The sequence below is a fragment of the Saccoglossus kowalevskii genome, chromosome 15 (genome assembly GCF_978046115.1).
Source record: "Saccoglossus kowalevskii chromosome 15, keSacKowa6.1, whole genome shotgun sequence".
Taxonomy (NCBI): domain Eukaryota; kingdom Metazoa; phylum Hemichordata; class Enteropneusta; family Harrimaniidae; genus Saccoglossus; species Saccoglossus kowalevskii.
Window position 1 is genome coordinate 11601327 of NC_140655.1, and position 72089 is coordinate 11673415.

Genomic DNA, 72089 nt, shown 5'->3' on the forward strand with positions numbered 1-72089 from the left:
ATGCCGCTAACCAGTAATAAAATTATTTTACATCGTATAGGTATTCTTTATTATTCTGTCATGTTATTAAATATATTAAATAATTATTTTATTTTTGTGTCTAGGGCGCAATTAGTCAGCTCGTTCAGCCCACCCAGAGACGATGAGGATTTTTGATTACATATATTGAATCAACATTACATTATATACCTATTCTGTCTAAATTCATTGATTTCTTTTTCCAAGCCTTTTCCATGAACATCCGTGTTGTAAGATCTGAGAGTGAAAACTGTTTGTTTTTTATACAAACTTCTTGACTTCGCAATCGGCGGTTCGCACAATTGTTCACATTTAACCTTTGATGACAATGGTTAACGTGGTCCCTTGTCAAATTTCTTCTAATTTCAAAACTGCGACTCAGTATCAGTATCAAGCCGTCTAAACATCCTGGATCCCATTATTGTATAAAATTCTGAATCGATTAGTATCACTAACCCTCCTTTTATTCAATGGGCTAATTATACGCATCATAAGTTATTATAAAAACAGTATAATCGACACAACGAACTCCTCTCCTGCCGCATTTTTTGAATATTTATACATTTTAAAAAGCAGTTTAATCCAACCAGCCAATCAACGAGCATAGTGGGAATTGATATCTTTGAAAATATCACACGATTTTGGCGAATATAGCCTACTGATTTGAATTGAGAAATTTATAAATATTTATAAAAATGATGGGAACGGGTTTGTTGTGTTGATAATACCTCGTGTACCAATACTTAGTTCGTCGCACGAGTATATTATGTTGCTTCAACCGATTACATCATGGAAGGTACTAACGGAAGAAGCCACGACGCTATTGTTTTAGCGTTACCCTATGATCGTTTGTCAGTGTTGGTTCACGAACATTGTTCGTGTTAGCTTTTAGCACCTTCGTACAATGGGTTACGGTAATCTCGAGCATTCGGTAATATTCGGAGCATGTTCGGAAGCGATAGTCGAACCTCGCATGTACAATATTGAAAATGGCGTCTAGTTTGAATGCTGTTGTTCCCGGAATTCTTGGCGAATTTTAATGGAAAATTGTCAGATATAACATTGATTGAAAAACAACTGATGAAATATCGTGAATTTTGTATTTGTAATGGTAATAAGATTTAATCAATGATTGCTTGTGACGATTGCATTATTCAATGGTACCATTGTCAGTTCGTGGGTTTGGCGCCCGAAACTGTCGACATTTTTGACCACCGGGCATCGGCGAACACCAACAGCTAAGATAGTATTCAAACAAGAGCATGCCTAGACACTTTCTCTGTGATAATTTGTTTAGGAGTCCTTATGAATTTTTGTTGTAGACACTCGAAATTGTGTTCTAGTTACAGTTGCTAATAATTAAAACATGTGAAATTTGTGAAGTCAAACGTTCATCAGTTGAATTTCCGGTTGTGAAATACGTATTTTGACTTTTCACACCAAAACAAACCCAGTGCGCATGTGTTATGACCGTAGTTTCATAATGCGCATATATTTTATAGTCACATTAAAAAAATGGCGTGGTTATATCATACTCCGCTAACTCGTTACTTGTGTAAACAATCGCAAACAATCATCGACATCAAAGATGGGCTAGACAATGTTCTTATCACGATTAATTTGGGTTGAAACAAAAGAAAATAAGCCAGTTAAGAGGCTTAAGTGGTCACTTCATAGGCGTCGTGGCTCTTTCTGTTAGTACCTTCCATGATTACATCAACGTGGAACCACGGCATTGCCATCAGAACACCTAAACCCCTAAACAAATTTAGGTAAACGTGTTTCTTTTGTTACTTTTACGTAATATAACATTTTCGACATTCGCTTGTTGTCTACATACGTAACGGCCCCGACAGAACGCGAGCGTCGGTTCTGTAACACCACGAGTTGCCTGAATATGACATAATACAAACAAAGTAAAACGAACTTCAACAACATTCAAGATAGACATTAAATTGTTACTTCGTTTCTTGGTGACCTCGAACGGTTGGTGTTAGGTGACTAACCTTTCTCATGCTTAACAATTCATAATTATAATATTTGTGACAGTATCGTAATTTTTATTTTTTCATGACTTATTTATGTTTAAGGTAGCGGGACTATTATTTGCATACTTGTTTTCATCTTCTAATTGTGACTAAATGACTACAAATAGACCCAGGAAAGTATATATTTTTAGAATCGCCAGATTTCAAGCTTTTCACAAGTGTATTTTACATGCCCGTATCTGCATTCTACGACGCGTTACTCAATCAAAGGTGAAAAGACGATATTTTAAAATATGAACATTAAAGTTACTTTTAGTTTTACAACCCATCCACTCTTACGTGTAATATTTAATTTCAACAACATAATATTGTGTCCGTAGATCACTTTAAATATTCTAAATTTATAGGACAGTTCCCTTGTCATGTTGGCTATTTGATGGTGTTCACGTAACCTCGGTTTGAGATCTGCCATAAAATTGTGAGGGAGGACGGAAGATTTCATCATAGTCACTGGTTACATACATATAATACAATAAATGAGCGTGTATTATAATTCTGTGTATAATTCTGGAAGGAAAAATGAAAACTTTTTATAAAAATGTTAATTTGTCTTGACACAGAGGGAATATTTTTTGGAAGATTAAATTTGCAAAGTTGCTTTATCTAATACAAAAATGTTTGTGTCCTATTTCACTGTCCTTTACAACAAATGTATGTTTGCAATTTCCCCCCTGAAAACCTTTCGGATTTTGTAAGATCCATCCTTCACCGTAAAGTGATTACCATATAAATATGTATAACTTTAATCACATTTTTGTGAATTATAATAATAGACCGCCACAACACAGTATCATCAAGATAAAATAGACGAATAAAGTCGTATGAATTGCCATAATTGGATCACGGAATCAAAATGATCATCGTTCCTGGGTGGACTCCAACCACCTTAACATTATTTGCAGCGCACACTCGTGATTAAACAAAGTCTTGGCAATACTTTTTTTAATAACCGTTGGTACTTGAGTGATGCGTGGTCTGTTCTCTTTCTCTGGATAACGATCCTGAAATCATGTCGATAGAGGGCGTAATTCTAATCTGCAGACGTCACACGCAAGGTAAATGATGCGATATCTGACCTTAAGATTTTTTAAAATCAGTGATGAGTTTATAAATGTATCAAAGACGCATGTACTTTCAGAAATGTTGGCGTAAATCTGCTGTATGAGAATCCATACTTTTCGTTTCATTATTTTCATGATGTTCAAATAATACCGCCCACAAAAAGACCAATTCCATGATAACAACGATGCTGTACAACTACTACCACTTAATCATATATACTAGTAGTAAATTATTCGTAAAGACACCCGTCATGCGTGTTGTTGCTACACGTTCAAATTCACACATTTGTCTAAATGAGTAGCGGAATACCTGGCAACACAGAGACTCATTACTACACGCGATGCGCGTAGTGGAACAAACCCCTGTGTCTTGTAGTGGTTCAGCATTTGCGCTCATGACGCATTTTAAATTTTCAAAGTATATTGTCCCAGGTCACTACCTCTACATAAATAGAGATGGATGAATGGATCGGAAACCGTAGAGCGGATATGCCTAAGACAACGAAATGAACCCCAGAACCAATTCATGGCAATCGGTAAGTTGGATTTAATTATTCAATAATCTTGATAATATTGGAAAAGTTGTTGTTAAAGTATAATATTCTTGATTATGATTTCCGTTCATGAAGTTACGATATATATATACTAGTTTTTAACTTTCTATGGAAAATATGGTATATATCGTTCAAAAAATAAAATATTTGTTTCTGCTCCCTCATTTTTTTTTAATCTGGAACAAGGCCTCGTATACGTCAATGATTCGTAGATGTTACTTTATGATGAATACCCATATGTTCATTGCAGTAACGTGATTGACGTTGACGCAGTCTTTCCCGGTAAATGGTCGTAATTCTTAGTATTTATGCCACATGGTCAGATCAGTCGACCATACCTACTTATTGGGGGCGGTGTTACCAGGGAGTGCTCAACGTTGTATTGGCAAGGTCTTATGATATGTCAAATATTATAACCCCCGAAATGTACATTTTTAATTTAAATTTACTATAATTGCAATCCATAACATCAAAACGCTTTCTTGTATAATGACGACATCCAATTTATTGTATTTATATCACGTGATTATTGAACCGTGACACAAAACGCAGGCGGAAGTATTGTGTGATAAAACCAATAGTCAACAGTTGTCACGTCTCAACATGGCTACGGCAGAATCGAAAATACTTGAAGAAATCGATGACAGCTTTCTTGTCTGTACGGTGTGTTCCGAGAGATACCGTAATGCTAAGATTCTACCGTGTCTGCACAGTTTCTGTGAGCAGTGTATCCACAAACTGGTACAGAAATCGGGAGGTAAGAATATACCCTGCCCAGTGTGTAGACGAGTTCATGACCTCCCAGAAGGAGCCAGTAGTGTGCAGTCGAACGTCTTTCTAAACGAGTTGGTCGTCTTACTTGGAAAACAAAAAGACAAAAAGACAAACGAAGTACAAACATGTGAAGGGTGTCAGCGAGATCCGATGACCACCCACTGTATTGATTGTGCAATAGGACTTTGTGACGGTTGTATATCGACCCATAAACGACTTCCGTCTACGAAGTCCCATAACCTGATGTCACTACAAACGTACCAGGCTGCAAAGTTAGCTGATATTGCTACGGTTCAACCACCTGTCTATTGTAGTCATCACCCTGGTAACCAACTGGAATTACATTGTGATACCTGTGATATTCCAATTTGCGTCGCGTGTACCGCTCTAAATCATAAATTAACTGAACATAATTGCCGATATCTGAAGGACGCTGCCTCCCAGTATGCCACGGATTTGATCAAGGTGACAGACATTCTAGCAGAGAAAGAAAAAGAAGCGAAGGAGAGCAAAGAAAACGTACTGCAAATGACAGAACTGCTGGAAAATCGATTTAGTGAGCAAGAATATAAACTAAATGTTCACATTGAGACGGTGGTAGCAGAAATCACGGCTAAAATTCGTAAAACCGGTGAAGCGTTATTGCATGAAATGAACAATGTTTTCAGTGAGAGAAAACAGAATTTGCATGCGCAATTGAAAGAACTGGAAATTGCTGAAAGTGATATGAAACATGCACGTGACTTTGCCACACATCTAATGAATTATGGGAATGCTGCACAACTGATGTCTGCTAAGAAGGGAATGATGTCACAGATAGATGAACTGCTGAAACTAAAAACCAAACAGCATCCAGCTGAAGACGACTACATGGAGTTTCAAAGCAATGATGACTTCTGTGAGACCAAAACTCTGGGTGAGATACTTCACAACAAATACATTTTGGAGATGAAAGATGTATCCACATATCATAGGACTGGTGATGATGTATCCATAACCATGGCAACAACTGATGGCAATGTGGTGGACTTTGTGGCACTAAAACAGAAAATCCAATCTAAAATGAAGTCTCCATTCAACACGATAGAAGAAGTGGAAGTGACTGACAATAAAGACGGGACTTGTAGTCTGACATATCAGGCTAAGGTAGAAGGGGTGCATGAATTGTCAGTTTTAGTGAATAACAAATCAGTGCAGGGTTCACCTGTTAAGATTAATGTAATTCCTAAGAGGAGGTTGATGGGTAATTATAGTGGGTCAGGATCGAGTCAGTTTAACTATCCTGAGGGTGTCCTGATAACCAGTGAGGGGAATGTATTAGTTTGTGAAAGTGGAAATAATAGATTTCAATTACAGACTTTGGATGGAAAACATAAATGAATGATTCAATTCACTGGTTTTAATGAACCATTCTGTCCATACTTTGCTGCAGAGTCACAGGATGGTAATTATTTTATAACAGATGGTAGTAACAAACAAGTAGTTGTATGTAATAACAATTTTGAACTAATTAGATGTTTTGGCAGTGAGGAACTGACATATCCTGTTGGTATTAGCATTAGCCCTGTGAATGGAAGGGTATATGTTGTTGACTGGAGTTCCCATTGTATAAGAATATACAAACAAGATGGGGGATATATAAAGTCATTCGGATCAAGGGGTGACGGGGACTGTCGGTTTAAATCTCCTTATGGAATTACTATTGATAGTAAAGGTAATGTCATTGTGGCAGATAAAAACAACCACTGCATACAAGTACTGACTGGTGAAGGAGAATTTCTATTCAAGTTTGGAAGTCAAGGAAAATCTGATGGTCAACTACAGTGTCCTTTAGGTGTAGCTACTGATACAGATGGATATGTGTATGTGAGTGATACTGGTAATAATAGTGTTCAGAAGTATGACTCCCATGGTCAATTTGTATGTCGTATTGATAGTCCTGGTGATGGGTTGAGGGTTCCCCGTGGTATCTGTGTCACAAATGATAAACCATTTGGTAAGATTGTAGTGGCTGATTATAACAATCACTGTATTAAAATATTTGCACAATAGTTTAAATAAGTTTAATTATCAATAATTTTATATAATTAACCTTGTATTCCTCAATGAATCTACAATTTTATTACATTGACATCAACCATTTACAAATTGTATGTGTCATGTGACCTTATATATTATAAATACCCTAGTTCTCTATTTGTACAGATGTGTAATTTCAATTGTAACTTCCATGCATTGCAAGAAGATGTGAAATTTTTTTTTTGGGGGGGGGGGTAAAAAAATATTAAAATAGTTATCCTGGACGATCCCCACGTTTCAATTTAAAGATGCTGTAAAATCCATTTGGTAATGCCTATTACCCTTGACTCTTTGCAGTGTTCACTCCATTATTGTCCAATTTACTGACATGTACACAAGATGTATACCATCAAATTTGTTTAAAATTAGTGATATTTGCCGAGAGTTTTACTGATTTTGTTTTTTGGCATAGATTGTTGAAATGTGAAACGTATCTGGTTTGGGAAATAAGCCAATACATATATATTTCAACCATTTTTTTTTCATTAAAAAAATAAGTAGTTTAAATTTAATATTTATGAATTTTTTTATGGATTTATAGTTTCTATGTATGGTTTGTGTTCTGATATATTTTTATCTATACCAGAAAGTAAGGTGATTTTATAATAAACTAGTCGTTGTCAGTAGTAATTTTGATTGTATTGTATTGAAGCTTTAATCAATCCTACAATCATTTTTATTTGTCCTAGGTAGATCTGTATAGTGACATCTAAAATGTCATTATTCTGTCATTCAAGTTGGTCAAACGTGAAGTGTAATGCATTATGGGAGCCTATGCCAATGTCAACATCCATCCATGCATAAGCCTGCACATTGTGGCATAATTGACATTTTTGCCAACCATTATATGCAATCAGCATCCGGTTTTCTTTACCAATTTATTCAGATTTCTAATTTGTAGCTAATTTTAAAAAATGTCTTGGTTAATCATAACATCAATTTCCAGGAAATCTATTTTATGGAACTGACAATATGTAATATTGCTTCTAGTTTTTAATGAAAGATTTTTGCAACATTTCGTATAGCCTGAAGTTGGTTAAAATAGTAGTTAGTTTCTCCAATGATGTTTAGAAGTTCTTATTGCAAACTTGTACATCATTGGTGAAACTGAGAGCATTCATAAAGTTTATTTTGGGGGTCATGACACAGTGTCTGAACATGAATCTCAATGCTTTATAGGTTCATACTACAATTATACCTCGAATAGACGACAATGTAATTGAAAAGCAGGGCTGCCCGTAGACGACAATGTAATTGAAAAAAGCAGGGCTGCCCATAGACAACAGCTGTCGATTCACGTACTGGTAGCTTCACTCCTGTCACAGTAAGAAGGTATCTCCAATAATTCTCCAGACTGCAACTTTAAAATACAAATGAAATAACATACCAAGTACAATCAATTGTCAAATGAACACCAGATCCAGCTGGTTATTTATTGAAGAAACAAAATGTATTCTAAATGAACAATAATATTTTTAGTAACGTGTTGTCTATAAATTTATTTAAAATATACATAATCTGACAGACTCGTTCACGCAGGAATTAGAAATGTTTTCCTTGCATTCTACAAACCAGTAGTGTAATACCTTGAATATAAGTAATCTTGATACTAGATGAAAGCAAACTTTTCTATGAATAAATATAATAAGTAATATTTGTGTATTTATTATGTACAGATTATATTCACATCAAAATACTATTATGCAAATAGTTTTTGTCCAGAGCCAAAATGAATAGCAATCCGTGTTTTCTATTGTTTACCAGGTGAAAACATTACAATCATTTGTTTACAGTATATTATGATGCAGGAAGTTGGAGTTACTAAGAAACATTCTATATTACATGTTTACCTGCTGTACGGCAACCATGTCAACTGAACCCCCCCATAAACATAAGGGTTTTTGAGTTTTGTACAGTTCACAAGAAATATTACCCAACAGACGCAACAGTGTTTCTGTCAAGTGTTGTATATAGCTTCAGTGCTTCAATATTTCATGATTTGTTGCCATACCAACCGATTTTATCATTTCTTATTGTGATCACAATCAGTGTGAGGTGTGTTTGTCAAATAAGTGATTTTCCATCCCCTGCGAGATCTGGTGTAATGCATAGAAGGCATGGATTCAACATGTGTGAACAAGATTCTTTTAATGCTTAAAAGTGATCCTTTAAAGGCTAATATGGCGTTTTAATCCCTTTACTTGACCATCAAAAACTGACATCAAATCATATAGCACATTTAAGCGTGATAAATGCCTCAAAATACTCATCTTTGTAGAATCTCTCATGATGACCTGATTTTCTCCTGATTCCATGTATAACGCAAGATAACAGAAAATAATCTATTGGTGAAGTTACATGTATATAATTATTGCATTGTTAAGTCAATGAGAAGCAGTGATTTTGTTAGATTGAAAACTAATTCACCCTTTCAAAGACGACATACAGAGAATAATAAAGAAAATATGAAATTATTCACAAGTAGAATAAAATCTTAAATACAATATAAATTTCACAAAATATAATTTGTAAATGTACAATATCAAATAGTATTTACAATTTTTTTATACAATAAAACATAAAAACAGGAAATGTAATTTAAAACATTTTAACCTGTGTAAACCAAACACCAAAGTGATGTTCCCTTTGTGATTACAAGGACAGAATTTACAGGAAAATGAGATTGAAATGTCAATAGAAGAACCAAATAACTGACTGTCATGAATCCACTGTCTGAGGTATTTGGTTTATAGATGTCTTTGGTAAGTAAATCAGAAGGGATCGGGAAAAAGTGGTCAGTCGTTTGAACAAATCTGTGAAAACAAGAGAGCCGAGTCAGAGCAGCAGCCAAATACTAGAACCAAGTCAATTAGTACTATACGCTTATATAAATAGCAGAAATGTGTTTGTGTTTGTCTTGTGTGCACTTTTCACAAAGATGTGCTTCTATTAGGTCAAATACAGTTTGGTATAGGAATGACAAATCTCTCCATTGTATTGAAGGAAGATACCATACTGCTGTTTACATTTCTTTTTCATTATATGGTTAGAGGATCTTAAGATACTACACAGGAGGATGCATTATCACCATAAGATAGATAGATAGATAGAATTTTTTATTTGGAACGTACCAATGAAAACTTGAGTAAAGTCCAAAAATAACAATAACAAAACAAAACATTCAGAACAACAAAAACTTTCAGTATTAAAACATATCAAGAATATAGAAAATAAATTTTGCAAAAATGCTAAGAATGAAAAAATCATTACTTGAAACAATAATAGGAAATAATTCATCCATGCTAAAATCTTCCAGCTTTGGGGCATAGATGTATAAAGCTGTAAGGAATCTAGATCTTTGTTCTTTGATTTGACAATTATTACAATATAAAATGTAATGTTTCTCATCCCCTACTTCATTGCATTCATGGAGATTACATAGCCTGTTTTCCTTCAAAATGCCTTTATGTCTACCGGATTCAATGGGAAGAAAATGTGCAGAAGTTCTAAATTTAGTATAAGCTATTCTATGATTTTTATTTTTAATTTTTTCCAAATAATGTTCAAATTCAAAATTTTCTTTAGCACACCTGTAAAAGTCAAGCTTACAATTGTTCAACAAATTGTTTTTCCACTTCATACGGTACAAACATTTGAGCTTCTCTTTAAAAATATCACAAAAATTGTTCTGATGTGGGTCTGAATTAGTTAGATCTGTTATGACTAGTAATTTTTGTATAAAGTTAAGCCATGGGTCATGCACAAGAGTTTTGGATTCTTCATAGGCTGCATCAATGATAGAATTGTTTTTTTTTACATACTAGTCTTTGATAATATTTCATAACTGAAACACAGATATCCAATATAAGTGGATATTGACCTAATCACCTCTACATGGGTCATTAGATGCCTTCCTGTGCACACCCAGAACTCTTTTACAGAATTTAATATGAAGTTTTTCTGGAATTAATTTATCTGAGAAAAGTTTTGTTTCAAAATTGCAATTGTCAACTGTACATTTATTTTTACCAGACCCCTTGTAGATGTTCAGCATAACCCCTCCCCACACATCAGCCCCATATAAAGCTGTGGGTTTGATAATAGAGTTAAATAGTTTTTTAGCCAGACTAACAGAATAACATTCCTCACTGATCCAAAGCATTTTGTACATCTTGAACAGTGCTTTCTGTGCTTTGTCTTGTAGCCTAGACATAGCATTATGAAACTTACCATTTGTTTGAAAAACAATGCCAAGGTAATTATAATAATTAACACACTGTAATTTAGTGGCGTCCAAATAAAACTGAAATTTGTTTTCTAAGTTTTTACCTAGTCTATTAAAAATAATGATTTTGCTTTTGTTAATATTTACTTTTAAATGCCAATTGTCACAGTAATTTTGGACTGCATCAATGCACTTTTGTAACCCCTCTTGGGTTGTAGAAAACAATAGCAAGTCATCAGCATATAACAAACAATTGAGCTTCAAGCCATTTAAATCAACAGGGTCAAAATTTTTAACATCATCACAGATTCCATTAACAAAAATATTAAATAGTTGAGGACTAAGGTTACACCCTTGTTTTACCCCTCTGCATGAATTGAAATATGGAGTGATCCCTGCACTCAATTTAATGCTATATTTAGTGTTTTTATAGATAGTTTTAATAGCCTTATAAAAATTTCCTCCCACACCTAACCGAAGAAGTTTATATAACAGCCCTTCTCGCCAGACTGAATCAAATGCTTTGGAGAAATCAATAAAACATGAAAACAAATAATTCCCTGATTTTTTCAGTTTGCAATTGACATATTTATTAATTAAGGATTTAAGAATATAAATATTATCTGTTGTATGATGGTTTTTCTTGAAGCCAAACTGATTATCCACTATTTGATTAGTTTCTTGTAAGTACTTAGTTAATCTAGTATTTAGCATCATAGTATATAATTTAGATACACAACTAGAAATGGCAATGCCTCTATAGTTATTAGCGTCCTTTGGGTTACCTGACTTAAAAATAGGAATAATGAGACTACTGTTCCAATGTAATGGCATAATGCCTGAATTTAAAACTTGTGTGGACATTTTAGTAAGAGAATTAATAATAAAAGGAGCCCCATGCTTCAACATTTCATTTGAAATCATATCAGTGCCTGAAGCTTTGCCTGACTTTAAAAGTTTAATATGCTGCAACACTTCCTTATTAGTGAAATCTTGATTAATAATGTGTTTGTAATCATCTAAACTTTCCATACTACTAATATCATTTACAATAGTCTGTGAGAAGCTTTTATCTTCCACGTTAACTTTATTATTTAAACATTTAAAGTGATTTAACCATGACTCTACACTGATGTTGTCATGCTTTTGTGGGTTTTTATCTAAATCACCAAGTTCCTCAAGTAACTTCCAGAAACACTTAGGATTAAACTCCTTAAGAATAATGATTCTATTACATAAATTAGCTTTATATTCCTTTTTTTATTCTTAATTAGATGCTTGTATTTTTTATTAATTTTATATCGTTCTTGTCTAATACTATTGTCCTTAGGAAACTTGTCTAATAAATGTGAATATTTAATTAAGTTTCTTCTTACCTCACTGACATCATTGTCAAACCACTTTTTATGTTTTGGTTTATTAGACTTTTTTTTAATTTTGGGATTGATAACTTTAAGAGAACTCTTTGCTGCTTTAATAATAATTGAATTGAAGTTAGCCACTGCTTCATCAACATCTACAAAATTAGAACTCTGATAGTGTTGAAGTTTTTCCCCTATAGTCTTACTAGAAATTGCTTTAATATAATTTTCCCGGCTGTCGCCATCCCAGATAAATTTGCCGGGTAAAGGGGAAAGCAGGCTATGATCATCTACCATATTATGTTTAACACATGCAGACAGAGACACAGATATAGGACAATGATCAGATAAGTGATTCAAAGGCCAAACTTTGAAATATTGAACAGCACAAAAAAGTTCTGAACTAACAATACCATAATCTACCAAACTGCTACCCCCATATTGGTGACTCGTAAATTTTCCCAAGGAGTCACCTGGAACTCTACCATTCAAAATCCTACAGTTACTAGCACAACAAAGTTTAACCAAAGCTTTACCATATTTGTTGACAAATGAATCCATATTGTTTCTGTAATAATGTTCATCAATATTAAAATAATCTGGTAATGGTAAGTGGTCATTGTCATCATTAATAATGAAGTCTGACAGTTGAGCACTTCTAGCATTCATGTCACCCATGATTAAGACATCTCCCAATTCATTAAATTTGGCAATATCATTTTCTAAATGATCAAAAGTGTCTAAACCTGAGTGCAATGATAAATTATAAAAGCTTGACCCCTCTGGAGACAAGTAGCAAAAACATGTGTATAAATCTTTTTTAAAACCAAAAAATTCCTTGCTCATTTTAATCCACAAAAGATCTTTATGATTGCTATTGATTTTACTGAGACCCTTTTGGATTGCAGTTTTAAAAATAACCATAATCCCCCCTGAATTTCTACCTCTAATTCTACGTCTAACTCTATCACTACGAAAAAAATTAAAACCAGGAAAATCTAATCTACACTCACTATCTAACCAAGATTCTACAAATCCTACACAATCATGGTTTTTGATGAAATTTAAAAGTAAACTATCTTGTTGTTTACCCCCAATACCATAAATGTTCCAGGATGCGACTTTCAGTCTTCTCTGCATTTAAAGTGTCAAAATTGTCGCCATGTGTTCTTGTAACGGTGATTTCCTTGCCAAGGTGGTGACTGGTCATTATAATACTGCTGATTATACTGCATTTGTTGTGGTTGTGTCTGCTGCCAGTAGTTTGCATCATTCCAGGATCTTTTGTTGTAATTGTTACCTTGCCACATTCCTTGGTTTGGTGTATATTGATAGTCAGGAAGGGTGGCGTTATTTCTGAAGTTGACATTGTATTCTTCATAAGACCCATTGTCATTAGCTTGCCTTTGTTTCTTGTGTTTTTGAAAGGTTTTCTTGAAATTGGAATGATGTTTATTACGTTGGTAGTCATCATTGGAGTTATGGTTGCTGTGATATTTGTAGTTGGTTTTTCTTTGCCCATTATTAATAACAGTTGGGCCTTTTTTCATCTTACCGATGTAGTTTGCTGCTAAGACACTTGCTCCACCTTCATTTAAGTGAATACCATCTCTACAGTACAAATTGCGGGCATTTGATAACTTATGGTGGTAAAGAAATTCAACCTTGTCTTCATTATCACAATGTGACTCAATTTGTGAGTTTATCGTATGAATTCTCTCGTTGATGGAGTGATCATTACCTCGTGGTAGAATAGATGAAATGATAAGACTTGCTTTTGGATGTGCCTGTTTAGCTTTTGTGATTAAGGACTTCATGTCTTTAACCACATCATCTACATCATTATTAACATCATCATTGCTACCTTCATGTATGATTACATAAGAAGTATTGTTCGATTTTGTCTTGTCAATAACTCTGGATGCATCACTGACATAGGTTGCACGATGTTTGGTGACTTTCCTATTTGGGTGCAACCTTTCTGGTATGATGTCTCTAATTAGTGAATTACCAATTAGTACAACATCTGCTGATTCGTTGTTTTGTGTAGACTGTTTATTTTTTGTTTCGTCCACGTTTCTACCATCCACAATCTTCGCATCATCACATTTCTTATCCTCGTCAATCATCACATCATTCAGCAGATCATACTTATTTTCTAGGAGTACTGACGGAATGGTATTAATAGACTTGGGTTTCCTGAAAGTGTGTGTTGCAACTTTAAAATCATCAGGACTGCCGACTTTAAGGTCCTCTTTACCTACTAACATTTCAGCAGTTAACATATCATACTTTGCTTGCAGATCTTTATTTCTATCATGAAGTTGTTGTATTTCTTCTTTCACCACAATGAGTTCAGCTTCTGTTGTGTCATAATTTATTTGAAGATTTTTATTTTCATGTTGTAATTTATTTATGACACATGACATCTCAGAAAGTTGGTCTTTGAAAGTCCTCTCCTTTTCGTCTTGTTGTTGAAGCATCAGATTAATTGTTGAATTTAATAAACCAATTTTCTCATCATTAGTGGAAATTAACCGATCAATTGCACGGTCAAATTTGTTGATAGAACTGTCCAGCTTACTGTTCAGCTTACTCACATCGTCATTGGTACCTTTAAGTGTGTCAACATCTTCCACAAGCTGAGAGTATTTATCATCTAAATCATGAATTGAATTTTCCAATGCTGTAACTTTTGTCTTCACACATAACAAAGTTTCCTCTGAGAATTTGTAATGTTCTGCCATAATTGTAGTAATAGAAGGGGCTTTCTTTAATGAGGGCGAGTTTTCCACTGCAGACATCAAAGAGTCATCTTCCTGTACTGGTACTGTAACTTGTGTTGGTGGAGAGTTGTTTGCTGTTTGTTTATTAGGGCAAACTTGAAGGTCATGCTGCATGTGGCTAGCTGTGGTTTGTGTATCTGTTTGTTTACACAAGGAATCAACTGCAGACTTGAGTTCACTATAGTCTGTGTTTTTCCACTACCCAACTCGATATGCGTTTAGTTTTAAACTTAATGTTGCATGGCACTTGCTCACCTCTTTCAGACTTGTAGTCAGTGTAGATCTCTTCATTAGCAGGTATATTCTTCATTTGAGTATTTCCTATCTTCTTAGTGACTTTTTTGTCCTTTGTTGTTGTGACTTTGTCCATTGTGTCCATATCATAAACAAAGGCTGGATCCACAAAGGGTTTTGACACTCTTTTCTCTTCACCGTCTATACAAGACATCTTGAAACTTCTCCCAGTTATTCACAAGATATTAAGATATAAGGTTACCTTTTCTTCAAAGGATAATAACACCACTTTGGCAAAAAAAATCACCGTTACTGAGGAGCTCAATTAGCTGTGTACATTCAACATGGCCGAGTATTGAATATAATAATATTCACCATAATATTCCTGTGTATCGTCAGTTGACAGTTTTGGAATACCATCAAGTTCCTTTAAATCTGGTAAAGTCTTGAACACTCTGAAAAGATAACATAATATTATACGGGTTAGTTATAAATACTTCATTCTGTATAACGCGGTTGAATACGGTAAATATACCATATACCGTAAAAACTCCAAAATTTCGACCGGTTTTAAATAATTAGTGTTGGAAATGTGACGTGTTTTTAGAGTCAAAATTAAGGTGCATTTTCGGACGGTCGAATTTTTCAGAGTAGAAATCAGCAAATGAAAAAAATGGGGATGATAGACAGTGTGCTTCGTTAGTTTTAAAAAAATACAACGTCCGTCAATTGACGTAAACTTCCCCATGTTTCACAGTAAAAGCAAAGGTCGTGGCCGAGTTGTAGGCTAAACAACTCAAAATCAAAACAAAGTCATCAATCAGCGAGTATAATGACAAGGAAAACAAAACATCAAGACGCGGAGAAGAGGTCAGCACAAAACTAATAGGTCAAAAGATAAAGCTGTCTCGCACTACATAGGAAAACTTGCGAATGTTCGAAGTACAGGTACCCATTGGACAAAAGATACATGGAAGTTTAGCAAACTATCTCCCCGACCCAGTGCAATGTATCCGGTTAGAATCAAAGCTCACGTGTCCCTTATTTGAGGAACCAGATTCTGCCGTAAATTCGCCCTTGGATTAAAAAAAATGGGATTTAAGAAAATAAAATGGGACTTTTAAGGTGTATTTTGGCGTCATTTTTCGGACATTTCAATCAATCCTGCCGGCTAAAATAGTCTAAGTTTTACCGTAGTCATTGACGTCTATTCAAGAGTATGATTTTTATCGTGACTAGCGTGAACGGGTAAGCTTCGTTTCGACAATGAGCTGTTATCACTGTAAACAATGTTAAATTATTCTTCAAATATCCAGTTTATTTTTTAAAAACAATACATTTTTTGATTTAAAAAAAAATCATGCCGTTTTCGCATCAAAATTCAAGCCAAAAGATCGTACTACAACATCAATCTTTTCCGCATTGCGTTCAATAACATTAACATATTTAAATAAGCTATGGTAATTTGAACACGTTGGCATCATTCAGCTTTTTGATTGGTTAATTAGCGATTTGACCTAAGAGAACATGGCGGATATCCTACAGCATCAAACGTTTATATGAGACCGGAATCATTCGCTTACGATGAAACTAAGTTGACTTTTATTTGTATTTCATAACAATTCAACGAATTTATTTTGTGTACATTATTATAATCACTACTGAGTAATAATCAACAATTCAGAAACGCAGCATGACCGGATTTTGCAACCATGATCATTTGCTTCTATGTAGAAGATGTGTGTTGTGTTCGTTTTTATTTGAAACTTCGTTTAGAATATACTTTCGTTACCAATAAAATAAAAATCTCTCAGTCAATCAGAAACCCGGATTCATGCCTTCGGGGAAAGTCCCGTTTGGACGCTCACATCGTTTTTTTTTTTTCGTTTGGGGGAAAACCAAAACTGGTCGAAATTTTCGAATAAGAATGAGTCGGCAAATTTTTAGTGGAGTCGAAAATTTTGAGGTAAATAAAATACCGAAACCCGGCAAATAATTAGGCGACCGATTTTTTAGAGGGGTCGAAATTTTGGAGTTTTTACGGTAGTATTTTTGTGTGAAAATGCCAACAATTTTTTTAATTGACATTTTTCAATGTTTCGTTTCGCCTATTTTAGAACTAAATTAAGGAGTTTCACTCTTCCCCGGCGCCTAAATTAAAGATTTCATATTGCCCAAGAACGTGTTTATGTGGATTGGTGTCAATGTAGAAGATAGTGGATAAAAATTAAAACGGCATTAATTATTCCACATTTGCATATCTTAAAAGAAATGATGCATTTGGCTGCTGTATCATGAAAACATGACTGCGACATTTAAAATTTCGCATGTACCGGATTCTGCCGTAAATTTGCCCATTCGAAAAATCTCCCTGGGCGGTTTCAAAAAATTATCATCAAATATGTTTAGGGGGCTTATATTTTCATTGAAATATCCATCTAAGCCGATTTTCAATGCCGGCAGTTGGACCACCCAAAACCAAAGAAACCATTACAGAAGCTAATCTAAAATGTTATACATTTTTTTCTTGCTGGATTAAAAAGTAGACAGCGCATCTTTCTCCAAAAAAAATAACATTAACGAACCTCGTGCGCCAAATACAATTATATTGTTTCATTTTATTAGTAAAAGACGTTTCAAATAAAAACGAACTGCAACTGCATTGCTTAGTAGCAAATGATCGCGGTATCGCAATCCGGTCATGCTGCGTTTTACAATTGTTGATTATTACCTAGTAATGATTATAATAACGTGCAAAAATAAATTCGTTTAATTGTTATGAAATGCAAATAAATTTCAACTTTTTTTCATCGTAAGCGAATGATTACGAAGTCCATCCAGAGTTTGGATATGATTGTCAGCAAGGTTTAAGATCTTCAATTGTGGGGCTTTGGGAAGGTACTGGAAATTAAAATAAAACGTGTACAATATGTGAGATTTTAACTGATATGACTGTAAACGTTGAAACCTGAAAGTGTCACAAATACAACTTGGGGCGGGACAAAATATGATGGTCACCACGCAAGTGTCTAAGTCACGGCTTTTATTAGAGAAAATAAAAAAATCCAGTTTCATAAAAAATAACAAATTTAGTGACAATTTCAAAATACAAAGCATCATGAGGGCTCAGTATTTGTACAGCTAACAAGACCACAATGACAATTATTTATCACTTGGTGATTATAGACCACAACCTGACATGTGTACCAAATTTAAATCAAATTGGTTCATGAGCCTATATTCCCAGCAAGCACTAATAACACGTGGTCAAAAAAAACATGAATTCTAAACCCCCAAAAATGATACTTGAAAATATCAAGAAAGTACAGCCTTTATAAGAAAAGAAAACAAGTTTACTGTAAATGCATTAATTATTTGCTGGTTTTATGTGAACATAAAGAATAACAGTAGAACTCATTGTTTTCCTGTCAAGTTCACTTAAGTGGACTTAGAAAAACAACAGTGAAATGGCTTGAAACATCGAAATAGTGAAAATAAATTGTTTTACAGTATTATACAAATAAACTGCCTGTGTGCACCAGCAATATAAACCAGACGTAATGTACACATACCATTGTAATGCATAATTATTGTATGTGAGCATACAAAAACAACATTTACTGTCTATATTAAGACTTACCATAGTGTTTACATGTTAAATGAATACTTACCTTAAAGTGTTCAAAATAATTCATGCACAATGTCAGGTGTGTACATCTGAAATAGATCACGTCAGCAAGACAGAATTAGTATTACCAAATTAATAGAAACAAAACTTATAAATGGCGTTGTTTTCCCATAATTCATTTTGGCTATCCGTGGAGTCTTTTATAATAAAAAAAAATTGTAATCATTGTTTTCTAAATTTGTTGCATGCAGCAGTCTTTTTATGCAATAGCAGAAAAAAACAATAATCTAATGCGTCAATTGAAGTTAGTGAGGTTAGAATGATCATCGTAGAGTGGTGTTAAAGTTCTAAGACATATCCAGACTGTACACAACACAGAGAAGGCAGATTTGAGTGTAAAACTGAATAGGTCTGCACAATGTAACAGACCATTTGTGTACCAAGTTCCCTTGAAATAGAATAATTAGTACTTCAGATACGGTAAAATTCCTTTTTGAGGCCGCGGCTTTAATTAAAATTCATTTTTTCAATGGACGAATTTAGATGCGTGAAGTCTTGGTGCGGCTTTAATTTTATTTTTTTTCAGAAAACAAAAGCCAGAAGGGATAATGATATGCTAATGAGATGCACGACACTCGATTGCAACTTTGTTGCGATTCTAAGGCACTTTCGAATTTTTACACACAGACAAACTTGTACACAAACGAAATTTCACACTGTATAACATACTGCACAATAAATAATATCTACAAATAGATTTGTATGCATTTGCAGATTACGGTACTGTATACTACAATCTCTAGAATGGACTAATTCGTTAGCACCGGTCACTCTTTTAGTAACCGTGCAGACAGCCGTCTGACACAGTCGATTGCGGCATGTTCGACTTCCGGAAGAGTGACAGTACATTCCATGTTTAATCTAGACATCGGGGAAATTAAAATAAAAAAGTCAATAAAAAAAAATGATAACGACAAAAATACTCAGTATGTTATTTAATGTAATATATATTTATTTTCTTATTTTTGATAACGAAAAGTATATTTTAAAAGAAGTCAAAACAAAAACGAATGCATTCTTAGTAGCAAATGATCACGGTAACGGTCATGCTGCGTTTCACACAAGTGAATAACTTACTTGTTTTCGAAGTGTTACAATTGCTGATTATTAATCAGTTGTGATTACAATAATGTACAAAATATAAATTCGTTGAAATGTTGTGAAAATTCAAATTAGTTTCACCGCAAGCGAATGATTTTGGTCACATATAAATGCTCGATCCGCCATGATATCCGCCATGTTAGTTCAAACATCTTTAGTGACTTGAAACTGTTATGTTGACGTGATAGGTCAAGTCGCTAATTAACCAATCGAAACGCTGGATGGTGGCAACGTGATTAAATTACCATAGCTCATTTAAATACGTTAATGTAGTTCAGCGACCTCATGGTAAACGAAACACGGAAGAGATTTACCGTTGTTGTAGTGCGATCGTTTGGCTTTGATTTTGATGGGAAAACTGCATGATTTTTTTTTAAATCAAGAAATTAGTTGTTTTCGAAAGATAAGCTGAGCATTGAAGAAGAATTTAACACTTTTGAAGATAATAACAGCTCATTGTCGAAACGCAGTTTACCCAGTCACGTTACCCACAATAAACCTGTACTCTGGAATAAACGTCAATGACTACGAAAAACCTTAATTAGAATATAATTTAAGCGTCGGGAATCATTGAAATGTTCGAAAAATTATGCCTTAATTTAAAATTAAATGGTATATCTTTTTCTGAAATATGTGATGGCTGTTTGGTTTGTGAAAGTTTGGGGTGCGGCTTATATTGCATACTTTTCCCTGGGATCAAAACTTGGCAATTTTAACATGAAACAATGTCTCAAGTTAGGGGTGCAGCTTCTATTAAAGCTGCGGCCTCAAAAAGGAACTTTACGGTATTAGTGTGAAAGCTTAAAATTGGTTAATTATGCAATTTAGGTAATTAACATGTACAGATTTTAACTCAAAATTAATCAGATCTGTCTATTGTCTTGGAGCATCTATGTACCAAATTTCATTGAAATGTGACAATTAGTACTTGAGATATCAGTGGAAAAGCTGAAAATTAACTAATTATGCAAACAATTGATCTCTGCATAGTCATTGAGTATGTACCAAGTTTCATTGAAAAAAAATCAATTAATTATGCAAATTAGGTAATTAATATGTACTTGTATTACTCTAAAAACTATCAGGTCTGTGCAGTGTCCTATGACATCCATGTACGAGGTTTCATTAAAATGAGATGATTAGTATTTGAGATCAGTGGAAAAGCCGAAAATTGATTAATCATTATGCAAATTAGGTAATTAATATGCACGGATTTTCACCTAAAACTAATCAATTCTGCGCATCTATGCACCAAGTTTCATCAAAAAATCCGATGTATGGTTCTTGACACACACACACACACACACACACACACACACACACACACACGCACGCACGCACGCACGCACGCACGCACGCCTATTGCATGCTTTGCACATGACAGTCAATGAAAATGTATTTACCTTGGTAAAGAAACGGACTGCAAATTGGTAAGAGTATTGTCAGCAAGATTAAGTCTTTCCACACGAATGAGTCTCTTTAAAACACGGACAAAATTTTCAAGCTGATATCTGTGTCCCAGATCTTGGTATGACAAGTTGACATCCTGTAAGAGAAACAAAACTTATAATAATTTCAATGTGATTCAGACCAAAATGAATTAGGGGGTATTATAGAAATTTACAAAGTGTGAATTTACGTTCACAATTGGATCACTTCAGGTGGTTCACAATTGGTTCACTTCAGGTGTGCCATAGATGAGGTTTTGCAATATACTGTACACAGATAAATTTCAAAATGAACGCCATTAGCAATGATGGACATTCTTATTTCTGCAATGAATCCTATTTCAGATGATATGATATTCAGACAGTAAATATTGTCAATTATAAGACAAGAAGAAAAATTACAATAACAAGTCATTGACAATGACACAGTCCCCGTTAAGTTCTCTTTTTGCTCGTCATATTAAAGCAGAGGGGTTGTCGCGAGTGTGTCCTTGAAACTCAAGTTCCAAGTGGCGTATACAACAGACGTGTTTCGTGTCATAGTAATATGGCCAAAATAAAAACAGCCGTTATTCGGCCATTTTTGATCTGATTTGAAACACACTGATATGTATGATGTATGTGCCAAATACGAATGAAAATAGTACATAAGTTGTGGAAATATAGTAGTAAGGCCAAACAGTCAGATGGCTGTCAATCGGCTATCCTTGACCAGATTTTGAAACAAATTGTCATGGACATGCATCCTAACATGTATAAAGTACATTTTAACTGACAGAGCACGTCCAAGATACCGCATAAAAAAACAAAAACAAGATGCCTGCCAGTCGACCATCTTTGGTCCAATTGCGAAATAAATCGTCATGGACATGTATAATCTATGTACCAAGTTTGAATGACAATTGACAAAGCATGTCCAAAATACAACATTTTCAAAAAACAAGATGGCTGCCAGTCGGCCATTTTGAATCGAATCGCTAAACAACTGCATTTGCATATGTCCCACATAAGGTACTAGGCACATGCAAAGAATGAATGGAATCGGTCCAAGGGAATCTGAAATATGACTCCGGACGGACGCACGGACGCACGGACGGACAGAAGGACGGAGACCGAATTATAAGTCCCCGTTTTTGGACTTCGTCCGAACGCGGACTAATAAAAAAATAACTGATATAAATACTGGTCACATTTGGCACACATAACACATGCAAAATACATTATTTTTAGGCGAGTAACACGTATCTATAAATGCAAGTAACTCACCGTACAGTTTTCCCAGTTTTCAGTTTTATTTCGGTGATCTAATTTATCCTTTCCAACTTTGGAATGATGCAGTTTATTACCGTCTTCATCTGTCACTCTGTACAAGTTGTGTTCTTTTTTCTCTGGTGCTTTCCTAACCCGTGGACAGTTTAGTTCGTTTCCCTTCACGTCGGTTACTCTCAAATCATGCCATACCGAATGGCGTAATTTATGGGACGGTAACTATGAAAGCAAACATGTGTACAGACAAATTCAAATTGTATTTTATACTAGTACATGTAATTTATGTATTTTATAATTCATCAAGCTTCTATCGTATGACTACATAATGCTATATTATAATCTCCAAATAGTACATCAGACAGGACATGTTATTAATGCTATTATGCACCATGATCAATTCCAATAAGAACCCAACTTACCTGAGTGGAGTCCAGTCTGTTTGGTGGTGGTAGTTTTGGCTCCTTTGTGGCAAATGAGGGCACACTTGGTTCATTGCCAGTAAGCGATACAGCAGTAGTACTAATACAAGTTTAAAGACATAACAGCAGCTTCAGTATATCAAGAACTCAAGTCGCCCCAATAACAGGGCACAACAATACTACCTCACACGGAAGCCAGTCATAGCCGACAAAGCGGGCATCGAAGTACGAACACAGTTGACAGCTGCAAGTCACATGTGACAACAGACATGAGGATCAAGTCACGTGCAACAGCAACAGATACGAGGATCATTGCTGCTCTCCAAATGGGTCCCTTCTTTTGCAATGACCCCCTAAGAATTGCTAATTCCCCCTTTCTAACTCTTCCCCGAAAAATAATATATCTTCCTTTTAGAATGTATTGACCCACAAATTGATCTTCTGACTTGTTACTAATTTGAATGGTGAGTGGAAATTGAGGAAACACCATTGAAACAAGTTTAAGTGGGTAGGTATTCTAGGTCAGTGTGAATATCTTGAACCTACTGATAAGACAATGTGTCTTTCAGAACGTTTTTCAGCATGTATGTGGTACGTTTTTTTTAGTTTTGTGGGAAACTTTTGAAATGAATATAATTAACTTGGGGTCTTACACTGGAGTTGAGTCGACTGAACGACGGAAATGATCCTGCATGATTGGCAGATCAAGTTAAATAAAAGTAAAATAAATTTACGCCGCACATTCTAATGGTGTGAAACCTATATTAAATCAACGCCTCTGACATAAGGAGTATGCGGTCTCTTTGATGCTAAAACGTGAAGACATGTCAAGAAATTGCAGAATTAGTTTATATAATTACAACAATGTCCTGTTGTGTGTTATCATTATCATATCATACTAATTTCCATATATCGACGAACACATCTTGGTCTGTCACGCTTTGATGTGATTCGCTGCAGCCATTGCTAGCACATGTCACGTGATCCTTTTGATCCGAAACAAAATAATTCTTCAAACACATCAACAAATTGAAAACGTGACACTTTTAAAATAGGGGAAAATATAGCGTTCAAAACATGAAGAAAACAGTGAGTCACCTAGTCACAATTCTGTATGGTTCACACTACAAATTCAAGTCACAAAAGCAGAATAAAAAGTCAAAGACTAGCAACAGCTGAACGAGAACAATAAAAGTGCCTATCAGATCAGTGATCTCAGTGAATTTCACATGAATAGTCATCGGAAAGTTTTAGAATTATATTTCTAGTAGTTGACGTACATCAAAAATGAAGATATCGAAGAAACGTTTCAGTGATGTGAATGGGTGTCACATTGGCCGGTCAAAGCGTCGATATTGTTACTTCTAGTCGTCTAATAATTAAGAGGTCTTATATTCTTAGAGGTTTTACTAATATTTTAGATGCAGAACGACGACACATCTAAACGCAGTTGTCGAATCGTACGACATCGATTTATCCACGAGTGGAGTGTGAAGACAGTAAGCTGAAACAATAAAATTCGAAAATACAGGATGTTGTCATTCTTAGTGTGACAATAGTTGCTAAGGCTAATCATGTGCCGATAAGATATTGTTTCCCATTGGCCATGGCAGCCTGATTGATGTGGCACTCTGAGTTGTTGCAGCGTGGATCGTAGTGTGCAGGGGTAATGTAATGTTATGTAATGCTGAACACATACAGTAAAATGCCATCGAGAAAATGCCAAACTCCACAAAACGTACCTACACATGAATTGATGACATCACGAAATACACATCAAAATAAAGACCTGAGGTAACAACTTGAATAACAACTACATGTATTCGAAATTTATGACTGTCAAGGTTTTCTTTTTCTTTTAATTCTGATAGTGCACATCCTAAGCTAGCTTTGAATAATTTATATTTAGTACAGCTACATATTGTATATATTGTATTCTATATCAAGTTTAACTAACACATTAATATCTTGCACACATGATATACACAGTAGTTAAATCGGGATGGTCTTCACCTGAGCACGCGCGAGAATTGAGTCCCAAACGACGATAACAACACACGATGAAACGCAAAGGCTCATGGGTAGACGCTTGTTTGTAAACAATGACACGCTGTGGCCATCTGACGCATGCGCAGGTGACGACTCCCCCGCTTTAATTTAACTTGGGCTGGAACATTTGGAATTGCTGAACTGTGACACCCGCATAATCTTTTCATAGAATAAATTTATACGGAGCTGACACCAGAGATAATTCTAAACGTGTGCAGATTTAATTGAACGAGGCAGCTGGTGTTATCTACAATTCATTTCACAACATTGGTCTGTGTACTGAAATAATGCCTGTATAATGTAAGCAGGTGGATCTTTCATTGTGTGAACTGTTAACTCTTTATTCAATTATGTGCAACCTGATTGGATGGCATTTCACCAGATGTAGTGACTGTAACAAATTTGCATGTCCATATTCTATAAAACGAGTCTTCGTTTCAACATAAGGAGCAGACCACAAGTCTACTGACGTCGCTGTGATTCTGGCCAAGTTACCAGAGGACCCTGTCTGTTTGGTGAATTTGTGAAACTGGGGACATTCCAAGACCGTTGAATTGTGTTGCTGTCATCTCTGCCATGCCAAGTGTTTGCCTGACGTGACTGGTTTCACCCAAGCATCGACGCCTGGAAGTCTTCAAAACACTGGTAATATACATACACAAACATGAATCAGCCATGTAGCTATTAGTTCTCCTTTATACCGCATTACTAGTTTGGTAATCTCTAAAATTATTCAAAATTTCTTTTAATCCCGCTAACCGGTAATTATTTTATTTTACATCGCATTCAAGTTGTTATTCTTTATTATTTTGTCATTTTGTTAAATTAAATGTACCGTTTTTTATTTTATTCTTTTATTCTTTTTTATTCCATGTACCAATCACGGCTATTGACTAAACAATGCATTATATTCCTGTTTTCTGTCTAAGCATTGATTTCATTTTCCAAGCTTTTTCCATGAACATCCATGTTGTAGATCTGCACGTGAAAACTGTGTATTTTTTTTACACAAACTTCATCCATTTTCAATGGCGGTTCACAAACGCCTTCAAGTTTAACGTTTGAGGACAATGGTTCACGTAACTTCCATGCAGGCTCACGTGGCGTTGTTAAATTACTTCAAATTTCAAAACTGCGAGTTAGTAACAGAATGCCACAAGCCGTCGAAGCATCCTCAATTATTTGTATTCTGAATCTGATTAGTATTACTAACCCGTCCTTTATTCTATTTGTTAATTATACCCATAAGTTGACACAACAAACTCCTTTCCTTCCGCATTTTTTGAATATTTATAAATTTTAAAAAGCAGTTGAATCCAATCAACGAGCCCAGTGTGAAGTGATATCTTTGAAAATATTCCAATGTCATTCTATCACACGATTTTGACGAATTTGGCCTGACTTATTTGAATTGTGAAAATTACAAATGTTTATAAAAATGATGGGAACGGGTTTGTTGTGTTGATAATACCTCGCGTACCAAATTGGTATTAAACTATGTTCGTCGCACGATTATATTATGTTGTTTCAACTGATTATATCAACTGCAACCACAGCATTTCCATCAGAACACCTAAACCCCAAACAAATTTAGGTAAACGTGTTTTTGTTACTTTTACGTAATTTCATATTTTCGACATTCGATTGTTGTCTGCATACGTAACGGCCCCGACGTAACGCGAGTGTCGGTACTGTAACACCACGAGTTGCGTGAATATGACATAATACCAACAAAGTAAAACTACCTTGAATGGAAATACTAATGCGCATATAATATTTGTAAAAGATAACAATATTATTCAAGATAAAAATTAAATTAATACTTCGTCTCTGGGTGACCTCGAACAGTTGGTGTTAAGCGGCTAACCTTTCACATGCTTAACAATTCATAATTATAATATTTGTGACAGTATCGTAATTTTCATTTTGTATTCTTTCTTGATTTTTAATATTTTAAAATATGAACCTTAACGTTACTTTTGTTTATACAACCCATCCACTCCTACGTGTAATATTGAACTTCAAAAAAAATTTTTGGTCCATGGCTCACTTTTAATATTTCTAAATTTATAGGGCCGTTCCCTTGTCATGTTTGTTATTTGATGGTGTTCACGTGACCTCAGTTTGAGATCTGCCACATAAAATTGTGAACGTACCATGCAAAGTATTATCTTCAGAAGGACGGGAGATTTCATCATAGTCACTGGTTACGTAAACATAATACAAACAATGATTGTGTATTATTCTGTGTATAATTCTGGAAGGAAAAATGAACTTTTTATAAATATTTTACCTTTTTTTTGACTTCGCGCACAGAGGCAATATTTTTTGGAAGATTAAATTTGCAAAATTGCTTCATCTAAAACAAAATTGTTTGCGGCCGATTTCACTGACCCTATTTGCATTTTTTGTAACAAATGTATGTTTGCAATTTCCCCCCTGAAAACCTTTCGGATTTTGTATAATTCATCCTTCACCGTAAAGTGATTACCATATAAATATGTACAACTTTAATCGCATTTTGGTGAATTATAATGATAGACCGTCACAACACAGTATCATAATAAAATAGACGAATAAAGTCGTATGAATTGCCATAATTGGATCACGGAATCAAAATGATCATCGTCCCTGAGTGAACTCCAACCACCTTAACATTATTTGCAATGCACACTCGTGATTAAACAAAGTCTTAAGACTTTTTTAATAATCGTTGCCCTCTTTCTCTGCTCAACAACCCTGAAATCTTGTCGATAGAGGGCGTAACTCGAACATCTGCAGACATTGCTCAGAATGTCACACGCAAGGTAAATGTGATATCTGACCCTAAGATGTTGTATAAATCAGTGATGAGTTTATAAATTTATCAAAGACGTATGCACTTTCAATTATGTTGGCGTAAATCAATGGTATGAGAATCCATATGTTTCGTTTCATGATGTTCAAATAATATCAACCACAAAAAGACAAATTCCGTGATAGCCACGCTGTTGTAAAACTACTACCACTTAATCATATATACTAGTAGTCAATTATTCGTAAAGCCACCCGTCATGTGTGTTGTTACAATACGTTAAAATTCACACCTTTGTCTAAATGAGTAGCGGAATACTATTCCTGGCAACACAGGGACTCATTACAGTCACTTGGTTCTGAAAATCAATAAATACTATTTTTTTTAAAGTTATCCGCTATACGAATATAAATAATAAGTTAATTTATATGCGTATAGCGGATGATTTTTTTTTTTAAATAATATTTATTGAATTTTAGCCCAAGTGACTGTGACTTATTACTACATGCGATGGAAGCACGTATAGGAATGAACCCTTGTGTCTTGCAGTTGTTCAGAATTTGCGCTTGTGGGGCATTTTGAATTTGTTCCAGGTCACTACCTCCACATAATACAGGGATGAACGGATAGGAAACCGTAGAGCGGATATGTTTAAGCCAACGAAATGAACCCCATATCAGATTCATGACAATCGGTAAGTTGGATTTAATCGTACAATAATCTTGATAATATTGGGGAAAATGTTGTTAATGATTATGATTTCTGTTCATGAAGTTACGGTATGCATGTTATTTTTTTATTGAATAAAAAAAAAACAATGGTATATTTCGTTCAAATAATAAAATATATTTTCTTGTTTCCTAATTTTTTTTTGGTAATGTGGAACAAGGCCTCGTATACGTCAATGATTTGTAGATGTCACTTTATGGTAAATACCCGTATGTTCATTGCAGTCACGTGATTGACATTGACGCAGTCTTTCCCGGTAAATGGTCGTAATTCTTAGTATTTATGCCACGTGATTAGATCACTCTACCCGACCTGCTTATTGAGAGCGATGTTACCAGGGATCGCTCAACGTTGTATTGGCAACATGTATTATCACCCTAATCGACTAAATTGAAATTTTCTATTGAAATTCGTAACATCAACACTCTTTTCTATGCAACGACGTCACCCCATTCATTGTATTTATATCACGTAGTTTTTGAACCTTGACACAAAGTGCAGGCGGAAGTATTGTAAGATAAAACCGATAGACGTGACAACTGTTGGCTAACCATGGCTACGGCAGAATCGAAAATACTTGAAAAAATCGATGACAACTTTCTTGTATGTACGGTGTGTTCTGAGAGATACCGTAATGCTAAGATTCTACCATGTCTGCACAGTTTCTGTGAGCAGTGTATCCACAAACTGGTAGAGAAATCGGGAGGTAAGAATATACCCTGCCCATTGTGTAGACGAGTTCATGACCTCACAGAAGGAGCCAGCAGTGTGCAGTCGAACGTCTTTTTAAACGAGTTGGTCGTCTTACTTGGAAAACGAGACAAAAGGACAAACGAAGTAGAAAAATGTGAAGGGTGTCAGCGAGATCCGATGACCACCCATTGTATTGATTGTGCAGTAGGACTGTGTGACATTTGTATATCGACCCATAAACGACTTCCGTTTTCGAAGTCCCATAAACTGATGTCACTGCAAACGTACCAGGCTGCAAAGTCAGCTGATATTGCTACGGTTCAACCACCTGTCTACTGTAGTCATCACCCTGGTAACCAACTGGAATTACATTGTGATACCTGTGATATTCCAATTTGCGTCGCGTGTGCCGCTCTAAATCATAAAATAACTGATCATAATTACCGATATCTGAAAGACGCTGTCTCCCAGTATACCACGGATTTGATCAAGGTGACAGACATGCTAGCAGAGAAAGGAAAAGAAGCCAAGGAGAGCAAAGAAAACGTTCTGCAGATGACAGAACTGCTGGAAAATCGATTTAGTGAACAAGAACATAAACTAAATGTTCACATTGAGACGGTGGTGGCAGAAATCACGGCAAAAATTCGTAAAAACGGTGAAGCGTTGTTGCATGAAATGAACAATGTTTTCAGTGAGAGAAAACAGAATTTGCATGCGCAATTGAAAGAACTGGAAATTGCTGAAAGTGATATGAAACATGCACGTGACTTTGCCACACATCTAATGAATTATGGGAATGCTGCACAACTGATGTCTGCTAAGAAGGGAATGACGTCACAGATAGATGAACTGCTGAAACTAAAAACCAAACAGCATCCAGCTGAAGACGACTACATGGAGTTTCAAAGCAATGATGACTTCTGTGAGACAAAAATTCTGGGTGAGATACTTCACAACAAATACATTTTGGAGATGAAAGATGTATCCAAATATCATAGGACTGGTGATGATGTATCCATAACCATAGCAACAACTGGTGGTACTGGGGTGAATTGTATGGCACTAAAACAGAAAATCCAGTCTGAAATGAAGACTCCATTCAACACGACAGAAGAAATGAAAGTGACTGACAATAAAGACGGGACTTGTAGTCTGACATATCAGGCTAAGGTAGAAGGGGTGCATGAATTGACAGTTTTAGTGAATAACAAATCAGTGCAGGGTTCACCTGTTAAGATTAATGTAATTCCTAAGAGGAGGTTGATGGGTAATTATAGTGGGTCAGGATTGAGTCAGTTTAACTATCCTGAGAGTGTCCTGATAACCAGAGAGGGGAATGTATTAGTTTGTGACAGTGGAAATAAACTACTTCAATTACTGACCTTGGATGGAAAACATAAACGAATGATTCAAATCACTGGTTTTAATAATCCATTCTATCCATACCTTGTTGCAGAGTCACAGGATGGTAATTATTTTATAACAGACAGTAATAACAGACAAGTAGTTGTATGTAATAACAATTTTGAACTAATTAGATGTTTTGGCATTGGGGAACTGACATATCCTGTTGGTATTAGCATTAGCCCTGTGAATGGAAGGGTATATGTTGTTGACAATAATTCCCATTGTATAAGAATCTACAACCAAGATGGGGGATATATAAAGTCAATCGGATCATGGGGTGATGGGGACTGTCAGTTTGAATATCCTTGGGGAATTACTACTGATAGTAAAGGTAATGTCATTGTGGCAGATCAACATAACCACCGCATACAAGTACTGACTGGTGAAGGAGAATTTCTATTCAACTTTGGAAGTCATGGAAATTCTGATAGTCAACTACAGAATCCTTTAGGTGTAGCTACTGATACAGATGGATATGTGTATGTGAGTGAATATGGTAATAGGGTTAAGAAGTATGACTGCCATGGTCAATTTGTATGTCGTATTGATAGTCCTGCTGATGGGTTGAGTGGTCCCCGTGGTATCTGTGTCACAAATGATAAACCATTTGGTAAGGTTGTAGTGGCTGATTATGGGAATAACTGTATTAAAATATTTGAACAATAGTTTAAATAAGTTTAATTATCAATAGTTCTGAATAAGTAACCTTGTATTCCTATATAAATATACAATTTTATTACAATTTGTAAATGGCTGATGTCAATGCATGTGTCATATGACCATATTATGTATTATATATAACCTAGTTCTCTATTTTTACAGATGTGGTATGTGTAAAACTTTGTAAATTTATATTAATAGGTGTGAATTAATTTTTTGGCAATTTTAAACAAATATTAAAACATTTATTTTGGACAATTGGTCAAGCTGTTTTCAATTTACAATTTTGAAAATATTTCATATAAACAAATTTGTACATTCACAGTTTTATGACCAGAAATGTTGAAATTCACAAAATATGTTACATTAATTTTTGTCAGTTTGCTGGTAATTTTGGTAACTAAGGGTTGATAATTTTGAATCATTGAGTCGTCCTTTCAGGCATAACGTTACAACTTTGCATATTTTAGCAGACATAAGATTATTTTTAGCCAATACATAAAACAAAATCACAGATGTATGCTTTGTGTTCTGATGTATTTTCATTTATACCAGAAAACAAGGTGGTTTTATAGGAAACTAATCATTGTCAGTAGTAATTTTGATTGTATTGAAGGTTTAATCAACTGTACAATCATTTTTAGTTGCATGTAGATCTGTATGGTGACGTTATACGAACTGCTGTCATTATTCTGTTTTTCAAGTTGGTCAAACGTGAAGTGTGATGCATTATGGGAGTATGTGCAAATGTCAACCTCCATGCATGACGATAAGTCTGCACATTGTGGCATAATTTATTGACACTTTTGCCAACCATTATACGCAATGTTGTGAGTATAGATCAGCATCTGCAGTTTTCTTTGCCCATTTATTCAGATTTGTAATTAATTTGTAGCTAATTTTAAAAATGTCTTGGATAGTCATAATATCAATTTCCATGGAACTGACAATTCTAACAACTCAATGAATTCAATCTTAATTTTGAAACGGACATATGTAATATTGCTTCTAGTTTTTTATGAAAAAATTGTGCAACATTTCGTACAAACTGAAGTTGGTTGAAATAGTATACAATGTAGTTAAGTTGCTCCAATGATGTTTAGAAGTTCTCTCGGTGTAATTTTGAACATCCTTGGTGAAACTGAGAGCATTCATAAAGTTTATTTTGGGGGTCATGAAACAGTGTCTGAACATGAATTTTAATATTTTATTGGTTCATACTACCGGTACAATTATATAGACAGCTAGTAACTTCACTCCTGTCACAGTAAGAAGGAATAGCCAATAATTCTCCAGACTGCAGCATTAAAATACAAATGAAATAACATACCAAGTACAATCAATTGTCAAATGAACACCAGATCCAGCTGGTTATTTATTGAAAAACACAATGTATTCTAAATGAACAATAATATTTTTAGTAACGTATTGTTGTCTATAAATTTATTTAAAATGTACATAATTTGACAGACTCATTCACGTAGGAATTAGAAATGTTTTCCTTGCATTCTACAAACCAGTAGTGTAATACCTTGAATATGAGTAATCTTGATACTAGATGAAAGCAAATTTATCTGTGAATAAATATAATAAGTGATATTTGTTGTGTATTTATTATGTACAGATTATATATATTATATCAAAATACTAATATGTAAATAATTTTTGTCCAGAGCCAAAATGAATAGCAATCCATGATTTTTATATTGTTTACCAGGTGAAAACATTACAACCATTTGTTCACAGTATATTATGATGAAGGAAGTTTGAATTACTAAGAAACATTCTATATTACATGTTTACCTGCTTGTACAGAAATTGTATCAACTGACCCCCTGTAAGCATAAGGATTTTTTTTTAGTTTTGTACAGTACACGAGAAATATTATCCAACAGGCACCACAACAGTGTTTCTGTCAAGGGTATCATATAGCTTTAGTGCTCCAATATTTCAGGATTTGTTGCCATACCAACTGATTTTCTCAATGTAATCACAATAATCAATGTGAGGTATGTTTGTCAAATGAGTGGTTTTCCCGCCAACTACGAGATCTTATGTAATGCATTAATGGCATAGACCAAACATTGTGTCACGATAAACAAATCATTTGATTTTGCACTAGAATTTGTTTAATGCTCAGAAAGTGATCTTTCAGAGGTTAATATGGTGTTGAGATATCCTTACTTTACCATCGTCAAACTGAATCTTACATGATGACTTTTGTTTGTCCTGTTTCTAAGTTTGATTTCGCGTATAATGCAATGAATGGAAAATTCTCCATTGGTGAAGTTGCATGTATAATTATTAGATTAAAAACTGATGCAGCCTTTGAAAGATAATATACAAAGATAATATAGAACCATTTACATGTAAAATAACATCTTAAATATGATATAAATTTTACAAAATAAGCTTTGTAAATGTACAATATCAAACGTAGTATTTACAATTTTTTTTAACAGTATAACAAATGCATAGAAACAGGAAGTGTAATTTAAAGTGCCTGTGAAATGGCTGCTATTTTCACGTCTAAAATTATCAATTGATACATAAATATTATTAATTTTTATGTTTCTAAGCATAAATTATTTTTTGTAAGTGAAAAAATGTGTTTTAAACTCAGTCTACAGCAACTTTAATTTTTGTATTTTAAAACGAGGCTCCTCATTAGCTATTCATTTCCATACAGAAATTCCCCTTGTGACGTCAGAAAATTGCCGATACGTGTAAATAAGGCAAATTTCTTGTGCAGTTTTCTCGTCTTTGACTAAATTGTCACTTATGTACTTTTTCGTCGAGGAAGAACGGGCCATAATGAACACTTGGATATCAAATTTGTTGCATGGGGTTGAGTTAGATGCGAGATGTGTCCGTTCTGGTGTGGCTGGTCGCAGTGATGTCACCGTCCCCGGCGCACGTTTGTAAACTATCGCTGAACCTCGGCACTGGACAACTTTCGAGTCGGTAAGAAGTTCTAGTTTTTTTGTTCTAGTTGAGCTTACTACTCTTTATAAAATATCTTATCCATAACTTCAAAGAGGTATGTGTGAACTCTTTATTATGCTCGATAAACTTAGATCGCGAATTTCCTCAGAAATATTGCCTGCTTCGTTCAAACGTGCATTGGCATTCATATTGGATTTTCGTTCATGGTCGAAGGCGTGAGTGTCTCGTGTGGCCCGAATGTCATCGGCGTTTTACTTTATACGTTTGATTTTTGTTTTTGCACAAATGAAACTCTTATTTTTTTTCCACCATCAACAATTCTGATATGGTTGTTGGGATCGGCCGACGTCTCTGTGGGCTGCTCTACACACGTAAAATGCCCAATGTTTTGACCTGGCTTCCCTTCACACGAAGCGCGGATGTGCATTACATCCGCAAGTTTCAAAATTTTAAACGTAAATTTGAAAAATGTTTGGTGAAATAAAATTGACATATTATTATGAAAAGAAAATGAAGAAAAAAAAATTTAATTATTTTTTGAATAATCGTTTGAGAGGATTGGGTGGCAATTGCTTATACTTGTGTACTAATTGTAAATGTGTTCAATATTTTTTTCATCCATAATTCAAACACATATATAACATAATGATAGTTGCTTTTATTATAGTAAAAAAAGATGCATCATAAAACGAATGAATTACGTATAAACAAATGCCAAATAAAGATTGTGACCTTATTTATTTTCTAAACCTCCACAGGTTAACGAGGGGATACTTGAAGTTCCTTGAAAAAGACTACAGTACTACCAGAGTGAGCAGTAACAGATTTATCAATATTTATGTCAGAGAATTATTTAGGACTTAAATTACCAAATCTTGGTTTTTCATAGATTCCAAAATCTGAAGATGTGTTTCCTTTTTTTCATTGTCACAGTGTCACTCAATTAAAACCATATACTATAGTAATAGTAATCCATGTACAAATTATATTTTATTCACATTATTTTCCTCACATACATGTACAGACAATCCAATGTTTACATTGTCATATTTCTTTGTTCATCACAAGTCTAAATAAAATTTGTGAACTGTGTAACGTAGCCTGTTTTTTATTAGCATAATTGTTGCAGCATCTGGAAATGTATTTACACTGTTATGTGAATCTTGTAGTGTGGCGATGAACTGCCGAGACTTTGTCAGGGTGGGCATACTGGCTGTTGAGTGGCAGGGCTCTTCTACGTAATCTGTAAATTATAATGAGAGCATTTTGATTCAACAATAGTAGATAGAAAACCATAAAGAATCAATCATACATGCTCTATTGAAGTACATCAAAGCATCAAAATTAAAATAAAAAGAAAACATTTTGACATTCTAGACGTTAAACTATAGTGATCAATAACATAGGGAAATAACTAAAAAAAACGACAAATCACAGTTACTAAATAAATGACCGCCGCATGGAAATAGATTCAGTTGAAATGGGTGAACGCGTCGGGTCACGACGAGGACAAAGTAACTAATTTGCTGGCTGCTGGTTGCTGGTCGCTAGATCAAAATTTGTTAGTATGCGATTATTTAAAAATTTGCTTCAGTTTAGATGATGGCCACATCACTTGGTGACTGGACCACCTACCGTACACACTGTCAAAATCAAAGTTATTTTTGAATTTTCGATATCCACCCAGCTGATGAAAAAGTAATAATAATAATAACAATCTTTATTGATATCGTATCCCCTCTGGGATCTAGATTAGAATACAATAAGGATATAAGGAACAATACAATACATAAGCAATAATAATAAAAAAGGAAATAAATAAATAGTAATACTGTGAAAATATTATTATATAAATATTTTTTGGTGTTATTTTGAGGCAGCTGGTAAATTGCTTTTCATGAAGTTCTCTCTTTTAGTGAAACAGTCACTGATAAACTTGGCAATTGCTTGGACAGTTTCAGAATTTTTGTTATTGAGAAGTGCTTTCAGATTACCGGATAAGTTTAAGTTTTCAAACAAAGCATCTCTTTCAAATTTGTACAGGTTACAATTGAAGAGGAAGTGTTCTTCGTCTTCAATTTCATTGGAGTCACAGACAGGGCATGTTCTATTTAAGATATCTATGTTGTGATATCGCCCAACTTCAATCTGAAGTATGTGGGTACTTATCCTCAGTTTAGTCATAGATGATCTGTAGATGGGGTTTTTAATAATTTCAAGGTATTTTTCAAGTGCAAAATCAGTTTTCAGCTGTCTGTAGGTACGAAGTTTATTTTTGTGATTAGTGCCTTTATTGTCATTATGCATCGTTTCTGTGCAGTGTTTTTCAAACATATTTTTTAGTTTTTTTTGTAGCTATTGGAAGTATTGCAGAACTTGTCACCAAAATTCTCTTTATCCGATCATCACAGGTATTTGTCATTGTAATACCAGAAATGTGTATATTTTTGTGAATAAACTTGGTATGATGCAACTGATCATTTTGTGGTTACATTTATTCAAAAGTAATATGCCTGATATTTTAACAGAAATAAAGTTTTCAGACTTAAAAAAAAAAAAAAAAAAAAAAAAAAAAAATATCGCGCGAGTTACACCCTCTACGATGATCAGCTTAACGTTTGTTGCAGTCTGAAGGGGGCGCTATTTACACCTCAGTACATGTCAGGCTAATCCAAAATAGTCAAAAACAAGGTGAAACAGACCTGTAAAACGTGGGGGGGGGGGGCATTTCGACCTACAATTCACTCAATAGTATAGAGATTATTGGACTGAAATGCCCTTTCTACGACTTTCTTATTTTTCTAGTTTGATCAGTAATTTCCAGACTTCACCGATATAAATAATTATATGTTTAACGGCAGCATAAAATGGCCAGAAATTATATTTATATTTAACCAGGATAGTCCATTCATTTTCTTCCCGAAGGAGTTCTATGGTTTCCAATGGAAATCAAGAATGGAATAGATAAATAACTACTAGCAAACCCCCAGAGTAGTAAAGACTAAACCAATATAATAAGAAGCTTAACACAATCTGGCTTCATCACAAATATGTTATAAACAGGAATGTTGTCAAACATCATTTGTGAAACAGAAATGTCAAATTTATAGTTAATGGTCAGTCTTTTAAAAACCATTCTGAATGTTACAGGTTTATACATACAAAATGTGCATATATAAATCAAATTTGTTTTTTTATGGTATGACCGTATTTCATATTTATGAATCATGTTAGTGAAAGTAGACCATTTACTTCCAGAGTCACTTTATTTAAATAACGCAAAATAACAAGTTATTAAATTGAAAGTAGGAACAGAATTAAGTAGTCGGTAATGTTGAAAACTCCCCATGCATACATATAGTGGACTTCTATCACTGCCACACATGCCTTTTTATATGATACCTTTGGCGCAAACACAAAGTTGCATTGCTATTGAGGAAAATGTAGAAATATTGATCAGTCAGGATGGCAATAGATCAGTCTACCCCCTTCAGAGCTAAAAAACACAAGAAGTCAAAATCACAACAATTTTGTAACTATGGAAATGCCATAAACGAAGGGCAAATCAAAAACTACATACTGTAGAATACTTTATTAGTGCTTGGAATTTATTTCCGCCATTTTAGCCGAAGGGATCATTTTGTGAAAATAAAATCCAGCGAATATACTTTTTTCTTGTATTTCACATTCAGCTCATCAAAAATCCGTGAAAATAAATTCAATACAAAACGCCCAAAAAGCCTTTTCAGCGAAAATCAATTCCAGCTAAAATAAAGTATTTACGGTGTTACTCTATTATCTAAATAGATGGTACTTTTAACTAATCTTCAGCCAAGTGAGGAAAACCTGCCTTTTTCAGGACTTGCTTGTGTTTATTTGTTAAAGCAAACTGAACTGTGATTGGCATTACAACAAGTAAAGGTTCAAAGTTGGGGTGAATTGTTCGCACACAATGTAAACTCAGATGATAGTAAGCATTTTGCTTTTTTTCCCATTAGATATGTACCACTTGTTTGAAGCTCTTTTATAGCAAGGCCTGACTTCTGGGTGCTTAATTATCAAGTCGTATGGCTCCGTTTTCTCTTTATTACTGTACGAGTCATTGCATCCATAACACTTTGAAATTAATCCATGTAAAAATACAATTTCATAAGTATCTCTATCTGTGTCAATTGCTGTATATAGTTTCAGCTGTTTGGGGCTGGAGGTTTCTAACATTACATGTGCAGGTGTCTGCGTGATCTTATAATTTTCTAATTTTGTTACAATTTCTCTTATTTCTTTTTGGTTATAACTAAACTGTAACATAATCTTGTCCTTTTCTCTATACCCAAGAAGTAACAGAACAAAGAGCCGATGCTTGCAGGCCACAGCCCCTTGTCGAATAGAATTTTGACTATCAGCAAATGGACAACTGCATCTCGGCATTTCAGCAAGTGTAATAAAATATATGTTCTCATCACTGCCTTCAATGCACAGAGATGCCTTTGTTGGAGAATTTACCTCAATCTCAGTCATTTTATAGTTGGACATTAGTTTGGCTTTTTGAAGAGAGGCATTTAAACTATTACTTATGTTCACTCTGGTTCTTCCTTTTGGCCTTATATCAATATCTCTACCCTTATCTGCTCGATGAGATGCTTCTGGATTCGACTGAAAAGTTGATGTAGATGGCATAAGTGGACCACCATTTCCATCATACTGAGTATCTAGTTCCTTCATTAGCACATTCACCGTTTTATCTTCCTTTTTTTCTTTTTATAATGCCTTGAATTGCAAGTTTCATAATATGTACGAAATGGGCACTGATAATTTACACATTTGTAACTTCCTTTACACACAGATCGTAAACGTCTCCCATGTTTTTTTGTGAAAGCTTTGGTAAATGACCTATTATAGCGTCTCCAGTTTCTTCCATCTAATGTACTTTTCATGGTATTGCCTGGGGTTGGGTCATATTTTAGACGATAAGCACATGTCCCATCAATATCATATGGCAATTTGTTAACAGCTTTTGGTGTCAGGAATGAAAATTCATTTGCTGGTATTACCCTTCCTTTTACTGGAACATTTCCCTCGTCAGACCATTCAGAAGCAGCACTGTCACTGCTAAGAGGTTTATACATGTCATTTTCATTACCCTTTCCCTGATTTTTGGAAGATAATTCATGAAAAGCTGCAGGGGAGGATGTGAGATCAATGAAAATATTCCCAGTAACAGGAGATTCAGTGAGATCAATCACTTGGTTGCGAATGTCCGAATTATTATCTGATATTACACTCATACAATTTGTCTTTTTTCTCCATTTCACAGTTTCATCATCAGAACTTGACATGTTCTTTTGCCTGTCACTGATGCAACTATCATTCATGTCTCCTGAATCAGTATCTGACGTTAGTACCATTGTACGTTTTCTTGCCTTTCTTTTCAATTTCACACTTTCATTATCAGAACTTGAAATGTTCTTTTGCCTGTCACTGATGTAACTATCATTCATATCTCCTGAATCAGTATCTGACGTTAGTACCATCGTACGTTTTCTTGCCTTTCTTTTCAATTTCACACTTTCATTATCAGAACTTAACATGTTCTTTTGCCTGTCACTGATGTAACTATCATTCATGTCTCCTGAATCAGTATCTGACGTTAGTACCATTGTACGTTTTCTTGCTTTTCTTTTCAATTTCACACTTTCATTATCAGAACTTGAAATGTTCTTTTGCCTGTCACTGATGTAACTATCATTCATATTTCCTGAATCAGTATCTGACGTTAGTACCATCGTACGTTTTCTTGCCTTTCTTTTCAATTTCACACTTTCATTATCAGAACTTAACATGTTCTTTTGCCTGTCACTGATGCAACCATCATTCATGTTTCTAGAATCAGTATCTGACGTTAGTACTATTCTACGTCTTGCCTTTCTTCTCTTTTTCACACTTTCATTATCAGAACTTGCCATGTACTGTTGCCTATCAATGATGCCACCTTTCTTCACATCTACTGAATCAGTATCAGACAATTTTCCCTTACTTTCATGTTGATCACTGTTACTTAAAATATTTCTATTATCTTGCAGCTCTCTCAATGCATTACCACATTCTAAAGAAAAAAAAGTATACAAAAAAGTCTAAGAAGATATATCAAAACACACACAATTTGGATGCCATATTTATAGGACTAGGAATCCATACAGTTAACAATAATGTTGTCGGCTGTGGATGTCATGTACAGAGTGAAGTGGAAGATACTCATAGCCCCCACTTGTCTTGTTGATTTGTTTTGAATTCGAAATATTCTTATAACCTGGTTAAGGGTGGGTCAGTTTGTATTTACATTGGTCAAGTTATCTCAGAAACAAGTCATTGTCAATGACACGTCCCCGTTCCGTTCATATTTGAGTGACATATACATTCAAAGCAGATCATGACCGAAATGCACCTGTATATGTACAACACGTTGTACTAAATCTGAACAAAATCCATCCATGTATGACTGAGATCCGGTTCCGGAATTGTGAAAATACGTGATTTTGATGCATTTTCGGCCTTAAAATGGCCGCTATTCGGCTATCGTTAATCGGATCATGAAAAAAATGCATGTGCATATGTCCCATATAATGTGTGATGTATGAGTGAAGTTTGAACTTAATCGGTCCATGCATGTTCGAGATACAGGTGATCACGGACGCACACAGGGCAAAACATAAGTCCCCGTTTTCGGACTACGTCCGAACGGGGACTAATAATGACAGAGACAAAATGACTGGAATTTGATATTGCTGCGGGACAGCCATGTGTCACTTTGTCTTTATACAATGTCAAATTCAAGAAATAACAGGCAAACCAAAACATTTTGAATGCCAGATCACAGTTTGATACAAGTAAATGAAAAAAAAAAATAATAGAGAAAAGTCATGTGGTGTGGCTATATTGATGATTGAGGGTGCTGTGCAAATTGGTCCACAGTAATAATAATAAAAGAAGATTCAAGAGGTTGCATAAAGAATCTATAAAAATGTTTCCTTAAAAGCATATGAGGGCACTATATCAGTGATAGAGGGCACTGTACATCACAGGAGCTAAAAGTATATTGACATGCATATGTAAGCTTGGTTACTATGTAAAAGGCCAGATTCTCACATTCAAAATGACCACCAGGCAGCCATATTTGATCAAATCAGGAAATAAATCCATGTGCATAATGTATACCTCCTCACTGTGTCTTTGTACCTAGTATCATTGAAATCAGTCAAGGCATCTCTGAGAAATATCAATGAACAGACAAAAGCCATGACTGCCAGTTGACCATATTTGATCATTTCATAAAAGTAAAACAATGTGCATCTGTATGGGTGGTCCCTGTGTCTTTGTACCAAGTCTCAACAAAATCGGTCAAGCCATCTCAGTGAAATTACTCTGGACAGACGGACGGACGGACTGACTGACAAATGCAAAACTACAAGCCCCCTACTGGACTTTGTCCAGTGGGGAGCCAATAAGTGACCTTGATATGTTGATGTCATTTTCATTAACACTGGAATAAATAACATCAGTGTTTCCTCTGGCTTATTTGCTTGTTTAACCATTGTGGCTAACTATTAATAAATATTGTAAGCCAAAAAAATGTTAAACTGATTATGAGATAACAAACTAAATATAACACTGCATACATGAGCATAACTTTGAGTATTATCATTTTAGCCACAAACAGTTATTAGCCAGTTTGGCTAAACAGCTGTGTACACTTTTAGCCACTTGACCAGTTTATTAGCCATTTGTATGTCTAGTGAGTGGCAGAGGAAACACTGTACAATACAGTTATGTTGGCTTAGATATGCAAGTGTGTTTGAAAGAGATGTCCATATCAAAGTGCAGTGATATTTAGTGTGGTGATATGGACAAAATCATGCTAGCCATCTTCAAGAAATAACTTTTATTTTTACAGGAATTAGCCACTTTTGATTAAATATGGGAACAAATGTAAATGCACATCTATTGTTAACCATTTTATCATTGCACAAGGATACAACAAAATTGGTATTTTTCAAGAAATGAAGATGGACAGAGCAAGGCCTGGATTCTGACATTAAAATAACCACAACTTTGCCATATTTGATCAAATTATTTAGGAAACAAAGAGATGTGTCATTCAGGAAATTATTATGGACACAGACAAATTACAAGTCCCCATCTCAGATTTTGTACAAATCTTTGTAAAAGGATATGCATAAAAAGGCAAAATTGGCGGTTGTTTCAGAAACAAAATTGTCAGCCTGAGCCAGACAAAATAAAAGTAGTTTAATTTTTTTTTAATAAACAATTACCAAACTGGACTTTTTATACACATAGTGTAACAGCTACATCCAAATGTAAATATTGTGAATAAAAAATATATATGCTTTAAATATGTACCTGTTGTGCATTCTTCCAAGGTAACAATTTTAAGAACAACTGATGGCACTGAACCAAACACTTGCTGCAAAGTCTTTTTAGCCTGTCCACTCCCAAGAGAAATACTTGATGTTTCCAAGAAGCAATCCAACTCAATAAAGTTGAAAAGAGCTTCAACATTTGAGTCACTCTGGAAATATGATGCTGTCCAGGGTTTATTATTACGCAAGAATCTCACTAAAATTACACCACTGAAATAAAGCATACAATATTAATTACATAAAAGTTGTACAGTATATGCAAATAGTAATGATCATCACATATAATGTAGAACATGAAATTTGCACAGTTCTATTTCCACATAATTCACAGGAGAAGCTCGGGATTTTTTTTAAACAAGGGAACAGGGGCGCAGCGCCCTCATGCCATGGCCATGTGCTCCCTTACCCTGGGGAGCAGATCCTTTGGCAACCATAAAATTCTCATTGACCAGGGATTACATGTGGCCACAGTCTTCAACTGTGACCTGTCTGATAGTAATTCCGGCCCCAAGGAAGCCATAGAATGCTCCATTTAAACTTAGAATTATCAAAAACTCCACACCCTGGTAGGGAGAACCCTGTCTCCCCACTTGGTGGCTCCGCTGAATTGCAGTGCTCCCTCTTGCAGTTTTATTTCTAGAAAAACCCTGAAGCTCTTGGCACAAAATTAATCAAAGAAAGCTTAGAAAGAACTCCCATGTGCTGAGAGTATTGGAGACACATTAAATATAATTTGAAATTACTTAGCTGAAAACTAATTATGCAAATCAGAAAATTAACATGAACAGATTTGATTGTAAAACTAATGAGGTCTGCGCAATGTAACAAAAACTCTATGTACCAAGTTTAATTGAAATGTGATTAGAACCAAAAAATTATGAATTATTATGCTAATTGGGGAAATAATATGAACAGAGTTTGACCCCAAACTAATTAGGTTTGTACATTGTCCTAGAGCATCTTTGTACTAAGTTTCATTAAAATGGAAATTAGTACTTTAGATATCAGTGTGAAAGCTTAAAATTGGTTAATTATGCAAATTGGGTAATTATATGTACAGATTTTAACCCACAATTATCCAGGTCTGTCTTTTGTCCTACAGCATCCATGTATAAACATTCATTGATATGTGATGATTACCGTAAAAACCCGCAAATAAGCGCCACCCTCAATTAAGAGCCACTCAGTGAAAATTTGTTACGTTTGACCCTCCATTAAGAGCCACTAAGAGTTGAGTGGTTTTGTCAATAAGAACCCAGAAATAAGTGCCAGCCACCCGGTTGTTTACAATCAGGCAGACACCGAGCTTATCGTGCCTCACTTCCACCTGCATTGTTTATTGCCCCATAGAAGGAGTGAGACAAATAAAGATTATCCCCATAACTTGCCTGATGTCCTGTGTAATTGAGAACGGAAGAATGATAGACGAAAGAAATGCACTGAGAGCGTGAATGTGACTGTCAACTTGTCCATTTTATATTTCTGACACACAATCGACTAATTCACAAATTATTCATAGTAATTACTAGTATGTTTTTTGCCGAAACACCGAAGGACACGTTGAGATATTCATTGTCAATGTTGTCTTTATAACCAAGTAAAGAACGTCACGATTTTAGAACGCCTTTATCGGAAAATCGGAAGTATCGAAAATACATTCTCACAGACGGACCGGAACAGGAAGTCAGCAGAAAACAAAAGAATTTTTCCTTAGCGTGGGGGGAATTTGGTTAGCGTGGCGGAAAACAGAGGTGTTAATCCGGTCATGGCAACGTTTGAGGGATCGTGACGTAGCTCCGACTGTGAGAATGTAATGATTACGCAGCCCACTCTCGCTGATCGTGATTTTGGGTTATTTTTTGCATTTTATTTGAGACGTTCGTTTTTGGATGATTCGAGACAAAATGTTCAGGGAAGTAACAAAATAACTGGCATTAGTTTGGAGAGGACTCTCTTGCCGAAAATAATCAAAATTGAAGTCGAATGGATTAGTTCCACAAACTTGTGCGATCAACTTGTCTTACAGCAAAGTGAAGTCTACGTGACGCGCCTGACCCAAATATTTAAATTAGCTATTTGTGAGAATTGAAAATAATCTGAACTTGTACCAATCAGAAAATGCTTTGTAACAGGCCTGGGCTTTCGTGAATGATTTCGTCTCTCCGATTGGTCACAGGAAATTATTTTTAATACATGTAATTGTTACTTTCTCGGTATCGTTTCGTATTTGGTTATATAGGGGTGGGGCTATAGTTTGCGTGGACTGTGAAGTACGTGAATATCATTATAAGCTGGCTTGATTATGAAACAGGAAATATAAACCAAAGCTGTACTGTCAGACGTCTAGCGCAATTAAAACAATGCCCAAGTACCCAAGCTGTACAAATCTATAGAAAAACATGTTTTTATTTATTGTTTTTGCCATAAATACAAGTGATTGGGCATCATTTTTATCATTCGTTCCATGCTTCCTTTGCAAGTATGTCCTCTCCTGTCGCTGCTGGTCAGATCAATTCTATCCGAAACTATTTTATATTGTCACCAAATCAACCACCACGCCAGCCACAGCCACTTAAGTTATTCCCAGTTTTCAAGAAAAAAGTTTGCCGTACCAAACTTGGTACAAGTGATTCGAGTGTTGGGTCAGACACTGAGAGTGCTACCAAATCCGACTTCAGGCATCGCTACGCATTGTCAGTGAAACGTGACTTCAGGCATTGCTACACATTGTTGATGAAACGTCGAATCGTCGTATTTATTTGACATTTGTTATTCCCATAACAGTATTTTTACAGAATAAATTAATTGCAATGATACATCATTAATAATTACTTGTCTGTTTTGGTTGTGTGTGTGTTTGCCTATCCCCTTCCCTATTTCACAATGAAAAACCGAAAATTGACTAATCATTATGCAAATTAGGTAATTAGTATCCACGGATTATTACCAAAAACTAATCAAAACCTAGCATTAGTTCAGAAAATCTATGTACCAAGTTTCATCAAAATCCAATGAGTGGTTGTTTAGATATCAGTGGAACAGTCATGGAACCACTAAAAAATAGCTAATTATCATGCAAATTAGGTAATTAATATGCACGGATTTTTACCAAAAACTAATCAAATCTGCGCATATGTTCAGAGCATCTATGTACCAAGTTTCATCAAAATCCAATGAGTGGTTCTTTAGATATCAGTGGAACAGTCATAGAACAGCTAAAAATTAGCTAATTATCATGCAAATTAGGTAATTAGAGCATGGATTTTAACCAAAACCCAATCAAAATCTAGCATTAGTTCAGAGCATCTATGTACCAAGTTTCATCAAAATCCAATGAGTGGTTCTTTAGATATCAGTGGAACAGTCATAGAACAGCTAAAAAATAGCTAATTATCATGCAAATTAGGTAATTAACGAGCATGGATTTTTACCAAAACCTAATCAAATCTGCGCATTGGCCCAGAGCATCTATGCACCAAGTTTCATCAAAAACCGATGTATGGTTCTTGAGATAGCAGTGGAACAGTCGGACACACATACACACACACCCACACACACACACACACCCACACACACACCCACACACACACCCACACACACACATACTCGCATTACTATATGCTCAGAGGACTCGGTTTCTAGACCAGTCTCCAAGGACGTCACTTTCTAGTGGGTTTACAGGCTTGATATTTAATTACATAATATAATATTATTGTAGGTATACATGGGTTAGTAGAGTTTAGCAATCAGACCATTTCTTCAAGGACCTGCGTTTGACTATCATACTGAGGACCTCCTTTCTGAGGACGCGATTTTTTTTCAGAGGACGTGGACAATCTCGGGGGTGTCACTCCCACATGTGCAAAGTGTCACTTCACATGTCCTCGAACTGATATGAACAATAGCATAGCATTCACACATATAAGTGCAATTCACAAATGGCAGTATAATTGTTATAGAGAATTGAAACTCATACACTCAGTTACCAGCAAATGCGAAGTACGTCTTCTCTGTAACAAAAATCAGATCGAAAAAATGAAAAACAATTTGTGATGCCTTGCCTTGTCTATGCCCAGCACAAAAACATTCCATTTATGTATACAAAATATTCACAAATTTGCTTGAGCAATAAATCTCTGTGAATACCTTTAGTTTAATATTTGTAAATCTGTTTTGAATTTAGACAGCAACACTTCCTAAATTTTTAATTTTTTTTTCTTTGTCATGTCACTTTTCATTTATCCATTATCATCCATTCCAATGGATGTTAAGTAATTAAATGTATAAATAAAAATAGGTGTGGATATTTTTGTATATACAACATCGTCCAATAACTTAGTCGTGCTGAAAATTGGGTAGGGAAGGTAGCTGCTCCCCTCTCGTTCTGCACAATTTTATTAGGGAAGCAAGCATTTCTTTTTAACATTTTTTGTACAAAATGGCAATGTACATCTCCAGTAGGGGACAACACTGATAGTTGCATAAACTGCAACTGTAATTCTCAGAGCAATGAACTTGTATCAGTATTTATCTAGCATTGTTTCCAAATTTTGAATTCGCTAAAATACAAATGGGGTTGGAATCTGGTTGATACAACTTTCACACAGAATATCATCACGCTATTTTCTAATAATCAACTTTATTTGCAATAGTTTGAAGGAATACATATTCCTTTCTTACATTATAATGAGAAATGAGCAGAGATCAAAGTGTACTTGTTAATAGTATAGGCAGGGAGTTTTCCATAGTTGTGTTTTTTCTCAGCCACATGTGGCATTATGTATAGAAAATTTGTAAATATTTTTAGTATATTTTTTCGTTTCTGCTGGAATGCAATATCAAACAAAATGTTTATTCTTATTTTGAAACTTCCAGCATGAAAAGGTGGTAATTTTCCATCCCAAATTTAGGTGAGATAGAGCATATGGTACTCCAAAATTTAAACAAGACCATGTTGTGGATGACCACAGATAACTATGGTAGTGGAAGGAATAAACCTGTTTGAAACTCAAGTCCACCTAAGATCAAATGCACAAAATGATCATTGTAAATGATCTAAATGCTTATGCCCATAAACTTAAAGGGTGGTGGTCGGCGCAGCGGGTGTTTGAATTACACGTAAGCAATGTATTTCACACGCATTGTGTGCATCGGTACAAGTCCATTATCAACCAGGCCATGGCGCAACGACCACCTTGCTTTAGGATTTATTTAATGAAAAACAAAATATATGGAGGTAGAAATACATGAAAATATTAATTAATCATAACAAAGAACACGGGAACTCCATTAATGGAACCATGAATTCAGTCACTTATTTCAGATTGAGCTCAATTCAATAACATTTACATTTCTAGAATCCAATTATGTTTTTATAATTCATCCTAAGTAACAAATGATGTACACAGAATATCTCAAACTTGCTATTGGCTTTTGGAGCAAAGCATGATTTTGATTGACATGATTACCATAAGACCAATCAGTGTAACATGTTTTTTAGAATGTAGGACAAGTGCACATGTAGAATACTACTGAGTAGCAGAGATAGGTTTGTTTCACCTGATCACACATTCAGTTCAGTATAAAGACATAAATTTTTTGTGACCACTGTAGTTAAAATGACAATAGCTGCAACTATCGATATTTTCATTTTAATAAAACATTTCCTGCAGACACTGAAAGCATAGCATAAACGGACATTGTACATTAAATCATTGTCAGTGAAATAAGGGGGGCACGGTTGCGTCATGGTCTCCATCTATTGAATTCCAGTTTTGATGAAAAATTACAGTACATGATAACTTACTGAGGGCCCTGGGTCAAATACGTTCCCAGCTTGAAAGGCTGACCGATCTCCACGCAATTATGTCTAAAACAGTATTTTGGTAATCTTTATGTAGGTATATTTAAATAAAAATTTTCAAAATCTATTGTCGCTTTAAGAACCTGTCACTGTTTCTATAGTACCAATTATCAGAAATTAATGAAGGTATGACCCAACTGCAAAGGTTACAACAACTTGCATAGATTTGACCACAATATCTGACAGTGTGAGATTCATTGCAATAACAATGAAGTGGCCTTAAGGTATAGATGCATGTTCGTGGGCACTTTGAGTGAATTATTTTTTTTTTGCTTTTTCTTACCCAGACAGTCTTGGCTAGATAATGTTAAAATTTTGGAGCATTGTCAATGCTGAAACACTCAAAAAAAAACGATTTTAAAATAGAGGGAACCAAGGCACACGTATGTGATTAAAAGTCCCGAAGTTGTTTGTCAACAACTTCTAGCCTGGCATATTGTTATATTACTAAATATTTTTGTTTTCACACATTTTTTTTCTCCCAAGGTATTTTAAAACTGAAGTATACAAAGTAAACATTTTTCGTTTTGCTGTAGAGATCACCCTGATGATAGCATTGCAATGCAATGGATAAACACCATTGCTGTGCTGTATCGATAACTTTTCAATGGCATGCTCGTAAAATGCTCGGTTAATCAAAAATAAAAAAATACCCTGCAAATTACAGAAAAATTGCCAACAAGATTCTGTTTTTAAGCACCACGGAAAAATGAAGCACTCTGTGATGCCATCTTGGTTACCTCAATCGGAAACCCCCTTGTCAGCTAGCATGCACCTGTAGCGATGTCGAAAAGTACGTTGTATGTATGCTCTGCAACCTCTGGTACTAAGGCACTCTATAAATCGGGTACTTCCAGAGGTCAGGGTTCGTTTAATTTTTATCGACCCATCTCATCTTTAGTTGAATGAAACCTGTCTCGATTTACAATATTTTCCCTCCCATTTAGATTTTTTCTCACAGGCAGTTGACCGATTGAGTAGTAAAAACTGCAAATAGCCGTTGTGTAGCAAAATATTACAGCCCATTTCAAACTGGTTGTCTAACTTCGCATGGTCCATTTCACTGGAGATCACGAAAAACTGAGTCATACAATGTATTTTTTTTAAGGTTTGAGGGAAAGTAAATTTAGACTCAATCCGCAATGTTTATATAACTGTATGAATATCTCATCAGCTTTACGTGATCCATTGTGCCCCTCCCTCAGTGGAAATGATAACACGACACCGTGACAGTTTTCGCGCAAGGTGTTGACTCTGCAGACAATTTTACGTCCGTTTCCCTTGAATTGTAAATATTTTTATTTTATTTTTTATCTGACGATTGAACATCAGCAAGCATCGATGTATGATGGATTTTGGCATGTCGTTGTGATGCAATAGCCATTTTTGTAGACGATTAACGTCACTTTCATAAAACAGGCATTATCTCCGTTCGTGTTTTCTGGTTAGTCACAGAGATTGGAAATTAATTAGCTTCCACAGTTTTTGTCAGTTTGTCTTGAAATTCTCACACTATTTTGACAACAACCTATTATTGTTTTGAAAAAAGTTAAATATAGTGCATAATATGGAGATCCCGTCATTACTTTTTTCACCATGTTTCTTTTTGATTATTTATGTATGTAGCCTTGCCTAATCTTGCTAAACATTCAAAAAAGAAAATGTTTGTACCTGTTTTCTATAATTTAAAATCGTCTTTTGAGTATGTTCCACTATTCACAATACTGCGAAATTTTAACAATCTATAGCCAAGACTTTGGATAAAAAAAAGCAAAAAAAAAACAAAATTCACTCCCAAGTGCCCAAGAACCTGTATCTATACCTTAAATCATAATCCTGCTGGAACAAATCCCTTTCTATAAAAAGAGTTTAATACTACCATGGCCGAGCACCTGATGAGGTGAGATGTAGAATCAGGTGTGGTAGCAAATATGAACTGGCGGCTCTTTAGCAGTTCTTTACAGTTTGATGTATACCACATTATTATATAACATCTGGCAGCAAAAATAACAGAATTCATTTATCCTTCCGTCTCTTATGTACCGTAATCAAATTACGAACACAATCTTTTACATTTTTCTAGGACCTATGGCACAAAACTGGATTCTGTTGTAAACAACTACTGCAAGCAGTCTTTCCAGGCACGTGTAGAAGTCTAATATCTTGCGAAAAATAATTTGTAACAGCCATCTTTTCTTCAACACTCCATATCTTATATTCTGCACCTAACACAAAAAGAAAATATCAAGTAAATCTACTGTTACAAAGTAACAAGGTAAATAGACAGCCGCAAATCAAAATCTGTTGCTGCAAAATTGTTTAGATTTTCAAAAAGAAGTTGTTTGAAATAATAGTTGAAAAATTGCCATCACTCAAAATCAAAACAAGGTGTATAAGTAATATCCTATGAGTAATTTCAAATTAAATGACATTTTCATATGTTGATTTTTTATGGTTTTGTAAATGACCACCAGTCAGTCAAACATAACAAAAACAAATCAACATGGATATGTAATAAATGATGTAATGCAATTTTAAAGTAAACCTGATATTTAATTATATTATAGCATTATCAATATCAGTGGATTTTATGATGTCAATGCAGCAGATTATTCGCAATAAAGTATCCCATTATTGATCCCTGTACCATGGATTTGAATACAATGTAGTTTTCGAAAACGAATAAAGGAGAAACTATTTAAGAAGAGAAATTGCAAGCATCCTCGTTAGCTCTCTACGTTAAAGCACGCTCGGTTGAAGCATTTCATCTAGTAGGCATGCTTCTAGATTCCACGACTGATGCCGCTGTCATGTCCCTAATCGTGTCAATGAACTAAGGTTAACCCGGGGTGATTCATCCAAGCAGATGCTGCTATGTTTACAGAGTGTGAGTACAGAAAAATGAATAGTAGTACTACACTTATTGGTGAAACAAGATTGTTGTCAGGTGTCTTTTTTTAGTCCTCGTTCGAACGAAGTCCGAAAACGGGGACTATCATTTTGGGTTAGTTCCATCCGTCCGTCCGTCCGTCCGTCCATCCATCCGTATGTATGTACGTCCGGAGCTATATCTCAAACACCAATTGACTGATTTCATTCAAACTTTACATGAAAACATAATATCTTACATATACGCGTCAAGTTACTTTATTATCGGAGCAAAAATGACCGACTTGTGGCCATTTTGGATGTAAAATTTGCTATTTCTGATACCTAAACGTGTCTGCAGCAGTTTCTCGGAGATGACTGGGTCGATTTGGATCAAAGTTGGTATGATGATCATCCATATTGGTTTGTAGTTGCACGTCATTTTTTTATCGTGATTCGAACAAATATGGCGGCCATCTTGTTTTTCATGGTACCCATGCTACTTTATCTTGAATGCAATGAATGTCTCTGTTTAAAGTTTGTACAAAGATAGTATACCAAGAGATACATCTGCACCAGCATGGTTTTTGTGATTCAATTCAATATGGCTGGCCGATGCCCAATTTTAATGTAAAAGCGCTAAATCGTCATTTTCACATGTCCGAGGCTGTTTCTCAAAGATGACTGGGTCGATTTGGATTAAACTTGGAATGATGATCATACACATTTGGTTATATGTGCACGTCATACTTTTTTTCGTGATTCAAACAAATATGGCGGCCATTTTGTTTTTCATGGTACCCATGCCTACTTTCCTATGAATGCAATGAATATTTCTGTTTAAATTTTGTACAAAAACAGTATACCAATAGATACATCAACACAAACATTATTTTTGTAATTTGATTCAATATGATTGTCCAATTCTCATGTAAAAGCAATAAATCATATTTTTTTACAAATCCATCTCCTATTAATGGTTTCAATCTAATCTCAATGACTTCATCAGCATCAAATTGATATGTCAAATCACAAAATTTTGGACGGGGACTGTGTTGTTAACAATGACTTGTTATTTATACAGCAAGATTAAAATCACTGTTTGTAGGATGGCTAACACCCACTAGCTTTCCAGCCATGTTCACTCACTCGCTACGCATTCGTTTGGCTTGAAGTATTCATCAAATCATGGGCCTCTCGTAGCATTTGAAAATAGCTATTACAGGACTGTCGCCAATAAAATCCACCTCAATGGTTTGAAAACACTTGCTGGATTGGGTAACAATACGACAACGTACATGTACCCATGGTACACACTCCTACGCACAGTCAATTCCGTCAGTCCATAGGCGGCGGTCTAGCATAGCATAGTGCAAGGTCGTGACGGACACCAAAAGTACTAGTCACTGTGTGCCGTTCACTCGTACATGTACCCATGGTACACACTCCTACGCACAGTCAATTCCGTCAGTCCATAGGCGGCGGTCTAGCATAGCATAGTGCAAGGTCGTGACGGACACCAAAAGTACTAGTCACTGTGTGCCGTTCACTCGGGCGACCACTACAATGCTACTCCACACCACACTGTAAATTAATTAATTACAATAATATTTGATGGATAAAAACTAGTTTCTTTCTTAGTTTGCCATATGAGATTGTTAATACAATTTTCAGAAAGACATTTTAAATTATTCAGATTCACAGGCCAGTGACTGCGAAACAGTTCTGTTCACTGTGGATTTTTCTCGAAATTTTCCATTTTTTAGTGGCAGCAAATCCACTGATATTGAAAATGCTTAAAAAAATAACAATAATAAATTCTTTGTCAACTCATAATGGAGTAAGCTTTCGTCCATTATGGGTTGGCGGGTCGTTCATTATTGTTTAAATAGACATCATAAAGTCATAGTCTATGAGGTGCAATACACATTGAAATTTTGGCAGCTAAAGACATACTGAAACAGTTCCATACCTTGAGGCATCTGTCTGCTTTTTTTCTTTACACTAGATGAAGTCTGAGTGAAAGAAACATCACTTTTGCCAGATGCCCTTCTTTTAGGATAAGCAAGCTCATGCTGAACTAAAAGGAAGAATCAAGTAAAATGTAAATGAAAAAGAAAGAAGAAAAATGAATCCTGCAATTCATATATGTTAGTTATAAATTGAAATTCTGCCAGCTTCATGCATGCTGAACAATTTGAGCCAGAACGAATCAACACCCCATCATTGTAAGGATAGTAATATCTCCAGAAAGTGTATATATGAAGGGACTGCACATAATGATAAAAACGTATGTTACTTGATACAAAGCATGTTTCCAACTTACCAATCTGTCAAAATGTGGCACACTTACCTGGATGTGCTTGTTTAGCTTTTTTTTGCTCTTCAGTCTGAAGCAATGGTTCATTTGTGTTTGAGTTTTGCTCTTTAACACCTGCAAGAACAGCCAGCCATTTAATTCATGAAAGTCAATTATAAAAATTTGAAAACAGTGTATTTAAAAAAAAGACAATATTGGCATACGATATGAACCCAAATGACACTAAATTACACATTATGATTTTAAAAGTTGTTTGCATTTCTGATTTTATTTACTTTCAAAATCACATATGAACTCAAGAAAAGTATATACTTAAAATTAAAAGGAAGCAATTCTGAATGTGGGTAACAAACATGAAAGCCAATACTATAAAGTTTAACACAAGAAAATCCAGTTATTTTTTCAAGAAAGAATGTCTTATTTACCTGATTCTGAGAGGCAACATACGATATCTTCTCTGAGTTCAAAAACTTTGTCCATTCCATGTAATAATTGTGTGTATTTTTCTTTTGCTAAATACTTTGCAAACTTAAAAATTTATATACATGTAAATCATAGAACATGTATAAATAACTACATGCCCACATTATTTTTCATCCGCCAAAAAGGCTTTGACAAAATAAAAATTACAAATAGGCAAAGCAATGCAATTATTATTACTGGCAACAGAAAAATGATCATAGACATCAGAAAGTGAAAAACCTCACAAGATGAAACTAGACAGCAGTCAAAGAAATATGAAATGTCTATTTCCCTCATGCATGAGCCATTTATTTCAGCTCAAAAATGTGTTAATGCATGTTAACTTGATGTTAGCTTTGCATTAGTGTAACATAATGTTAGCATATTCAGGGTTGTAAAGTTGATTCTTATTCAAAGTTTTTAAATATAATTAAAATAGTGTTTGAATCAAAAATATAATACATTTGAAAGGGTAAAACACAAATACAACTGTGCTCCAGAAAGATAGATATTTTATACTTTGCAGCCACATGTTTTTTCAGTAATCATGTTTGTCAAATAATGTATCTACTATCATCCAATCCTTGATCTGTACTAGACGAGTGGCAATAGAACTGCCTTGATATAATCTATAGATTTTAACTTGCGTACAATCAAGTATCCGTAATAAATTGGCCATTCTTATTAATACATTCAAAGACTATTACTACTGTTATTTTTACGAGAAGTATTTTTGACAAGTGGAGATTGTTACTGAATTACCCTATAGAAACTTTATTGACATTGTCGCAATGTTGAATTACGACAATGGACACTATTTAATTTTCGTCCTATATAATGTGATAATAATAAACTATAATTCTCATTTCAAATATGGATTGATTTTGTACAGTCCTTGCGCAGAAAATTCAAAGGGAAGTCATGGACTGATGTTTCAATTCATCTGTAATAAATAATGCATCAAACACAGTAAACCACTGTTGGGTGACAGTGAATGTACCAACAGGGACTGCAAATCTAAATGTTGTCTTGGCGCTGGCATGAGGCCATGGCAAGCAATCAATCAGAGTTGTGAATTTGAATAGTTGTTTTGACAACTTTTTCCTATCCCTGATAAGTAGCATGTAATCTAGTAGTAGTAATCTAGACAACTTCTTTTCATTCTGCTATATTTTATGCCCACTGTTTTTATCAACAAATATTTTTGTGAGTATTTCCATACAGTCACAGCCTACTGTTAATACAAAGCTTACATTCAATAATGTAGAGTTAGCAAGGTCATAACACGATTTTAACAAAGCATTAGCACATTAGGTAAGTAAGTATTTAGCTGTACTGTAATATCTATTTATATCTATTAAATTTCAACTGACACACGATGAGGTTTCCTGGCTGTAACACTAATACACATCAAAATATTCAAATGATTCAGGGATATATCCTTACCTTAATGACAAAAACTCCACAAGAGACACTTGCACTGCATGGTCAATTGTTGATACTTTGTAATTTCCATCTTCTTCTTTGATAACTGCAAATTTACTAAAAAAAAGTGAAATATTTCAATCAAAAACTGTTAGAAGAGTAAAAGAACAGTGGAGGACAAATTTTTAGCTTTCAGAAGTGACAGTATCCAATCACCATAAACTAAGGTGTTTTCATTGCCATAGTCCTGTTCAAATTATGTTAACCAGTAAGTAGCAGATGAATTTACTAATATGATTGCTGTAAAACAGACACAAAGTAGTAAGTGTATTTGCAGAAGTGAAAAGTTGCTACTTCAGCATTCATTAAAACCATGTACATGTTGATGCCATGCATGTACTAAACAATTTTAAATGGACGGATGAAAACAAAATATTGACCAGCCACGATGTGCATCACCCCCCCCCCCTAAAAGGTAAAAGTTTGACTGAAATAAGTCCACACATGCCAAAAATGTGGTTCCAGCCATGAAAAATAGTTTGATTTTTAGATGTAAATTAACAACCAAAACTAATGACAGTCCATCTTTGACCACATCTTTATATGTACAATCATGTATGTCATGTACTATCCATGTACAAAAAATGAATTGAATTTTTTTAGGCCTGTTCCAGATGTGTGTCCTGAATACCATCCATCAAAATAAAAGTGGCCACCAGTTGGCTGTATTAGCTCAACAATGGCAGCAAACTTTGACAAAATAAAAATTACAACTCGACAATGCAATGAAATTGTTATTACTGGTAACAGAAAAATGATCATAGACATCAGTGACACTGAAAAACTTCAGCACTGGTAAAATTTGAATGATGTTGGCCAAACTGCATCCAAAAACTGGCTCCCCAACATACTTGTACACATGTGTGCATAGATGGCCAGGACCTTAAGATTTTCCAAAGCTCATACAGGAATGGAAAAATTTAACTTACACATACATGTACCAAAATTGTACACACAGACCCAAGGATTGAACATCCAATTTTAAGACCAAAAAATTACCTTATCAAGCCCTACAGATCAGAAACAGATTAGTACCAACAGTTGACTTATGGAAAACCATACATGTACATTATATAGACTAATACTCACTTCCAGTTCTGCTGAATTTGATTCATTTTCTCTTTGCTTTCCCCCAAAGAATTGAGATATAATATTTTGCGCCCCATTTGATTTATTTCCTGTCAAAACAATCATTAAAAAAAAGTGTTTTTATATCAGAAGCTTTATCATTAGAAGTATGTGTGTTTCATTTATTCTATTATTCAAAACAACAGAATATATAAATAAGTATATCTATACAGGCAAGTCACATTCAAGAGTTCAACAGATAAACAAAATTTGTGTCAGATGCGTACAAGATATTAAAACAGAAAATGTGCCCCAATTAAAACAAGTCATAGTTGTCATCTTTTGTCTGTCATTTATTGTGGCATTCAAAAAGACTCAAGAGCACAAAATTTCCATTCGGTCAACAGTCAAAAGTAATCAACATGTATACGCATTCACTGTGACACAAAATCGGGACAGGAACATTGAATGTTGGAATTGTTGACATGATGAAAAAAAAAATGACATAGTTATGAGGAACAAGTCATTGAAAATTACACAGTCCCCATTAAATTTTTGAAAGTTCTCTTTATGCTCGTCATATTAAAGTGAAGGTGTTGGTTGTTGCGAGCGTGTCCTTGAAACTTGAGTCCCAAGTGGCAAATACAATAGATAGTTTATTTACATCAAATTCGAACATGTGTTGCGTGACAACCCCTCTGGTTTAAGATATAGCAGAGAAAAACAAAGATCACATGTGAAAGTAAAATAAATTGAGGTGCACTCTGTTATTGCACTTGCTAAAATTGTTTAAAGTATGTTTAAGAAAATGCATGTCTGAAGATAGGAATGAGGCACTACAATTAAAAATTTTGAAATACAACTCTGGACGGACAGACAAACGTACGAACGCACAAACAGTTGGATGCACTGACGAACGGAGGACATATCCTAACATGTATGATCTATGTAAACAAATTTGAATAAAAACTGAGAAAGCATGTCCAAAATATGACATTTTCAAAAAACAAGATGACTGCCAGTTGGCCATTTTGAATTGAAACTCATTGACTCGCTCAAACTGAGTCTACCATACACATTGGCATCTTGGAATAATTAGTTCTATTTTGCTATAAATAAGTGGGCATATATTTATGATGTTACTACATACTAAGAACAACATTGTCTTTATTATGACAGGAAATTAAACTCATGATATTGCATGTACCATGGGGGATGTGTGGATAAATTCCTACACCATAGAAGCATGTATGCATGTGCATATATCCAATACGATGCATGATGAAAGCTCAAGACCTCAATGAATATAAGCCTCTAAGATTGTGCACTGTTGTCCCAGTTCAAGAAAAAGCTGAATATAAAAACAGTCTGAGTGCATATAAGCAGTATAAACTACCAGTTGTAGTTGTCGTGTGCAGATGAATAGAAATGTTGTAATATCTGTAAGGTAATTTTAGTTTCCAGTGCACAGCAACAGAAATATTTTTCCTAGTTACAGCTACCTGAATTCCTGTATACTGTAACCTGTGCAGTGAGTACTGCCAGTATTTAATAATTGCATGTTGCAAAAAACTATCTATCAAAAAATATATAATGCAAATAGTTATTTTTGCAGTAATAGTTGCAGAACTAAAGTGCATAAAAAGAAATGAATGAAACAATTTTTGCACAAAATACCATTTTTCAAACATAAGTGTTCACAAAATCAGAAGAATGTACCAAAAGATTGACAGGTAGAGGTGCTTTGCACGACATAGCCTCCTATCCGTGTTCTACAAATTCAGTAGACAAGTAGGCAAAGATACTGAGAAAACTGCAAAGTGACAGCAAGATTTCATGAGAAAATTGAAATCAGTGCTTTGTTATCTGTATTACTGAATGAAAGATTATTATATAAATTTGTATATACATGAGAATGACTAAGAAAAATTCTTAAATATTTACCACAAGAGTTCAGTGTCCATCTTGTATAATACCACAAATATTTTGTCCACCTTCATACATAGTTCCCATTATCAAGTCATGCTTGGAAAAATCAATCTGTAAGTGTAAATGAAAGTAGACAAGTCATTGTCAATGACACGTCCCCGTTCCGTTCATATTTGAGTGACATATACATTCAAAGCAGATCATGACCGAAATGCACCTGCATATGTACAACACATTGTACTAAATCTGAACAAAATCCATCCATGCATGACTGAGATCCGATTCCGGAATTGTGAAAATACGTGATTTTGATGTATTTTCGGCCTTAAAATGGCCATCATTCAGCTATTGTTAAGCGGATCATGAAACAAATGCACATACATATTTGTGACATGATGTACCATGTGTGTGTGAAGTTTGAACTTGATCAATCCAGACATGTCTTGGATACGGATCCAGAACTGAATTTATTAAAACAAAATGGCCACCAGTCGGCCATTTCGAACTTGATCCGAAAAAAAAATGACGTGCATCAAGGTCCTATTATGTTTAATGTATGTACCAAATTTGAACAAAATCCGTCCATGCATAACTGAGATCCGGGTTCGGAATGGTGAAAATGTGCGATTTCAATTCATTTTCGACCTTAAAGAGGCCGCCATTTGGCTATCGTTAATGAAATCATGAAACAAATGCACATACATATTTGTGACATGATGTACCTTGTGTGTGTGAAGTTTGAACTTGATCAATCCAGACATGTCTCGGATACGGATCCAGAACTGAATTCTTTAAAACAAAATGGCCGCCAGTAGGCCATTTCGAACTTGATCCGAAAAAAAAATAACGTGCATCAAGGTCCTATTATGTTTAATGTATGTACCAAATTTGACTGAAATCCGTCCATGCATAACTGAGATCCGGGTCCGGAATGGTGAAAATGTGCGATTTCAATGCATTTTCGGCCTTAAAGCGGCCGCCATTTGGCTATCGTTAATGAGATCATGAAACAAATGCACATACATATTTGTGACATGATGTACCTTGTGTGTGTGAATTTTGAACTCGATCAATCCAAGCATGTCTCACATACGGATCCAGAACTGAATACTTTAAAACAAAATGGCCGCCAGTCGGCCATTTCAAACCCGATCCAAAAAAAAATGACGTGCATCAAGGTCCTATTATGTTTAATGTATGTACCAAATTTGAACAAAATCTGTCCATGCATAACTGAGATCCGGGTCTGGAATGGTGAAAATGTGCGGTTTTAGGCGAGGGTTCTTCGAACCTGCCTATTCACATAGTTCATACCCACCATAGACTCCAGTCAGTCAAAATGACTATTTTGAACTGTAGGCATTAATCAGCGATTCTGCCGGTGACGGAGAGATAGAATCCAGGTCAGGGGAAGCCCCATGACCTCAAGATTCTTTTACCCCTTACGTCACGAACCCACGTGACCGAGGCCACCTGGCAACGCCACAGGTAGCCGTCCATCATTCTGGTTCCTTTCTCTCCGCCTCGAGGACTTAGACCAACGCGACGGAAAGAGTGGGGAGGTTGGGGGGGACCCGGAGTCTATGGTGGGTATGAACTATGTGAATAGGCGGGTTCGAAGAACCCTCGCCTAAATTCACTACGTTCAATTACCCACCATAGACTCCAGTCAGTCAAAATGACTATTTTGAACTGTAGGCAGAGTCAGACACCGATAGGTGGCGGGTTTTTCCGAGCAAACAGAAAAAAAGGAGAATGATGAAAGACTTTCCCCCAGTCCGGGATGAAAAACAAACCCAAAGACCTAAGTTAAGACCCAAGAAGGGTGGTGTCTTACCTTGCCTGTGCTGTCCCAGAAGCAAGAAGCCAATGCTGCTGTGGTGACAGGGTTCGGTGTGCCCGAGAAAGCTAGACCCAAGCCGAACTCGGGGGTGATAAGCTTGAAGTAGGACCGAAACAGTTCGCATGAGGGCGTAGGTCGACAGAAGCGAAACCTGGGAGCTTCCAGGAAGTGCTAGTGGAACAGCCAATCTGCCCGCAAAAATGCAGAGACTGACTTATCGCCTATGCGCAGAGGCCCCTGCAGTCGTTCGGGCTGGGTCAGCAAACAAGGCCTGACCCGCTACGACGGGGCCTAACCTGAAGAGACCCTGCTCAATAGATTGGGTGTCTCCTAGGTAGTAGTTGATGAAGACGTTCTGCGTTCTCCAGAAGCCTGCCCTCAGAATGTGTTTGAGGGGGGCACCTGACGCTAGCGCTAGTGAGTTAGCAATCGCACAGACCTCATGTTCTTGTACTTGGTGTCTCTGCAAGGTCTGTGTTGAGGAGGATAGTGTATTATAGACCTCCAGTACAGTCGCAGTAATCCACCTGGGGATGGAAGTCGGGGAAACCGGCTTATCCCGCTTGTCAGGGCCGTAACACAAAAACATGTGTTTGGTTCCCCATCTAGAAAACCTGGTACGGTTCTCGTAGCAACTCAGCGCTCGGACCGGGCAGAGAAGCAACTCCTCCTGATCTTCCGGACTGACAATATTTGCCAGCCGGGGGATGACGATCGGTTGAGGATCGTGTCCTGGGATTTGGTTCTTGGCGAGAACCCGATTCGTGTCTTAGTACAACTTGATCGCCCATAAAAGCGGCACAACCGTCCGCAAAGGATAGTGCGCGCCTAGCTTTGACCGGCGCCTACCTGAGGCGAGGGCCAGTAGGAAGACTATTTACCACCTCAAAAAATTGAGTGGTGCTGATTGGAGAGGCTCAAAAGGCGGTCTGCTTAGAGCGGACAACACAGCCTACAAGTCCCAGTTGGGGAGTTCCCTTGCATGGGGTTTCAGCGTCTGGAAAGCAGTAAATAGTCTCCTAATAGTAGGACAATCGGTTAGTCTTGTTCCCGTAGGTTTGAATGGTGGGGCACAAGGCCGACCTGTAGCCAACGATCGCTGCGTAGGACAAACCCACTTAGTCAAACAGGTGGACGAAGGAGCCTGCTACCTGGCCAATAGAGGGATGGTATCGATCAATCTCCCTTCCGCTACACTAACCAGTGTATGCTCGCAGCCTAGAAATGTAGGCTGCATTGGTAGAATCCCAGTTCGCCCTGGCCAGGACATTGGCAGCCCACTCAGATAAAGCTTTCGTATGGGCGGGTCTAATGAGAGCCTCTATGCGGGTAAGTGATACCCGCTGGGCTCGTGGTAGTGCACCGTCTGGTGGGGACGGCATGTCCGGTAAGTCCGGAAGCACTGCTGGTGTTTCGACTATCGTTTCCGACAGAAGTGGAAACTAGGCCCTGTTCGGCCAATTGGGTGCAACCAATGATAATATGCAGGTGTGTACTTGTCGAAGTCTTCTCCGGTGCCCGGTGGACTAGCGGGAAGGGAGGAAAAGCGTACACAACTAAGTGGATCTGGGGGGTAGCAAAGCGACCCTGGCCCAGGCTCCTGGAGTCAGCAGGAGTGTTACGTACGTCGGGAGCTTGGTGTTCCGGGGTGCGGCAAACGGTCTAAGCCGAAACAGCCTGGAGCCTAGAGGCTACCCACTGGGGTATCAGCCACTCCGTGTTCTGGAGACAGAGTCGCCCTGAAAGGGCGTCGCCAGACTGTTCCTCACCCCTGGAAGGTGGTGTGCGGTTAGCTCCCCATTGTATTCCAGGCACCAAAGGAGGATTTTGCTCCGCTAGGACTGACAACGATGGGGAATGCGTCCCCCCTCTTTCTTGAAGGAGACCACCGCTGTGTTGTCTGTGCGGAGCAGGACTCTGTGGTCTCGAACTATGGGTAGAAAGCGTGGTAGTGCTAATTGTACACTGCTCACAGTTCGAGCCGGTTGATATGGTGGTCCCAAAACTATGCTTGTTCGTCCAATAGATGCGCTCCCCAACCCTGGGGGGGGGGGGCATTTGATACCAGAGTCATGCCTGCGGCGAGCGGGTCCAAGGGGGCCCCTCTGCCCGAGGTTGGTCAGTGACGACCACCAGGGCAGGGCTTCCTTCACTTGGTCCGAGATTGAAACCCGCCTATCTAGTTCCCATAGAAGAGCTCGGCGATATAACAAGTGTTATACCGGGCGGCTGCGTAGTGCGGCCTGGGGAACGACCCTTCGAACCGAGGCCATCATTCCGATGATCCGCATTAGTTCACGGAGAGACACCGAGGGAACGCTGACTAGGCATTCGGCTAGGCTGCTTAGCGCTAAGCAATATGCTTGAAATAGCTAAGCCAAGCTTACCTCTGTGTCAAAACTCCATGCCCAGGGACACCAACTGCGCGTTGGCTCGAGGTGGGACTTGTCGATTTACTAACGAGCCCAGCTGGTGAAGTAAATCCTGTGTTAGCCTGATGCGTTTGGCTATTACCCCTTGCCGGGGTTGTTGGTAACCAGTAGTCTGGGTACGGATTGAGGTGTACCGACATCTGGTGAAGCAGCAGCACTACCTGTTTCATCCCTCTGGTGAACACGTAGGGCGCTGTGCCTAACCCAAACGGAGGGGGGGCACCGAAGTTCGAATACTTGGCCTAGCCGGGCGATTCGAAAGAGATGGCAACTCGCTAGGTGCATCGGTATGTGCAGGTAGGCCCCGCTTAAATCTAGCGGGGCTAGCCAGTCAAAACGGTGGATGGAGAGAAGAACCCTGAATGGTGTCTCCATTTGGAACCGATCGAGGGGCACGTACTGATTTAGTCTGTCTAGGTCCAAAACTGGACGCCTGCCACTTGTAGATTTGGTACTACGAACACATTTGGGTAGAAGCCTGGACTTAGTTCTGGCTGATGTACCCTGTGTATTGCGTCTTTCCCCAGCAAACTGCTACTTCCTGTCTGATTGCTTCCGCCTTGCGGGAGTCCCCTGGCAGTGCCCAACAGGGGAGACACTGACGGGGGGAAGTGGAGATTTCAGCGGTATGCCGTAAATGGATGTCACCACCTGGGAAGGTCCAGGGGTCGTTCACCCGCCGTCTCCAAACCGGACTACACCGGCGCAATCTGTGTACGACAGGGATGTGTGGCCATGTGTTCGGCAGTTGCAAGGGGGGAGGGTGCTCCCTTCCCCCATGAGGCGAGTTCCCCAAGGCCTGAAGTAGTCACTAAGTTGTGACCTGGCCACTCACCGAACACGTGCCTGTCTCCCCCGGTTGCAGAGGTGAGCGTCAAACATGCTTCCCCTGCTGCCGGGTAGACATCCGCCCAGAGAGGGTGAGGAGCCACCACCTGGCTCTTACCTCCCTGGGGGCACGCCACTACCCTTCCCTCCCATGGAAGGGTATAAGCGCTTGCCTCCTGGCTGACTCTGGCTAGCGGGCAACGCCCTAGGGCGTTGTGTTTTCTGTGCTTGGGGTGCCCTCCGCTTGCCCATGGCAGGACCAACTGGCTAGCAGATTCAATCTGAACCCTCTGATTCATTGCACTCCGAAGCTCCGAGACTGTACCCACCATTCCCTGAACAAAGAGGGTGGAGGGTATCCAGTCTGCGTCACTGAGGTGGGGACGTACCCCGGCTCAGCTTGTCGGCGAAAACACATGCGTCTAAGGCCGCGTCTCGTAGCACAGTAGTGGCCCTGGCCAAGCGAGCCATGCAACACTAGGGGGTGTCGCACGTAGATGTGCGGTGGCCCACCAGTAAAAATGTCGCCTGGTCTAGGAGGCTGGTGCGTTCTGCCTCCAAGGTCACCAGAGTGCTGGGCACGCATAATAATGCGCTCAAGCAACTCTGCCCTCAGGGCTAGATGGGTCGTCCTCAATTGGCAAAGACACCCATGGAACGCGGCTATCCCCCTTTGCCCGGTTTGCCAAATTCATGGTACCGGGGTCTGGGGAAGGAGCCTTGGAATCCGGTTGGGGGTGTTTTGGTCTCATCCCATGCTATGGGGTCTGATCCCGAAATACACCGACTGGGTAGCGTTTGGTCCAGTGGGAAATGTTGCCTAACGTTATCCCCACCCGGGGGCCTTAAGCATTACATCCTCCGCGGCTGACCAACGCTGCCCATCAACACTGTTTGCGTGCTCTGCGCCCCCACTCCGCACTCAGACTGATAGGGGAGAGATGTGCCGACGGGGTTGCTTTGGATCCCGACGCCTGTGATCCCATAAGCGTTGAAGCAACCTTAGGTGGTCGCTTTAGGGTCAAGGGTGGGGGTATATACATCGTATCACTGGGATCGATGATACTCCGCCTCACCCCAAAAGGGTGGCTCACCGAGTCATATAGATGGAAGACTCTGAGGGACCGCCCGGAGTACTGGCTGTATCCAACGCGAGTGAACTGCGTCTCCTCTAACTTAAAATATGTGAGAGGGAGCGTGTTCGACTGTGCGTCTCATGACAGGGTCGGTTCCCTCTGGGGACGCCCGTGGGCCGGTAAGAAAGGAGTCAAAACCCACAGCGGGGACCGGACACAAGGATAAATTCGTTACCGTTGTACCGTTACCGCGTGACGAACCCTAGCTGGCTGAAAGTGGGGGTCAACGCGTGCCCTGCCCTGAAAGCCCTGCCCCGAGATCGGAGACTTGGCTGCCAGCACCCCGTTGGCATTCAGTGCCCGCGGATCCAGAGAAGGACCGGTGCAATTAGCCTGAGCCTCGGCCACCCCCCCAAAATAGTGGGAGAGCCGTGACTGGGAACGGGGGTTCCCCGGAAGAGACGTGTTTGAATGCAAACATGCTTTCGTGTCTCTTCCTGCTAGCCCACCGAGGGGACACAGTGGAGACAGCTCGCTCCAACTGCGTCTGATCTACCCGGCCTGCCAGGGACGCAATTGCCCCGACAGTCCTTTGACCAAAGCCCTCAACTCGGAGGCAAACCCGGTGCCGTGCGAGGAAGGGTCCACAAAGAGACCCGCAATGGGCCCCATAGGAGGAAAGCCTTCAGGGGCACAGCCTCGCTGCAGCCGGTAAAATCGGGTAAACCACCGCCTGAAAAAAAACAGACTGTGAGGATGCCCTCCGATCGGCGGAGGAGACCGAGAAAAATATTGGTACCTCCACCGTCGGGCCTCTTACTCGACGTCCCGGTACATGAAGTACCGGTAGCCGAGCGTGAGGACTTTCCACTCATGCAAAACACGCTTTAACCGATTTGTTTACTGGACGCGCGACCTTGCTGTGACGCGGTCATGCAGTCTCAGCGATCTTGATGGCTCTGAAAGAAAATCTCAGGCCTCAGAACTCCAGTGAAAAAAACACGCTTTCACGCAAAAACCCCGAAACCCGCACGTAGCTACGACAAAGTATATCGGATGCGGTTTCTATGCTGGTAAATTCTGAATATAACCACTGCACGGTCGACTCGAAACACGAAGAGACCGGAAAGAAAAACGGCAGCGAGCCCTGGTGCTGTCATTACACCTATATATTGCTAAATACATTAAAAATAAAAGACGACATGCATGAGGGAAACGAATTACAGTTGTAAAAGGTGCCGCCATGAAATCAACATGTGACTACGTAGTGGCGCCGGATTTTGATTTCTTTGCTGTGAAAAATACTACACACAAAGGGGAAAACGACACGAGGGTAAAAAAAAAGACAAGGAAAACTTATCCTACCAGCTACCATGTCGGATGCCGAGCAGCGGCAACAACCCAAGCTATAAATCCGGACAGGAAAAAAAAATCAGGCGATCCAGCAGAGCTCGCTAAATTTCATTTTCACTCGAGGCGGAGAGAAATTAAGAGTGATGAACGGCTACCTGTGGCGTTGCCAGGTGGCCTCGGTCACGTGGGTTCGTGACGTAAGGGGTAAAAGAATCTTGAGGTCATGGGGCTTCCCCTGACCTGGATTCTATCTCTCCGTCACCGGCAGAATCGCTGATTAATGCCTACAGTTCAAAATAGTCATTTTGACTGACTGGAGTCTATGGTGGGTAATTGAACGTAGTGAATTTGATGCATTTTCGGCCTTATTCGGCTATCGTTAATCGGATCATGAAAAAAATGCATGTGCATATGTCCCATATAATGTGTGATGTATGAGTGAAGTTTGAACTTAATCGGTCCATGCACGTTGGCACACACAGACGCACGCACGGACGCACACAGGGCAAAACATAAGTCCCCGTTTTCGGACTACGTCCGAATGGGGACTAAAAGCAAAAATGAGTGAAGAGTATGCAACTTTGATAATAAAAATAAAAATAAGATCTTTTATACATATGCAGAATAGGCACATGTGAAATTTCTATTTACTCGACATGTATACTGCTAAGAATGAAAACATACATGAACTAGTTTAGACAAAGTTTTATAAAATAAAGGTCACAAAAACTTTTAAAGCTTGATAATCTTACCTTCTTTGGATAAGTGGTTTCACCCCTCAGACAAATGGATGACATTAAATTATGGTCAAAAAATTTGATTCTCTGAGAAAAAAAATATCAAAAATATAGTTATCAAATTGACTTGAACATCATAGCTTTAATGATGCTCAGTTTAAATCACAAAGTTTAACTTAATTTAGAGCTATTAGTGATATAGAATAACAAATATTTCACAACTTGTAGTTTTCAGCTGGAAAAGTGGTAACAAAATTTACCACATACATGTGGAGCCTGGACATGTATAGGATATAAAACTAAACATGAAATTATGAATAAGAACTCAAATGAAAACAAATGGTGTTCAAAATAAAGTTTGAACTCCTCTGCCATCTAATAATTTTTTTAAGAGTGAGGTTATCTTTAGTTGTCCAGAAGAGAAATTGTTGAGCTATGCATAGCAATAATGTACATTAATGTACAAGAGAAGCTTTAACAAACAAACCAATGCCATTAATCCTGAAATTTAGTTTTTCAGATTTTTAAATTTGCTAAGACACCTATAGGTTGAACACATCTTTCTGAAAAAAAACCTATATAGTATAATGTCCCCTATTGTATTAACAATTTAAACAAGATTTAATTTAGCTTTTATAATATTATCATTTCTATTTTTTAATTATATTATCTAGCACATGATAACTGTACAGCATGCTATAGTGTACACAAATTATTTCTTTTCTAATTACAATGATTTACATGTGACACAGACACAGTGAAGTAATTAATATAACTTTAAATTAATATAACTTTAAGTTACCTCTCTTTTTTGAGTGGCAGGATAGACAGCAGAATTGACAATATCATCAGAAAGTTCATTCCCATTCTTGAGATTCCTAAAACTGGATTCTAGTATCAAATACGGTTCTATCTTACATACAGCTGAATCTGCTGTTTTCTCAGTAAGTGCTGAAAAAATACCAGGTATAATGAAAGTAATAAAGATACGGAAATGTACTGATCTGTGACAGTGTGTGCAAACACAGACGCTGTTCATGAAGAATAACGTAATGTAATAGTTTCATAGTTGGATTTTATTTCCCCTTTATAAAAAACAAGCCATGCATGGCACAGTCCCAGTTAGTTATCAAACTTAAGATATATAGTTTTGTTTATAGTAATATAGTTGGAACATAAACATGTCAGAGATATGGATCCAGAAGCTGATGCTTAATTATGATTTTTTTAACACTGAAATGATTGACATTCAGCCACCTTGTTTCTAATCGTCAATCCATCCATAAATTCTTGATTTTCCAGTATTATAACTCTCACATACCTTCAGGAGTCTTGATATCAATCAGCACTGATTCTTCATCATCTGAAATAAACACACATATTGATGAAGCATACAATAGTAATGAGAAATTAATTTTTTTTGATGTAAGAACATCCATTTTTGTTTAGGCATAAATGTGATTTACGATAAAGTTAAAAATTTTAGAATAACATTTAAAAATTTCAAAACTGCAGTTGAAAACCATTTTGCCAACCACAGGAACTGTGGCTTTGGCATAAATACAATTTCGAAATGACTTCATCCAATCAGAAATTACTTTCACGAATATAGAGCGGTAAAAAAGAACATACCATCACCACATTCATTGAAAATATTCTGGCATATATGTACGTTAAAGTAAATCCATACTTACCATTCAAGTCAATCTCTATGTCATCAAGTGATTTGTTCTTGTACTTTTCCACAGATCCTCTTTCACAAGCAAGTAGAATTCTGCTGACTTTAGCGATCTGCAGGGTGTCTTGTGGGAGCCTATAAAACTTCCTATGAACTCTGATGTAATGACCCAAAAAAACAGCCAAAATTCCCTGTCCATTGTCTTTCAAGTTGAAAAGTTAAGACATAGTTGCAATTTGCTTTCTTAAGATTGGTTGAGTTGAAACATTCAGGGCAAGTCAAACCACATTTCTGTGCATATTTGTTCAAGCACATGGTAGCACGTATTGGATTCTCAAGCATAGTGAAGAACCAGATGTAGCTCATGTGTTGAGTTTTAAATCCAGAAGTGCTGAAAGAAAATTGCTGTGGCAAATGCTAACAAAGGAAATCATGCAAATAATGTTGAAGTACTCAAGGCAGGAAAGGGTTTTCTAATTCCCTTTAAAAAACCATCATATCAGATAGATGCAACTAAATATGTTCCCTGTCCAGCCTGTTTGGGATATTTCATCCGAACTGAATTATGGAAACATCACAAATCATGTACAGCCATATTCTGAGTCAGTATTGTTCGTAAAAACATTCGTTAATGGAGCAGCGTTCAAGTGACGATCAGTAACAATCTCAGCTAACGGGCTACTAATTTCATCGGATGATGTATGGTCTGACGATATGTCACACTGTGGTACTTGACACTGGATTGACTGAGTGGTGATTCCATCTGGTGTTGTGTGGTTGGTATTACATCACATCCTGGTACTTGAGACTTGGCTAACTGACAACTGATTCCATCCGATGAAATGCAGTCTGGTAATATGTCAGAACCAGGTACCTGAGACTTGGCTAACTGACAACTGATTCCATCCGGTGATGTGCGGTCTGGTATTGTGTCAGACCCAGGTACCTGAGACTTGGCTACCTGAAAACTGATTTCATCAGGTGATGTGCAGTCTGGTAATAAGTCACACCCTGGTACATGAGACTTGGCTAACTGACAACTGATTCCATCCGGTGATGTGCGGTCTGGTAATATGTCACACTCTAGTACTTGAGACTTGGCTAACTGACAACTGATTCCATCCGGTGATGTGTGGTCTGATAATATGTCACACCCTGGTACATGAGACTTGGCTAACTGACAACTGATTCCATCTGGTGATGTGTGGTCTGGTAATATGTCACACCCTGGTACTTGAGACTTGGCTAACTGACAACTGATTCCGTCCTGTGATGTGCAGTCTGGTAATATGTCACACCTTGGTACCTGAGACTTGGCTACCTGACAACTGATTCCATCCGTTAATGTGCGGTCTGGTAATATGTCACACCCTGGTACATGAGACTTGGCTAACTGACAACTGATTCCATCCGGTGATGTGCGGTCTGGTATTGTGTCAGACCCAAATACCTGAGACTTGGCTACCTGACAACTAATTCCATCCGGTGATGTGTGGTCTGGTAATATGTCACACCCTGGTACTTGAGGCTTGCTTAACTGACAACTGATTCCATCCGGTGATGTGCGGTCTGGTAATATGTCACACCCTGGTACATGAGACTTGGCTAACTGACAACTGATTCCATCCGGTGATGTGCGGTCTGGTAATATGTCACACTCTAGTACTTGAGACTTGGCTAACTGACAACTGATTCCATCCGGTGATGTGTGGTCTGATAATATGTCACACCCTGGTACATGAGACTTGGCTAACTGACAACTGATTCCATCTGGTGATGTGTGGTCTGGTAATATGTCACACCCTGGTACTTGAGACTTGGCTAACTGACAACTGATTCCATCCTGTGATGTGCAGTCTGGTAATATGTCACACCTTGGTACCTGAGACTTGGCTACCTGACAACTGATTCCATCCGTTAATGTGCGGTCTGGTAATATGTCACACCCTGGTACATGAGACTTGGCTAACTGACAACTGATTCCATCCGGTGATGTGTGGTCTGGTATTGTGTCAGACCCAAATACCTGAGACTTGGCTACCTGACAACTAATTCCATCCGGTGATGTGTGGTCTGGTAATATGTCACACCCTGGTACTTGAGGCTTGCTTAACTGACAACTGATTCCATCCGGTGATGTGCGGTCTGGTAATATGTCACACCCTAGTACTTGAGACTTGGCTAACTGACAACTGATTCCATCCGGTGATGTGTGGTCTGATAATATGTCACACCCTGGTGCATGAGACTTGGCTAACTGACAACTGATTCCATCTGGTGATGTGTGGTCTGGTAATATGTCACACCCTGGTACTTGAGACTTGGCTAACTGACAACTGATTCCATCCGGTGATGTGCGGTCTGGTATTGTGTCAGACCCAAATACCTGAGACTTGGCTACCTGACAACTGATTCCATCCGGTGATGTGTGGTTTGGTAATATGTCACACCCTGGTACTTGAGGCTTGCTTAACTGACAACTGATTCCATCCGGTGATGTGCAGTCTGGTAATATGTCACACCCTAGTACTTGAGACTTGGCTAACTGACAACTGATTCCATCTGGTGATGTGTGGTCTGATAATATGTCACACCCTGGTACATAAGACTTGGCTAACTGACAACTGATTCCATCTGGTGATGTGCGGTCTGGTATTGTGTCAGACCCAAATACCTGAGACTTGGCTACCTGACAACTGATTCCATCCGGTGATGTGTGGTTTGGTAATATGTCACACCCTGGTACTTGAGGCTTGCTTAACTGACAACTGATTCCATCCGGTGATGTGCAGTCTGGTAATATGTCACACCCTAGTATTTGAGACTTGGCTAACTGACAACTGATTCCATCTGGTGATGTGTGGTCTGATAATATGTCACACCCTGGTACATGAGACTTGGCTAACTGACAACTGATTCCATCTCGTGAAGTGTGGTCTGGTATTATGTCACACCCTGGTACTTGAGACTTGGCTAACTGACAACTGATTCCGTCTTGTGATGTGCAGTCTGGTAATATGTCACACCTTGGTATTTGAGGCTTGGCTACCTGACAACTGATTCCATCCGGTGATGTGTGGTCTGGTAATATGTCACACCCTGGTACTTGAGACTTGGCTAACTGACAACTGATTCCGTCCTGTGATGTGCAGTCTGGTAATATGTCACACCTTGGTATTTGAGGCTTGGCTACCTGACAACTGATTTCATCCGTTAATGTGCGGTCTGGTAATATGTCACACCCTGGTACATGAGACTTGACTAACTGACAACTGATTCCATCCGGTGATGTGCGGTCTGGTATTGTGTCAGACCCAAGTACTTGAGACTTGGCTAACTGACAACTGATTCCATCTCGTGAAGTGT

At 37.0% G+C, this 72089-nt stretch overlaps 3 long non-coding RNA genes and 2 pseudogenes across 3 annotated transcripts; 4 read left to right on the forward strand and 1 right to left on the reverse strand.

The window, feature by feature from the left end:
• The first annotated feature begins 4219 nt into the window (after nucleotides 1-4219).
• LOC144357557 (E3 ubiquitin-protein ligase TRIM45-like) lies at nucleotides 4220-6715 on the forward strand (annotated as a pseudogene).
• An 8750-nt stretch (nucleotides 6716-15465) lies between these two features.
• LOC146733930 (uncharacterized) lies at nucleotides 15466-23759 on the reverse strand (annotated as a pseudogene).
• A 1635-nt stretch (nucleotides 23760-25394) lies between these two features.
• LOC146733931 (uncharacterized) lies at nucleotides 25395-39727 on the forward strand. Its single transcript, XR_014931658.1, has 3 exons — nucleotides 25395-25759; nucleotides 28502-28602; nucleotides 39661-39727. It is a non-coding gene; the product is annotated as an uncharacterized LOC146733931 (long non-coding RNA).
• On the forward strand, nucleotides 34120-35441 carry LOC146733932 (uncharacterized). Its single transcript, XR_014931657.1, has 2 exons — nucleotides 34120-34364; nucleotides 35105-35441. It is a non-coding gene; the product is annotated as an uncharacterized LOC146733932 (long non-coding RNA).
• Nucleotides 39728-50857: 11130 nt separating the features above from the next.
• LOC146733933 (uncharacterized) lies at nucleotides 50858-53801 on the forward strand. Its single transcript, XR_014931659.1, has 2 exons — nucleotides 50858-50919; nucleotides 53521-53801. It is a non-coding gene; the product is annotated as an uncharacterized LOC146733933 (long non-coding RNA).
• Nucleotides 53802-72089: the final 18288 nt, after the last annotated feature.